The sequence below is a fragment of the Esox lucius genome, chromosome 20 (genome assembly GCF_011004845.1).
Source record: "Esox lucius isolate fEsoLuc1 chromosome 20, fEsoLuc1.pri, whole genome shotgun sequence".
Classification (NCBI taxonomy): domain Eukaryota; kingdom Metazoa; phylum Chordata; class Actinopteri; order Esociformes; family Esocidae; genus Esox; species Esox lucius.
In genome coordinates this window covers 1,034,292-1,106,380 of record NC_047588.1, presented here as the reverse complement: position 1 = coordinate 1,106,380, position 72,089 = coordinate 1,034,292, and the positions used below count along the sequence as shown (strand labels likewise).

Below are 72,089 nucleotides of genomic sequence, written 5' to 3'. Positions count from 1 at the left end.
GTGATGGTTTACCGGTACCACAAACAGCCCAATTACAAATGGTTGGTGCTGAGGCAGGTTCTTGATGACTCCAAGAATGGGCCAGAATTGCGTTGCAGAACTTTTAAATACTGGCAACCCATCCACATTTACTTGGAGTTCCAGATAGACACAAGATGCCAAGTGACACTTGTTTGACACAATTGTGCTCTGCATTGACTGTTGGACCCCAAAAGAATATGTCCCACCAGCCTTTTTCTGGACAATCACTGACTCTGACCGTGCATTATGCCGTAGCTTTCTTGCATCAACGGCAGTGATGGATGATGGTACTTCAGAATCTGTAAGAGTTTACTTAATGCGCTGTGAGTTATATTTTCTTCTAATGCCCAAGATGACAATCTACTTTTCAAACATCCCCCTTCATCTTCACTATCTAGACTATTGTTTTCGGAATCTAAATAATCTCTGGACTTCTTAGGCTGATCAGAATTGCTGGAAGAAAAAACAGAATTCACTGATTCTAACTGTTAATTGACACTTTACTCTACACCTCCGACGCAGACACACAGAGATCAAGATAACAAAATTGGCACTCAAGCTTTTGCAAGATACTGCAAAATCACAACTAAAAGAATAAAAAAAGACTTTGCAATCCCTATATTTTATGATGTTAATAGACACTGGCTCATTCTAAATTATAACATTTTGAATGGACATATATAGATCTGACTCTCACTTCCTGTCTCACAGAGGTGCGTTGGAAGGTTAGGTAGCAGGTTGAATACTGCAAGCATGGTGCAGAGGCTGAAAACATGAAAAGAAAAATGTGACAGATTGGTAATTGAGCATGATAGCAGCCTCAACAGATTAGTGATATTATATTTAATAATTTTAGTTATTTTCATAATTAGAACTGAGAGCCTTAATGTCCAACACTAGCAAGCTAGCTAGTTATCTAGCTGTATAAGATCTTAAAGGTCACCAATTCTAAAACGACTGGGCTGGATTTAGTAGAGTTCCAGTCAAATCAGATCCGGTAACAAATTCCGATAAGGGTCCATTATCTACAATTAACTAATACAGTAGTTAACAGAACGAATGATGAGCAAAGACATAAACAAATGTTTAACAATGATAGCCCCTGCTTTATTAATGACATAGGACAGACTCATGTCGTTTTTGTTAGGAACACACAGTTGTACTGTAATTTTTTTATGTTGATAGAGGACATGCATTAATGTAGCTAGTTGTTTCCATGAACAATAGGATAATTAGTATACATGATTTATAAGTGTACAAAAACAAGTACAGTGGGGTAACCACTATTAATAAGGTAGGCTAGATAATGATCATTTATATTATATATTATTATATATTGTCTGGTATAGCAGTGGCTACTTGCATCTTCAAATAGGTGTAACGCACACAAAATGTATGGTCACATTTGGGGTTAAGTATAGTTGGTTTGTAAAGGGGATAAATCAAGTATTGAAAACTTCAGTTCTTAAAGTTTGTATAATTGAGGGACACCACCGTTTGGCCAGTAGGGGGCAGAGAGATGTGGTCGTGTAGTGCTGGGACTATATAAGATCCAAATACCTGCGCATTCTCATACCTGTTTTTAGGAAGATATTTTTTTTCTTTTTGGTCATTTATGATGGTTTGTTATCTTTTTTCTTTTTGAAAAAGCATCTCATATCCATAGCCGCCCTTCTATTCAAGTATTGGCTTTGTGATTTATCTACTACCAGATGCCAATAACGACAAGCCTTGTAACTGGTGCGCTCAATCCCTCCACCCTCACACTAAATGCGCGCATTTGGAGTAGAGTGAAGTAGATCTGCGGCTTGAAGGACACACAGAGGACCCAAAGCATACTTTCTGGTCATCTATCCTGTTTTCCAGGTTGGTAAAGTACAAAAGTGCACTGGAAATGTTGATACAGTTTGACGGATTGTATGTAGAGGGTTGTAAAAGCATTGTATGTATGTTGTATAAGCACTTTGTGAAAACTTGTGACGTAAAAAGAGCTTGACAAAAATACATTTGATTAATTGATGTGACTCCGTGATCGAAATTAAGGCTTGTCCGCTTGTACTGGACAAGCGAACAAAAAATGAAGGACACGAATAGTGCATGGGTACACGGAAATGCATAAAAAATCATGAAAGTGTCTAACAATCTGGCCAATCATTGTGTCCTGGAGATGCCGGGTAGCACACTTTCACCTCAGAATATAGGTGATAATTGAGTGCAGTCTCTGCACTGACATTGTCTGTGTGTCTATGAATGGATCTGTGTGTTGTAGTGGGGAGTGAAGGATTCAGCTCGCAAAGTAATTTGCGACACTCGTGTTCTGGTAGACTTACGTTGTGACAGGAGAAGATGTCCATGTCTCCAGAGTGGTGTTTATACACCTATTAAAGGGAGGATTATGTGCTATCACCAGTATCCTAACTAGTAATACAGTATGAATCCACAAAACCAAATCATTAGTTCATACTTTTTTGGCCCGCTTATTAACCATTATGCAGGAATAAAGCATGAATAGGCTAACTGATACCTCGCTATTAGGAAATTATTTTGTGTCCCCTTTAGTAAAGTGATTAATTATCCTACAATAACAATGACAAATTAAAGGTCTGACACTATCTGAACAGTACAACACCTTAAGCACCAAACAATGTAACCAGGAAGTTGTTTGAATTTTTCAGAATGTAATAAATGTACCCTAATTGCATGGTAAATGTAACTGAATGGAAGTTTGTCAGACTTCCCAATTGCAAAGTATATTATGCTTGTTGTAAGATAATTAAGGAGTCGGAACAGATAATCATTATCATTTTCAAAGGTATGCTTCCTTAAGTATGTGTTTTAACATCAATGATTGAGCAAACTATTTATTTTAGAACTGTTTAATTTCGATGATCAAAAGTCTATTACAGGCGGCAACAATAAAACCAATACATTTTTTTTATATACTTGGAAAATACCCTCCCTATTCTTATTATAAAAATATGTTGCCTTTGGTAGGGCATGGGCAACTTATATTTCATTTTAATTTAACTGCCATGCCTACAATTAAAAGGTGCAATTGATAAATTTTGCCCTCAGTTAGAAGTGGAATTGTAGAAAAAAATGAAAACAGAAATTACTTAACTACTGAGAATGGAATCTACTGAGGCATGAACATAACACCCTCTTTACCAAAAGCATTTTTAATAGCTAAAGCATTAGTTATAATGTTCATGTCACCAGAATGATTTAAAGTAACTAACACTAGCTTAGACTGAGGCTTTTCTAGCAATTACGAGCATAGATTAGCTACCGAGGCTTGAAAGCATGTGTAAGGGCTTCGAGAGAAGAAGCAGGAGAATGAGGCGATGTGTGTTTGTTGTGTTTAATATAGGAACAGCAGCGAAGCTCAACAGCACTCTTTGCATAAAGAGAGACAATAACACACAAAGACAGGGGAAGCAGAGGGAACATATATACTGGGGGGAATGATGAAGATGAGAACCAGGTGCGCTAAACAAGACACAGATGAAATGCATAATGAGATGGGCGGTGGTGTCAGAAGGCCGGTGATGTCGGACGCTGGAGCCTGTCTGCTGCAGGGGGAGGAGAGGCAGCAGAGGGCGCAGTTGTCACAGCATGACACCTAAATGGTCGTTTCTAAATCTCTAAATGGTCGACTTTATTATTAGCTAAACCGTATGGGTCTGGGCATTCATGTGGACATCAATTTGACCTAAATATCATTGCAGACCAGGTACACCCCTTCATGGTAATGGTATTCCCTGAAGGTAATGGCCTCTGAGCAGGATAATGTGCTCTGCTGCACCGCACACATTGTTCGTGGGTTGTTCTGAGGAACCTGTTGAAGAATTCGAGGTGTTACCCAGGCCTCCAAATAGCCCAGATTTCAATCCAATTGAGCATCTGTAGGATGTGCTGAACCAACAAGTCCAATCCACGTTAGCTCCACCTTGCAAATTAGGACTTGAAGGATCTGCTGCTAATGTCTTGGTGCCACATACCACAGGACAACTTCAGGGGTCTTGTAGAATCCATGCCTTGGTGGGTCGGTGCTGTTTTGAAGACACACTGAAGATCATATTAGGCAGGTGGTCATAATTTTTTGGCTCATCAGTGAATAAATAAAAAGTAGCAAGAACATGTGGTGTGATAACTTGTGTTGTCCAAGAGGTAATTGATATCCTGTGAAATGGCTAGAAAAACTGATAAATGGTAATCTACTGCATTTGACATGTAGAGGGTCTTTTAACACACAAGCAGAGAATACTCCTTTTACTCTCTAGTCAATATTTACATGCCAAATGACACTCATACTCCTAAACTTTGAGGTAAACACATGATAGTCTCTGAATAACAGCCCACTTCTGTCTTACTCTGGGACACTGGGCTAAACGACTTTTATTTTAAATAAACAACAATATAGAGATATCTTCTATGGGTATCACTTAAAAAAATACAGAATTGGAAAGACAAATTCACTTATGAGGTAAGGAGAATTCTAATAATGCAGAAGCACAAAAAAGATAACCAGATGGAGATATGATTACTATCATGATTGCCCCCAGTTAGTGATGGCCAAACGAGGCTTCATTAGCGTAATTTTAGTAGCAGGATATTATGCTGGCAGCACTCAGACTTTTATGATTTATGAGGCAATATAGTTAACAGTCTAGTCGGTAAAAAAGAACAGACGCAAACAATATTGGAACGGACATTAAACTGTACAGACTAGATAGCTACCTATATTGCCTCGTATGACCATCACTATCCCCAGTATCTCTCCCAGCTACTAGGTTCATCATTGGTCCTGTGGTCCTCTTGGTTATCCTATTCGGATATTTCCCCACATCCCACAAACCCTGCACACAGTTTGGTGTGCCAGTTCTCACAGGTGTTTTGTATTTGGGTAATTATGATTAGTATTTCTGTCCTTGCTATCTGTTTTCTAACCTGATAGTGTATTAGGTGATTTACATTCTCTACTCCACTTTATCCAGTTACCGCTTCCCTGTCCATCACCCCCTTTTCTCTCTTGTGGCTGGGGTCACACCTTGAGGGGGGTACTGTAACGGCCAGTCACGTTACAGTACACATTACATTTCTATGTTCTGTGTTCTGTTCCAGTTTGCCTGTTTCAATGTTTAGTCTTTTTAATTTCCCCATGTGTTGTGTTAACTCCCTGTTATGTCCCTATTTAAGGTCCTCCTGCCTTAGTATGTTTTATCATTCATTGTCTTATGTTATGGTCGTTGCATTGTCTTGTTAACCATTGAGGTTCATTCAGAAAAAAAATGCTTAATTGCTGGAAGCTCTCCAATGCAGTACACAGCAGGGACATATGCTGGACAAAATGAAGTGTGTGTATGTGTGTGTGTGCTGTGATATTACTCTTTCCTACCTTTTCCAACATTTAGATTTAACATTTAACATTTTTATTTTTTTCATTTTTTTATTTTTTATATATATATATATACATAATTTCTGTCTCAAATGTGAGGAAAATGCGCTAAATGTGAGGAAAGTGAGCTAAATGTTGAAAATGTATCAGTTAAAAAATTGTAACCGAACTTTTACATTCGGCACCCCGTACATCCATATGTGCTGTCACAAAAAGGTTTGCTGTGTCTCCTAGTGCAGTTTCAAGAGCATGGAAGAGATACCAGGAGACAGGCCATTACAGGAGGTGAGCTGGACAGGGCTGTAGAAGGGCAACCCAGCAGCAGGACAGGTATCTGCTCCTTTGTTTGCGGAGGAACAGGAGGAGCACTGCCAGAGCCCTACAAAATTACCTCCAGTGGGCTGCTGGTGTGCATGTTTCTGACCAAACTGTCAGAAACAGACTCCATGAGGGTATCATGAGGGCCCAACGTCCTCTAGTAGGACCTGTGCTAACAGTCCAGCACCATGCCGCACATCTGGCATTTGCCAGAGAACACCAGAATTGGCAGGTCCGCCATTGGCACTCCGTTCTTTTGACAGAGCAGGTTCACACTCAGCACATGTGACAGTTGCGAAAGTGTCTGGAGACGTCATAGTAAATATTATCCTGTCTGCAACATAATTCATCATGACCGATTTGGCGGTGGGTCAGTGATGGTCTGGGGAGGCCTATCCTTGGAAGGTCGCACAGACCTCCACATGCTAGCCAACATCACCCTGACTACTGTTAGGTAACAGGGTAAATCACTACCCTGTTAGAACTTACCCATCATCAGGAGATTAGGGTTAGGGTTGGAGCAGTGGGCCCTGGGTTCCTCCTGGTGCAGTACAATGCCTGGCCTTGTGTGTCCAGAGTGTGTAGGTAGTTCCTGGATGATGAAGGCATTGGTGCCATTGACTGGCCCTCATGTTCCCCAAACCTATGGGATGTTCATCAGTGCATCCGACGCTGCCACGTAGTGCCACAGACTGTCCAAGCTCACTGATACCCTGATCCAGGTCTGGGAGGAGCCACAGGATACCATCCGCTGTCTCATCAGGCGCATTGCCCAGACGTTGTCGGGAGTGCATACAGGCACGTGGGGGCCATACACACTCCTGAGTCACATTATGAGTTGCCGTGATGAGTTGGGACAGCCTGTGATTTCAATTGTCGACTTAGATTTTTGTTGTGAGTGTGAATCCAGTCCTCAATAGGTTGGTGATTTTCAATCAAATTTCATCATCATCATCATCATCTTCCGCTTATCCGGGGCCGGGTCGCGGGGGCAGCAGTCTAAGCAGAGATGCCTGATAGGAAATGGGCATGAGAAACTTAACACAACACAGATGTGTTGACTAACTCTGAAAGAAGGACCATAGACAGGATGTGTTGCATGTTACTGATGGGCCCCACACATCCTGTCCATACATTCTGTCCATTCCTCCTGCTAGGAGTTGCCCATGAGACTGACATAGGCTATATGGATAGGTCCATTGACCATTGGTTGGAACATACCATACAAGGGTCTTTTGTAGGATAAACCTTTCTTATTGGAGGGTATTGGAATGTGTAATGGTTGGTTATGACCACTGGCCACCTCCTATGTATCCTTGCATAAAATACTGTGTTGCCTCTGTAATTATGGAAGAGATAGAAATGAGAAATGGAAGGACAACATCATAGACTCATGCTGAATGAAGATGTCTCTCCCCTGACTTCTGGTTGCATTTATTTTGTTCATGGATCGAAGCGTTCCCAGGCCAGCCGGGAGACATAGTCCCTCCAGCGTGTCCTAGGTCTTCCCGGGGTCTCCTCCCGGTGGGACGGGACCGGAAACACCTTCCCAGGAAGGCGTTCCGGAGGCATTCGAAACAGATGCCCAAGCCACCTCAGCTGACCCCTCTCGATGTGGAGGAGCAGCGGCTCTACTTTGAGCTCCTCCCGGGTGACCGAGCTTTTCATCTCTAAGTGATCGCCCAGCCACCCTGCGGAGAAAGCTCATTTCGACCGCCTGTATCCGGGATCTTGTCCTTTCGGTCATGACCCAAAGCTCATGACCATAGGTGAGAGTAGGGACGTAGATTGACTGGTAAATCGAGAGCTTCGCCTTGCGGCTCAGCTCTTTCTTCACCACAATAGACCGATACATCGACCGCATTACTGCAGAAGTTGCACCGATCCGTCTGTCAATCTCCTGTTCCATCCTTCTCTCACTCGTGAACAAGGCCCCAAATGTATTTATCCATCCATCCATCTTCTTCCGCTTATCCGGGGCCGGGTCGCGGGGGCAGCAGTCTAAGCAGGGATGCCCAGACTTCCCTCTCCCCAGACACTTCCTCTAGCTCTTCCGGGGGGACACCGAGGCGTTCCCAGGCCAGCCGGGAGACATAGTCCCTCCAGCGTGTCCTAGGTCTTCCCCGGGGTCTCTTCTCGGTGGGACAGGACCGGAACGCCTTCCCAGGAAGGCGTTCCGGAGGCATCCGAAACAGATGCCCAAGCCACCTCAGCTGACCCCTCTCGATGTGGAGGAGAAGCGGCTCTACTCTGAGCTCCTCCCGGGTGACCGAGCTTCTCACCCTATCTCTAAGGGATCGCCCGGCCACCCTGCGGAGAAAGCTCATTTCGGCCGCCTGTATCCGGGATCTTGTCCTTTCGGTCATGACCCAAAGCTCATGACCATAGGTGAGAGTAGGAACGTAGATTGACTGGTAAATCGAGAGCTTCGCCTTGCGGCTCAGCTCTTTCTTCACCACGACAGACCGATACATCGACTGCATTACTGCAGAAGCTGCACCGATCCGTCTGTCAATCTCCCGTTCCATCCTTCCCTCACTCGTGAACAAGACCCCTAGATACTTAAACTCCTCCACTTGAGGCAGGCACTCTCCACCAACCTGGAGTGGGCAAGCCACCCTTTTCCGACTGAGGACCATGGCCTCGGATTTGGAGGTACTGATTTTCATCCCCACCGCTTCACACTCGGCTGCAAACCGTCCCAGTGCATGCTGAAGGTCCTGGTTAGAAGGGGCCAACACGACAACATCATCTGCAAAGAGCAGAGACGAAATTGTGTGGTCCCCAAACCTGACACCCTCCGGCCCCTGGCTGCGCCTAGAAATTCTGTCCATAAAAATTACGAACAGAACCGGTGACAATGGGCAGCCCTGCCGGAGTCCAACATGCACTGGGAACAAGTCTGACTTACTGCCGGCAATGCGGACCAAGCTCCTGCTTCGGTTGTATAGGGACCTGACAGCCCTTAGCAAAGGACCCAGGACCCCATATTCCCCAAGCACCCTCCACAAGATGCCGCGAGGGACACAGTCGAATGCTTTCTCCAAATCCACAAAACACATGTGGATTGGTTGGGCAAACTCCCATGAACCCTCCAACACCCCGTAGAGGGTATAGAGCTGGTCCAGTGTTCCACGGCCCGGACGAAAACCACACTGTTCCTCCTGAATCCGAGGTTCTACTATCGGCCGTATTCTCCTCTCCAGAACCCTGGCATAGACTTTCCAGGGGAGGCTGAGAAGTGTGATCCCCCTATAGTTGGAACACACCCTCCGGTCCCCCTTCTTAAAAAGAGGGACCACCACCCCGGTCTGCCATCCCAGAGGCACTGTCCCCGACCGCCACGCGATGTTGCACAGGCGTGTCAACCAAGACAGCCCCACAACATCCAGAGACTTGAGGTACTCAGGGCGGATCTCATCCACCCCCGGTGCCTTGCCACCGAGGAGTTTCTTGACCACCTCTGTGACTTCAGCCCGGGTGATGGACGAGTCCACCTCTGAGCCCTCATCCTCTGCTTCCTCAATGGAAGAAGTGTCAGCGGGATTGAGGAGATCCTCGAAGTACTCCTTCCACCGCCCGACGACATCCTCAGTTGAGGTCAACAGCTGCCCACCTCCACTGTAAACAGCGTTGGTAGGGCACTGTTTCCCTCTCCTGAGGCGCCGGATGGTTTGCCAGAATCTCTTCGAGGCCAGCCGATAGTCCTTCTCCATGGCCTCACCGAACTCCTCCCAGGCCCGAGTTTTTGCCTCCACAACCACCCGGGCTGCAGCCCGCTTGGCCTGTCGGTACCCGTCAGCTGCCTCAGGAGTCCCACAAGCCAACCAGGCCTGATAGGACTCCTTCTTCAGCTTGACGGCATCCCTTACTTCCGGTGTCCACCACCGGGTTCGGGGATTGCCGCCTCGACAGGCACCGGAGACCTTACGGCCACAGCTCCGAGCGGCCGCTTTGACAATGGCGGTGGAGAACATGGTCCACTCGGACTCAATATCTCCAACCTCCCTCGGGATCCAGTCGAAACTCTGCCGAAGGTGGGAGTTAAAGATCTCTCTGACAGGAGACTCGGCCAGACGTTCCCAGCAGACCCTTACAGTACGCTTGGGCCTGCCGAGTCTGTCCAGCTTCCTCCCCCGCCATCGGATCCAACTCACCACCAGGTGGTGATCAGTTGACAGCTCCGCCCCTCTCTTCACCTGAGTGTCCAAGACATACGGCCGCAGGTCAGATGAGACGACAACAAAGTCGATCATCGACCTGCGGCCTAGGGTGTCCTGGTGCCACGTGCACTGATGGACACCCTTATGCTTGAACATGGTGTTCGTTATGGACAAACTGTGACTAGCACAGAAGTCCAATAATTGAACACCACTCGGGTTCAGATCAGGGGGGCCGTTCCTCCCAATCACGCCCCTCCAGGTGTCACTGTTGTTGCCCACGTGGGCGTTGAAGTCCCCCAGTAGAACAATAGAGTCCCCAGTCGGAGCACTTTCCAGCACCCCTCCCAGAGACTCCAAGAACGTCGGGTACTCTGCACTGCCGTTCGGCCCGTAGGCACAAACAACAGTGAGAGACCTATCCCCGACCCGTAGGCGCAGGGAAACGACCCTCTCGTTCACCGGGGTAAACTCCAACACATGGCGGCAGAGCTGGGGAGCTATAAGCAAACCCACACCAGCCCGCCGCCTCTCACCATGGGCAACTCCAGAGTGGTGAAGAGTCCATCCTCTCTCAAGGAGTGTGGTTCCAGAGCCCAAGCCGTGCGTAGAGGTGATCCCGATTACCTCTAATCGGAACCTCTCAACCTCACGCACCAACTCAGGCTCCTTCCCCGCCAGCGAGGTGACATTCCACGTCCCTAGAGCCAGTTTCCGTGTCCAGAGATCGGGTTGTCTAGGCCCCTGCCTTCGACTGCCGCCCGATCCTCTTCGCACTGGCCCCTTATGGTCCCTCCTGTGGGTGGTGAGCCCACGGGAGGGCGGCCCCACGTCGCCACCAGGCGCTCGCATACGAGCCCCAACCCCGGGCCTGGCTCCAGGGTGGGGCCCCGGCTGCGCCATACCGGGCGACGTCACGGTACTCAAAATGTTTTTCTTCATTAAGGGGGTTTTGAACCGCTCTTAGTCTGACCCGTCGCCTAAGACCTGTTTGCCTTGGGAGACCCTACCAGGGGCATAAAGCCCCAGACAACATAGCTCCTAGGGTCACTCGGGTACTCAAACCCCTCCACCACGTTAAGGTGGCAGTTCTTTATAAATGTATTTATAAAGCCCTTTTTACATCAGCAGATGTCACAAAGTGCTTTTACAAAACACCTGGCCTTAAACCCCAAGGAGCAAACAACATTAGTGTTGAAACTCCCTAAGAATGCCAACATTTAGGAAGAAACCTAGAGAGGAATGTTTAGGATAAATGTATTACCCTATTCTTATTCTATCCTATATTCTGTAAATTAACTGTAATAAATTAAATGTTTTAGACAATGACTGAAATTGCTTTAGACTGTTCATGGTTGCCACATATAGAAGCATGCCCTGTTCTTAGAAGCGATTAGGGCCACAACCAGGCCGCCAGGCCTCAACCCTATCTCAACCCTATCTCAACGACCCTGTTCAGTTGGCGCCAAGGTAAAGCTGCCTGTGTCTCCTCTGTATTCTTCCTTTTGTGTAGGACACTAGGGGTAGTTCAGATCAGGAGGTCTGGTAACTATGACCTGGTTGCCATGGCAGTATAGGGTTCTATCTTGTTTTCCTATTAGTATGACGACTTGTTTTGTATGTATCTCATAGCATTAGTGATCATATTTTGGGGGCTCAGTACGTGGGCATTGTTTCAGCAAAAGCTTAGGTATGGCAATGTGACATGACTTTGTGGATACAGCGTACGATAGATATCGGGCATGAAAAGTAACTGAATTAAGCTTGGCACAATGTATTATAGTACTAACTATCTCTATACAAAGGACACTAGTTAGGAAATGTGATGCCCTATTGCTGATGGGTCCCAAACACATCCTGTCCATTCCACCAGATAGGAGTTTTCCATGTGACTGTCATAGACTCTATGAATAAACCCATGGACCGTAAGTTGGCACATACCATTGTGAGTCTTTTCCTGATGATACGCATGTATTTTAGTTCTATTCTCTTGTTATAGGAGTGGTTTGTTATTTTGTGCTTTATGAGGTACCGTATCGCAAGCAGTTGGTACTACTGAGGGGCCCAACACAACCTGATAAGCTGTGGAGCCAAGAAACTTGAGAGGGGACACTATTAGGTTAGGATATAGAATACACATATGTGATTGGAAGACAGATATTGGAGGGGATGTGCTGGGGCATAAAAGACTGTGTTCACTTTGTAATCATTGGAGAGAAAAATGAAAGAACTATGGAAGGTCCACATCATAGACTCATGCTGATTAAAGATAGCTCTCCTCTGACTTCCGGTCGCATTTATTTATTTTATTTTTATTTATTTATTTATAATCCCTTTTCACCAGGGCACATGGCGCCAACGCGCTAGACTGGTTGTAAGAATAGGAGAGGGGTTAGCAGGTTTCCTAGCCCACCAAAAGTGACAAAGTACTGTTAGAACGAGCGGATTGCCTTATTAGAACGAACACATAGTCTTAAGAAGCAGTATGTGGTTATCTCTGTGGTAAGGTCCTTATCACTCCAACATTGGAGGCACTACTGAGATGGTGAAGTTGCCTATTTAACTGTATCGCTGTCACCACAATGGATCCATGCATTTGGTTAAACACTCTAAAAGAAAGGACAGTTGTGCTTATACACTCACCTAAAGGATTATTAGGAACACCTGTTCAATTTCTCATTAATGCAATTATCTAATCAACCAATCACATGGCAGTTGCTTCAATGCATTTAGGGCTGTGGTCCTGGTCAAGACAATCTCCTGAACTCCAAACTGAATGTCAGAATGGGAAAGGTGATTTAAGCAATTTTGAGCGTGGCATGGTTGGTGCCAGACGGGCCGGTCTGAGTATTTCACAATCTGCTCAGTTACTGGGATTTTCACGCACAACCATTTCTAGGGTTTACAATGAATGGTGTGAAAAGGGAAAAACATCCAGTATGCGGCAGTCCTGTGGGCGAAAATGCCTTGTTGATGCTAGAGGTCAGAGGAGAATGGGCCGACTGATTCAAGCTGATAGAAGAGCAACTTTGATTGAAATAACCACTCGTTACAACCGAGGTATGCAGCAAAGCATTTGTGAAGCCACAACACGCACAACCTTGAGGCGGATGGGCTACAACAGCAGAAGACCCCACCGGGTACCACTGTTGTGTTTTCTGTTGATTACTAACTTGTTATTTGTTATTTTCGTTAATTACATGTTTACTTTAAACAAAGGCTAAAATTGTTGCAAGTATCACTTATGGAGAAACCGTAGCCTAACAGTGTAGTGCCTCTTTAAGAGAAGAGTGAGCTGTGAAACATGTGACCAGTGTTTACTATGTTTAAAAGGAAGCGTGTTTCATTCAGTTGTTATGACTTTCAACCCGGTGTGCAGCCACTTGATAAGCTCTCTGTTTTCTTGTCTGTTTATGAAGTACGCTTCATGTTGTCTACTGTCGCCGTGTTATATTGTTGTACTGTGTTTACGTCCATTGAACCTAAGATAATATTTATACTATGCTCTGGTAGATCTAAGCAGTTTAGCTAACTGATAAATATAACGCTATGCTCTATAGTTTATAAGTTGACGAGGTGGCAGCCGTGGGACATGGAGCCAACATTTAACTTTATAACCTTTCTATACCATACATGTCTATTTGTGATTATTTCTTAGCTTTATAAATGGTTGAAGTATGAATCGCGGACAGGTATTTCCTGGTTTGCCGTGGGAATTGTGGGAGCTGTAGTTTTCTGCTTGCAGAAGACTTTTTGCATAGGTTTGGTAGGATTTGAGTATGGTGTATAATGTTCGAAATATGAAGCGTGTACTTGATGATTATGAAATATGCTATTTATAGTCATATTAATATTATTGTGTACTTGATAAATGCTATTTATTGTTGCTTATTATTATTGGGCTATTGAGGTAAACTGATGCGGGTTGTAGCTAGTATGTTTGAAATGTTGTATTTTATATCATTTCAGGTTTATTACCTGCTGGTTATTCTTTATGGAAAATAAACAAATTAATCTGAAACGCTGAGTAATATCCTTTGTACACTGGGTTGCCCTTTCCGTGGGGAGATAACGGAACAGTAATAAACCAATCCGGCCAGAGAGCGTTAAGTCAAGTCTGCGGCTGCTTTATCAGCATTGACCAGTGAAGGAGCACCAAGGGAAGAGGAATAGGCCGAAATCGACCCCTCTGTGAACCAGCGCCTTGGTCAGTGCAAGTAAAGGAAGATGGATTCGGCAGAATTAGTTGCCCTAAAAGGAAAGCGCTCAACAGCACAGTGCTCTTTTAGCAAGAGAGCCAAAAAGCTGTCCCTCACTGTAGACCTCCTAGAAAAAAGGGTGCTTATTGATGAGATCAGAGTACTTGGAGTGGACTTTGGTAAACTGCATGACACTGGACTCGAATATGTTGATGCTCTAGGAGAAGTGGAAAACGAGGAAGAAAAAGCTGGTAAAGAAGCGGCTCTTGTAGAGGAGAAGATGGCAATGTGCCTTGCTACCTATACCGAAACGCTTCGGCTCGCTAAGGAGACATTATGGTCCAAATTTGCTTATGTTGACCTTAAATTGTACGCCGATGGTGCAGAGGAGAAGTGTACTGAAGCGGAGACCATTGATGTGAAGGAGTTGTCGGAGGGCAACTTTCAAGTCCTCAGAGAGGGCCTGGTGGAGAGAATCAAAATGCTTGAGCAGAAGGTGCTTGAATGGGAAGATATTGTGCCTGGAGCTAAGACAATCGTGTATAAGCAGCAGCTATACAAGCTGTTTAACAGATTGTATGACTGGGTACGGAGTTGGCAAAAGTTGAAGCGGACAGAAGAGGTCAACGGGGGAGAAGAGGTTGAAGAAGCAAGTTCTAATGAAGAGCATAGCCAGTCCGGTGGGGGGACCACTAGAGCTGGCAGGCAGCCTCAAATCCCCAGCATAACATCTGTACCCAGTACTGGAGCACCTGCGTTTCAATATGCACCGCCACTAACTGGTGGTCTGCATCCTGGGGCATACGGTTTCAGGCCACAGATCAGTCTGGAAAGAACACGCCTACCCATGTTTTTGGGAGACATGACCGACTACTATCGGTGTAAGGCTGAGTGGGAAGAGCTGGAACAGCTGGGAAACCCACAGAGGACGGCTGGTGTTACTAGGTTCCACCTCCTGGCAAGTCTCTGCGACAGGGGAAAGATAGACTTGGTTCTGTCCAGCTGTGCATCGGCAGATGATATGTTCAGGCGCCTCGACAACCGCTTCGGGAATAAGGCAAAAATCGTCCTGATGATATCTGAGGAGGTTCAGGCCCTACCCGCCGTAAAGGGTGACAACCCTAGGAAAGCAATTGAGCTGATCCAAGCAGTGGAGCGTGCCCTTAGTAACCTTGTGATCCTGGGAGAAGAAGAGGTTATAAAGAACCGTTGGGTAGCGCAGTCCCTTGAAAGCAAACTACCAAGCTCTCAGAAGGAGAAATAGATTACGCACAAGATTGAGCCTGTGAATGGGTTTGTTCCACGTAACCACTTCGACTGCTTACTGCATTTCCTGAAGAAACAAGAGGCAATCCTGGAGGAGCTGGATCAGCTGGAGGCAGGCCCTAGAGAGGGAAGCTCCTCAGTGAAAGGCCCGGGAGACAAGTCAGAAAGAGGAGTCAAGAAAGCATTCTCCAAAGTGACCTCAGGCCAAAGAGGGTCTCCGTTGAAGCCACGCTTGGGCTCATGCACTGTTTGTGCTGACGAGACACACCCTGGCAGGCTGTTTGCCTGCAAAGCCTTCAGGGAGTTGGATCTTCAGAGGAAAAGAGCCCATTTAAAGACCCATGGCATATGCAATCCTGGAGGAGCAATCCTGAAATTCAACACTACTGTTGTTTGCTCCTTGGGGTTTAAGGCCGGGTGTCTCTGTAAAGCACTTTGTGACAACTGCTGTTGTAAAAAGCGCTTTATAAATACATTTTGATTGATTGATTGATTGATTTTGATTGATTGATATGCAATCGGTGCCTGTGCTTCCACATAAAGGATGGCCGTTGCAACCCGAAGTTCCTCTGCAGTAAAATGGACTGCCGAAAAGAAGATCCTCACCACTATCTGCTCTGCCCCAAGACTATCACTCAAGAGAAAGACGTTGTCAGGGAGGTGCAAGGTACAAAAGGGGTGGAAAGAAAAGGCCTTGGGTTGACCAGTAAGCAAGAAGAGCTCCTGGCGAAAGTCACTCCGGAATTAAGAGCAGAATTCAGGAAGGCATTTTCCAACAAAGCCTCAACTACAATCTGCACTGCTGGAAGTGGACTGAAAGAGTACCCAGTTATAATGATGTTACTGGAAGTGACAACTAACTCAGGCCAGCTGATAGGCACTCTTATTGACCTTGCCTCTGACACCAACTATATAACAAACAACGGTGCCCAGCGCCTTGGACTGATTGGTGAGCGAATCAAGTTAATTGTCCACGGAATAGGAGGGATGAAAACGACTGTCACAACCAAGAGGTACTCCCTGCGACTAAGAGTGAAGACCATCAAGGGGACGGTAATGGAACACAAACTGCTCTGCTATGTCCTGGAGAGTATTGCGGAGATAAGTCAGCCTGTCACTCCGCAACAATTGCAAAAGATCTTTCCTGATGTCACTGCAGAAGAGCTGGTCCGCCCTGAGAACATTGAACTTCTGATTAGCCACAGGGAGGGTCGTCTAGTTCCACAACCATTTAAGTTGGAGGGAGATCTAGTACTCTGGGACGGCCCATTGGGCAAAACTGTTGGCGGTACTCACCCTGAGCTCTTTGAGGTGGTCGACCTAACTCTGCACCAGTCTGAAACTCACTTTGCAAGGTCAATGAGGACATCTTCAAGGGTGTACAAGGAGGTCCTTGTGGACACCAAAGACTTGAGTGAAGAACCAACGAGGATGGAAGTGACCCTGAGCAGCACCACTGTCACGAATATGGAGTTGTTTGATTGGTTCAAATGGGATAGTATTGGAGCAGCGTGTGACCCGAAATGTGGGAGCTGCAAGTGCAGCAAGTGCCCTCCAGGAGGCAAAGAGATGACCCTTGGAGAAGAAAGGGACTTAGAAAAAATAAAGGACTGTCTTTCTTATGTGTTAGCGGACAAACACAGTGATGCGCCACACTGGGATGCAGCCTACCCATGGAAAGTAAGTCCAGTGATTTTGCCAGATAATCGCCGAGCAGTGGAAGCAACCTTCAGGAACACAGAGGCTCGTCTGGCAAGAGAACCTGTGTGGAAAGCGGCATATGGAGAGCAGATCCGTGAGATGGTATCAAGAGGAGCAGCCATCAAGCTCACAAAGGAACAGATCAAGGGCTGGAACGGCCCAACCTGGTACATCAGCCATTTGGTTGCCCCAAATCCTCATTCTTGCTCAACGCCAGTGAGGATAGTCTGGAACAGTAGCCAGGAGTTTAAAGGGTTGAGCCTGAACAACCTTTTGCACAAAGGCCCTGATGTCCTCAACCCGATCCGAGGTGTCCTGCTGAGATTCAGGAGCAGATTGTATGCTGCTCTGGGCGACGTGAAATTTTTTTATAATTCAGTGTGGCTTAAGGACGAGGAAGTCCACCTCCATCGATTCCTCTGGAGGAATAACCCTGAAGATGAAATCGGTGTGTTTGCCGTTGTGAGAGTCAACATCGGCGACAAGCCTGCCGGATGCATTGCTCAGGTTGCCATGAGAGAGACGGCAAACCTTCCTCAGTTCACATCCATGGTTGAAGAGCGCCGGATCCTGACAGAGGATTGCTACGTGGACGACATTTTGACGTCGCATGATGATCTCCAAACTCTGATTAAGATGACAGAAGGAGTGGAAGAGATCCTAAAAGCAGGTGGCTTCTCCCTCAAGCCCTGGGTCCTGACAGGCCAAAGTGGGAGGAGTTGAAAACCCACTGACCCCAGCATCATCAGGTCAACAGAGACCAAGACCTTGATACTCCCCAACCAAATGCAGGATGAGGAGAATAAGGCATTGGGATTGGGATATGAACCTGAATCTGACAAACTCCGTGTGCTGACATCAGTGAACTTCTCAAGGAGGCGAGGAAAGATGAGGACTGGTCTGGATCTACGAGAGGATGAGATCAGAAGCAGCACCCCCGACCCTCTTACTAGACGCATGCTGCTGAGTCAGATCGCAGGGTTCTATGATCCCATTGGCCTGGCCTCACCTGCTAAACAACGAGGAGTGATGCTCGTAAGAGAGTCCTTTCAGGAAGCAGGAAGAAACCATCCCTCTAAGGACACCTGGGATGAACCTCTTTCGCCACGTCTTCGAGAGGCTGCAAGAAAACTCTTTGAGCAATATGTGAGGCTTGGCCAACTTAGATTCGACAGGAGTCTTACACCCCTTGGAGCCATAGGTCGCCCAATGGGGATCACGTTTTCCGATGGTAGTGAAGCTTCCTATGGAGCCGTTCTTTACCTACGGTGGGAGACAAAAGATGGAGTCGTAGTGAAACTGGTTGAATCAAAGGCCAAGCTCACCCCTCTAGACCAGAAAGGTGATGTTATTAAAGCTGAGCTGTGTGGGGCTGTCTTTGCATCCCGCTTGAAGAAATATATCAAGGTCAGCCCAGCCCAGACAAGGGTCAGGCCCAACCAGCGTTGCACTTGTGCGCCTTGTGGAACCCCGACGGTTCAGTTCACTGGTACGGTTATGTGGGACCATAGCTTGGATGAGACAAGCAGTAGAAATCTGGCTTCGCAACAGTCAGGCCCCAGTTCGGTCAAAGTGGGAGGCAAGACCATACCTATCTGTGGAAAAAAGAGCAACAGCTTTTAAAGATCTAGCTCTTGAAGCTCAAGATGGTGTTGAGTTCCGGGATACAACCCTGGATCGCCTGGTTGTTCAGAGGGAGGAAAAGACAGGACTCTTGCTCTGCGGAGGGAGAATCCAACGCTGGAACGAGGATAGAGTGGCTGTACCGCTAATCCCATGCCAGTCGTGGCTCGCAACCCTACTGGCCAGAGAGGCACATGAAGAGAATCATGAAGGTGTTGCCTCTACCCTTCTACGGACAAGAAGGAAAGCCTGGATCGTGCAGGGACGGAGAACAGTTAAGAAGGTGCTGAACAACTGTGTCACCTGCAGAAAACAAAGAGCCAAGATGTGTCAGCAAGTAATGAGTGAGCTCCCTCAAGAGCGTACCAAAAGAGCAAGCCCATTTGAGTATACTACCCTTGACCTTTTTGGTCCCTTCGAGGTGAAAGACGCTGTTAAAAGAAGGACAAGTAAGAAGGTCTGGGGCATTGTTTTCTGTTGTATGGCCTCGAGAGCTGTCCATGCGGACCTCACCGATGACCAGTCGGCAGAAGGCTTCCTCCAAGCATACTCCCGCTTTGTTGCTCTGAGGGGGCATCCAAGGAAATTATGGTCCGACAGAGGCACCAATTTCGTTGGCGCCAAGGCTGCTCTGTGTGAGCTGCATAAACATCTGGCTTGTCTGCAGGTTATGTCCATAGAAGATTTTGCCGATAAGAACGGGACTGAGTGGAAGTGGAATTTTCACCCTGCAGATGCGCCCCACAGGAATGGAGCTGCGGAGGCAGCTGTGAAGCTCTTGAAGAGGGCGTTCATGAGCCTCGGAGGAGCTACGGGGTCTCTCACATGGGGTGAGCTCCAAACTCTGTTCTATCAGGCAGCCAACTTGACAAACGAACGCCCAATCGATGCCAGAGCTCAAGAACAGGAAGACTCTGTCGAGTATTTAACACCTAACTCCCTCATACTGGGTCGAGCATCGCTTGGAGGAGACACCTGCGGGCTTGACCTAGAGACCCTGCCCTGGTGTCGTCTAAGGGCTATCCAAATTGGAGTGGACCGGTTCTGGGCAAAGTGGAGGGAACTAGCTGGCCCAAATCTGTTCGTTCGACATAAATGGCACCGGACAGAGAGGAACGTCAAGGTCGGTGATCTCGTCTGGATTGCTGACCCAAATGCTTTGAGAGGTCAGTTTCGTCTGGGCCGGATTCTGACAGTTTATCCTGACAATAAAGGGATTGTCAGGGATGCTGACATCACAACATGTGCTGGCCTTCCTGTTTCCCTGGTGGGTGGCCGGAAGAAGAGGAGTTCTTCACTGCCCATGACCGTTATCAGAAGAGACGTGAGAAGACTGGTGGTCCTCCTCCCGGTGGAGGATGACATTCATCCACTCCAGCCACCATGATCCCGCCTCTTCCTGAACCCCACTCATTCTGTGCACTGCCCTTTCCCCTGGCCCAAACCTTTTTCATTCACCGCCCAAACCCCCTGTCTGAAGAAGAGAAAAAAATTAAATAAAAAAAAATGATGAATAATAATAATATCTTTGTGTGGAAATGGGTGTCACTGAGAAAGGGTTTTTTGAGTGATTTCGATAAGTTCCCTGGATCGTAAGATCAGGAACTTAAGTGGGAGGTGTTGTGTTTTCTGTTGATTACTAACTTGTTATTTGTTATTTTCGTTAATTACATGTTTACTTTAAACAAAGGCTACAAATGTTGCAAGTATCACTTATGGAGAAACCGTAGCCTAACAGTGTAGTGCCTCTTTAAGAGAAGAGTGAGCTGTGAAACATGTGACCAGTGTTTACTATGTTTAAAAGGAAGCGTGTTTCATTCAGTTGTTATGACTTTCAACCCGGTGTGCAGCCACTTGGTAAGCTCTCTGTTTTCTTGTCTGTTTATGAAGTATGCTTCATGTTGTCTACTGTCGCCGTGTTATATTGTTGTACTGTGTTTACGTCCATTGAACGTAAGATAATATTTATACTATGCTCTGGTAGATCTAAGCAGTTTAGCTAACTGATAAATAGAACGCTATGCTCTATAGTTTATAAGTTGACGAGGTGGCAGCCGTGGGACATGGAGCCAACATTTAACTTTATAACCTTTCTATACCATACATGTCTATTTGTGATTATTTCTTAGCTTTATAAATGGTTGAAGTATGAATCGCGGACAGGTATTTCCTGGTTTGCCGTGGGAATTGTGGGAGCTGTAGTTTTCTGCTTGCAGAAGACTTTTTGCATAGGTTTGGTAGGATTTGAGTATGGTGTAAAATGTTTGAAATATGAAGCGTGTACTTGATGATTATGAAATATGCTATTTATAGTCATATTAATATTATTGTGTACTTGATAAATGCTATTTATTGTTGCTTATTATTATTGGGCTATTGAGGTAAACTGATGCGGGTTGTAGCTAGTATGTTTGAAATGTTGTATTTTATATCATTTCAGGTTTATTACGTGCTGGTTATTCTTTATGGAAAATAAACAAATTAATCTGAAACGCTGAGTAATATCCTTTGTACACTGGGTTGCCCTTTCCGTGGGGAGATAACGGAACAACCACTCATCTCCACTACAAATAGGAAAAAGAGGCTACAATTTGCACAAGCTCACCAAAATTGGACAGTTGAAGACTGGAAGAATGTTGCCTGGTCTGATGAGTTTCGATTTCTGTTGAGACATTCAGATGGTAGAGTCAGAATTTGGCGTAAACAGAATGAGAACATGGATCCATTATGCCTTGTTACCACTGTGCAGTCTGGTGGTGGTGGTGTAATGGTGTGGGGGATGTTTTCTTGGCACACTTGAGGCCCCTTAGTGCCAATTGGGCATTGTTTAAATGCCACGGCCTACCTGAGCATTGTTTCTGACCATGTCCATCCCTTTATGACCACCATGTACCCATCCTCTGATGGCTACTTCCAGCAGGATAATGCACCATGTCACAAAGCTTGAATCATTTCAAATTGGTTTCTTGAACATGACAATGAGTTCACTGTACTGAAATGGCCCCCACAGTCACCAGATCTCAACCCAATAGAGCATCTTTGGGATGTGGTGGAATGGGAGCTTTGTGCCCTGGATGTGCATCCCACAAATCTCCATCAACTGCAAGATGCTATCCTATCAATATGGGCCAACATTTCTAAAGAATGCTTTCAGCACCTTGTTGAATCAGTGTCACGTAGAATTAAGTCAGTTCTGAAGGCAACGGGGGTCAAACACAGTATTAGTATGGTGTTCCTAATAATCCTTTAGGTGAGTCTAGGTTGACGTATACATTGTTAGCATGGTGATAACCTTCCCATAACGCAAATGTTGCATTAGTTAAATTCAACATCCTCACAAATGCTGTTGGGTTAGATCCGCAGTTTTTTTTATGGTAAACACTAGTTAGATTCTCAGATGGGATCTATGTATAGTAACAATTTCTGTCTCCCGTCAGTGTTAAGAGAGTGGTGTCCAAGGACATAAGTTGAATAGGGTAAGAAAAGGGGGAGAGGGACTTTGTTACCTGAAAGGTGGAGTATAAAGTAGGTCAAGGAGCAAGCTAACATTAATCATTTAATCATTTCGCATTAATCCCACTACTGTCATCTAGTCTTCACCAGTGCTGAAATGACCCAGCCTCGTTCAGTAGAGCCTCTGTTTTGGCCTCTGTTTTGTTTTTTAAGAGAGCGTATTTTATTTACACATTCAGGTTTCGGTTTTAGACAAAGCACTGGGAAGGACTAATGTAGGCCCTAACAGTAAAAATGGTGACTAGTATCAGTAAGATTCAGTAGCCAGAGTTAGTCTTAGTCCACCATGGAGGAAATGTTGCCTTAGAAATTGCTAATATGAATAGATTCTTCCTATTATTATTAAAGGAAGACAAATACATGAGTCTTAATTTTAATCGGTGATAACATATTTAGCATTTTTTTTGCTAGTTGTTGTTTATTGTTGTTACAAACTGGGTCATGTTATTCTCTTTATAAAAATTTTAAAAAATAAAGATGTGTGTGGGGGGGGGGGGGGGGACATGCAATTGAGAAATGACATATACAAGAATGGAGTTAGTAGAATACACACCTCCCTAGTTAAGTTTCTAACTTAGGAGCCCTGAATCACTGATAGACCTGATACACCTTTTCCAGTGACACCTGTGGCCCAGATCATTCCAGGGCCAAACCAATCTCAGACCTATGAGACTGACTTGGGCTCAGTAAGAGTGGCGAGCCAGCCAGGACACTGACAGTTCCCACTACACCAAAACCAAGGAGAGGTGGGTGACAGACTGTCATGTACAACAGACAGTCCAAGGCTGGACCATTACTGGCCACCATCACATCCAGAGGAGCCAAGCTCTATGAAGGAGAAGTAACCATATTGACTGACTCATAGGAAGAGGGACACTTGACTTTGGGGTCACAGGGAGGTACAGTACAGACAGCAGTGGGCACACGGATTAAACGTGGGACCCCAGAATGGCTGACAACATCAAATCACAAGGCATGAAACAGCAGTATACTGAATAAACCACTGTAGTTTTTCATATCTAACAACTAGAAGGGTTGGAGGAATGGAGAGGACCACTCAACACAACGTGGCGTCAACATCCAAGACTACACCAGTCAGGAGCCATTCATCAGGACATGGGGAGATCAGGGAGCAGAGGGGAGTTGTAATTTCATTTACTTAATTTTTCCTTGTTACATTATTCAATTTTATGTTCGGGTCTTAGCAAATTTACTAGCAAGGCCCTATCATAAATTTTTGCTCATTGTTATTATACGTCAAGGACTTTCTATTTAGAACCTGTGAACCACATCTTTAAAACAGATTTAAACAACTTAATTAGACAAACCACCAAATTCACTACACTTTCAATCTTTTCCATATTCTTATTTCAAATCATATTTGACAACTTAGTTGTTTTTAAGTTGGTGTGACTTATTGTCATTTTTTCACATTTGTGTTTCTGACACTTAAGTAATAAACCATCTCTTTTATAGTTCAGTGCAATTTTTTGTATTGTTGTAGCCTGTTTGCTGGGGCCCAGGAGAATAATTAAACTGATGCAGTGTTTTGTCTTGTCCTTTCTCCTATAAGGACGGTGTGGCAGACCTCTAGCTCAATGCTAGGAGACGAATTGGGAACAATCATGTGAAGTGAAACCTCCTGCAACCTTTCCCTTTTGGTACCTTGTTATGTCTGCGACACATCTCTAATCCGAAGGTGAGAAAGAACAACACTACTTTTAATTGAACCTTGAGCATAGTGCCCAACAGCAACAGATCTGAGGCACAGAGTCGTTTACTATAGAAGAAGATGAGACTGTGTGTACAGCACCAAGACTGAGGCAAAGAGGCCTTTTGGGTCAATATCACTGGACGAGGACAACGACAAGACTATGTGCCAGGAAAAGGGAGAGGACTGGTGAGTAACTTCACAATTAAATTTAGACTTTGACATTTATTAGGATTGAGGTCACGGCTATATCAGGTCAAAATGGAGCGGCAAGTCAAAACTTGTAACTAGAATGTACTAGCTAAATTAAAATCCAATGTGAGTAAAGTTAAAATCGGGATGGGTAAAGATACACTCTAAGAAATGAAATGTTGTATTTAATTAAGTTATGTCAACCGGTCCCACAAAACTTAGTTGCTTAAATGTAAAAGGTAATATACAATTAATTGTAACAATGTTTTAAGTAAATCGCTCATAACTGTGTTAATTAAATAGTACATCATACACTTATTTTGAATAAATGTAAATTGTCTTGAATTTAATGACTATAGCTTGAACTAACATGACCTGATTAAGTTCAATTTATTAAACTGAAATAAGCTTTGCTAAGTTCCAGCCATTAAATCTGTAGGTCAAATAAAAACTACTTAAGTCACTTTAATTAACTTTATTCAACATTGAAATATAATTTGTCAAAAGGTTCACTATCTGGGACTATCATGACTGACAAAATGTTTGAAAATATGTAAGCAAAACTTACTTACAAATACAAAATGTACAAATACAATTTAAGACACTAACATAAATCCACTTATAAAATGCAATTAGACCAAAAAAAAAAAAGATTCTGTGAATTGCTTTCACCATCTTATGTTTTTAATCCCATAGCTTTATAGTCAGAAAAAAGTGAATCTGAACATTGACAACATAAACATTTAATAGGCCAAAATAGAGGCAAATCCTTTGTTCCACCGTATCTTCTGCAGCAGATGAGTTATGTACAGAGTGAGTTTCTGGACCCCCAGCAGAATTACGACTACCGTGACAATCACTCCACTGTTGTGCTCAATCTAGCGGGAGATGCTGCCCAAACAGCCGCCCAGGAAGATCACGCTTTGGGCGGAGAACTCGTCCAGTTGTTGGGCGCCCACTCCACACTGGGTGTTCCACACCGTCCCGTTCTCCAGGGGATCCACGCAGCATGAAGGGGGCACTCCCATTGTTTTTTAGCTTTATAAACCGCTTTAACTATAACACTCGGACTAACAAACTAAATGGAAAAACGCGCACTCCATGTCCACTATGTGCCAGATTTTCTGTCTCAACTTTTTTTCCATCACAAAATACATCATTGACATTAGGACAATGAGATATACAGTAATTTACCCTCTTTTGTTTACCGTCAGAAACACAATGAGCCTAAGTAATCATGTACATGCAGTAGCCTAATATTTAACCATTCCATTTTAGTGGAGATTTGGAGAGCCAAACTTCTGCCAAGAATAAAATATATTTTTAAACAAATACATTTTTTACCTTGGCCTCAGTAAACTTAACTCAGTAAACTAAACTCAGTAACTTAACCTAACTTTAATAAACTTAGGTTAATTAAAACCTAAAAATCTTAAGCACGTTTAAATTCCCATCAAATGGATGAATTAAAAAAACAAATAGACCAATATAAATAAAAATTCAAAAATATAAAACTTGTATGTGAAGCTTTTACCATCTGACAATGTTCAATTTATGTATGTTTATGTAACAAAAAAAACCCTAAAAAAACCCCACCTTGAATTGTTTAAGATTTCTACATTACAAAAGAAAACAGTGCACGCACGGCGTACAATTTAATATATTTTGATCCAATTAGAAATCACCAAACAAATGCCAATTACCGCAACAAACATTGTGTCTTTAGATTGCTAGATGTTTTGTCTAGCAGCAGTCCAAAAATAAAAGTAATGGTCAACAAAAGTATTTTCCAGTCTTATATGGTGCAGGTGATTTTACTCATGCAGTTTGTTTTTGAGGACCTGCACTTTAGTGGAGAACTTGTTCCCATCCAATTCCATTAACACTTTCTGAAGAAATTCAAAAGTGTATCGCAACTCCTTGGGATAACTCAAGTTTAGACAGTAGATCAAGCCAAACAGGACTGCACATCCATGTGCAATCTCTCTCAGATCTTGCAGCACTGTGCAGCCTTCAATGATGACGCCAACATCCACAGGTGGATCTGTAGCATCTGCTCCATCATGTCGAACAATGTAGATACCCAAAGCCACTCTCTCCATTTCTGTCATTCCATCAATACTAATACCCTCAATAGCCTATGACAAAGAAAGAGACCCATTATTAATTATGCATCATTAGTAACAAACCCAAAATATGTTAAGTCTACAATTAGAGAACACAATACTCATTCCCAAGAAGTATATTTGCTTATTGTTTTGCCTGTCTGTTTGAATAAGGCAGATTGTTTATTTGGCTTAACTTTACAAAATGTTATAATGTAGAAACTGTTGGCCATTATGTTTTTCGATGATTATTCCAATTAACCATCATATTCACATTTCTTTGAAAATTAGATATATTGCCAACATTGGCAAGTGGTTCTCAATTCTGAACTGGGGACCCACAGCTCTGCACATTTTATGTCTCCTTTATCTGACACACCCAGTTCAGTTCATAGAGCTCTTTCCTAACGAGCTGGTGATCTGAATCAGGTGTGTTAAATAAGGGAGACATACAAACTGTGCAGAGCTGTGGTCCCCCAGGACTGGAATTGAGAACCAATAGATAATATGCATGTTCTTAGCCTACACAACACATTTCAATTCACAGGTTTGTGAAATTAAAATATAAAAAATACCTATATTCTGTATAAATTTTTCTATGATTGACGAAGAATGAAACTTACCCAGTACTCTTTGGCGCGTACGATCACACTGGTGTGATCAATCTAGAGTGGTCCCTGGAGCGTACGATCACACCGGTGTGATTAGAACGTCATGTTTAGAACGCACCATTAGCATACCTAGCTACAAGTAACGTAACAATGGCTGGTAAAACTGCGCTATTATTTACTCACATTTAGCTCAAACAGTGTTTATAACTTTATTTCCTGATTGTAATTGTTTCAAGACCATACTATGATATTAACCAGGTAGAAAGCATTCAAATCGGGACAAGAAGTGTTAGTTACGTACCAACAGACAGCCAACACTAATGCACAAAAACAAATTATATTAGCGACTACTACCGATCAAAACCATTGCAAAAACTTTCTAGAAGTTACGTTCCCCGTTGTATGCATTTTATATAGTTTATTCATTTTCACTGCATTGAATAACTGGTCACGATTTGTTAGCTAGCGGGCAGCTGACGTTTGCTAGCGGTTAGCTGACGTTTTCTAGCTAGCTACAGTAATAAATCAACCAACTTTTGTAGCTCTTAGAATTCGAGTCAACGAGAGAAGCTTGCAATGCATGTAGTGTTCCTTACCTAGCAAGGTGACTGTTCAAAGGCTGGCATGAGTTCAAATGCTGCAGAGTACCGAAGTCACGTGCAAAAAAACTCACGCTGGGGGGTCGGTAAGGAATATTTGAAACTCACGCGTGAAAAGGTTAATAAGGCTGTCTGGCTTTTCATTCAAATAGACGCACAACGCCTTTAGGATGCATGTCCGCCGTACTTCAACACTGGGATTCTGTGGTAAACCAAAAACTGATTTTGAACATTTTATTTGAAAAAAACTGCCATTATCACATTGACAAATCTATTATGAGCGCTCCGAACATGCATTCTACACCGCGGGGAACATCGTCAGTAAAAAGATCAACTGATCAACCAATTGACAAAGGGCCATAGCAGATGGCCCCAATGAACAACAAGACAGCTTAAAACATCTTAGGAAAGGACGGGCCTGGAAATTGACTCTGACAGCTGAACCGAACAAGCAAAAAGACCAGGGGCCTGTTGCACAAAAACAGGATAAGGGATTAAGCTGGGATATTCAAGTTATCCTGGATGAATTTAGCTTCGACTTGGTTGCACAAAAGCAGGCTGAATTAAACCCATCCAAGTAACCATGGATATTTATTCTTTGCAGCTAGCCTGCTCCAGAGCAGGCTAACAGCCAGGCTAAGATTAATCCTGGAGTCTTATGTGTTAAATCAGCTGCCGCTCTGATCCGAAATAAATGTGTTTAGGTCATTCTGTTGTCTTCTGAATGTGTTCTGCTTGATTGTTATTAATATGCATTACTTGTCACTATTGCCAGCTAGGTGTGGTGACGAGCTCTACAGCAGACTTGCGCAACTCAATCGCTGGCTGAAAATGGAGTTCTGCCCGTCGCAGGAGGTAGAGTTTGTAGATAACTGTCTTTCTTTTTGGGGCTCTCCCAGAAATAGGGCCAGGCCTGATCTGCTGAGGAGCGACGGACTCCATCCTAGCTGGAGTGGTGCTCTTCTTTTATCTAGGAACATTGACAGGAGTCTCACTCCTATATCTTTAACATGAGATAGGGTGCAGGTCAGGCCGCAGGCTGTTAGCCAGCCTGCTAGCATAGTGGAGTCTGTCGATAGCATAGCCAGAGTAGTTAGTACAGCTATACCTATTGCCACTGTAACTCGTTCCAGGCTGAGAAAAGTTAAACAAGGTAGTGCTAACAAAAACATCCTTATTGAGATAAAGCCTTCCTCCGCCTCGGTCACATATAAAAATGACTGTATCACCTCGCATCTCAAAATGGGACTCCAAAATGTTAGATCCCTTGCTCCAAAGGCAGTTGCCGTAAATGAATTAATCTCTGATCATAAACTAGATGTTATTGGTTTATGTGAAACGTGGCTAAGGCCTAATGAGCTCACTGCCTTAAATGAGGCCTCTCCTCCTGGTTATACTAGTGATCATATCCCTCGTGCATCCCAAAAAGGAGGGGGTGTCGCTAATATTTGACAGTAAATATAAATTTACTCTCAAACATATCACTGTTTCATTCTTTTGAAGTTTTACTAATGAAAGTTAACCAGGCCGATAAATCGTTTTACATAGCTGCTATTTATAGGCCCCCCAGGCCATACACAATGTTCCTCACTGAGTTTCCAGAATTATTGTCTTACCTTGTAGTCATGGCAGATAGTATTTACATTTTTGGCGATTTCAATATTCATATGGAAAAGTCCAATGATCCTCTTCAAAAAGCCTTTGAAGCCATAATTTACTCAATGGGTTTTATCCAACATGTCTCAGGTCCAACACATTGCCACAATCACACCTTAGATTTAGTCCTGTCACGAGAAATAGATATTGTAGATCTAATAATTTCCCCCCAAAATCCTGGATTATCGAATCACTGTCTTACATTTACCGTTAAAACAAGAAATCCACTTGCTCCGCAAACAATGAGTTTCAAAAGCCGTACTATAAATTCTCGGACTACAAATAGATTCCTTGATATTCTTACAAGTTTGCTCATTAACGACGAATACATGAATCTGTAAACGATCAAATCGAGGATCTAAACTCAACACTGCGAAATACATTAGACACAGTTGCACCACTAAAAACTAAAGAAATACGCAACAAGAAACTTGCTCCCTGGTACACAGACAATACTAGAGAACTTAAGCAAGCCTCCAGAAAATTGGAGCGAAAGTGGCGCTCCACCAAGTTGAAAATATTTAGACTAGCCTGGTTAGACAGTACACTACAATACCGAAAATCACTCACGTCTGCTCGATCAGCTTATTTCTCCAACCTGATTGAGGTGAACAAAAACAATCCAAAATGTCTCTTTGATACAGTTGCAAAGTTAACAAAAAAGCAAAGCTTAGCAAGTTTAGTGGGTCTTCACTTTAGTTGTAATGAATACATGAACTACTTTGATGAAAAGATCATCACCATTAGAAAACAAATAACTGACTCCTCCTTAAATAGTTATGGTCCTCAAAATCTCAGTTGTCCTAAAAATGTCCTGAACCTCCTTGATGTTGAAGTCTAAAACTTCCCTGAGTTGGTTTGTTGGAAAGGAGAATAAAAGGAGTCAGGTCAATTACCGTACCGCATATTCCGTTTATTACAGAAGCTTCCGGAGACAAGTGTCGCCGCACAATTTCTAAGGATCAACAGTCAAAACTGCATTTTATACTTCAACTACGCCCAAAAGATAGAGGCGTTAAGTTAGCAAAGCAAGTGTGCCATTGGTCCAATTCCAGTTCTATACCTTATAAGGATAAATGCAAACATCTTCTTGCCCCCTTGTGGTTTCTGTCTTGTCTGTCAGACTGTGTGTGTGTGTCTCTAACCTGTTTCCTGTTTCTCAAAAGACAGACATGCTAAATCTTTCTCTCCCCGGCAACCGCTTGAACAGTGTTTCCTGTTCTCCTACTTGCACCTTCAGTTTTAACTCATGTTACAAACACTTAATATTTTGCTTCATTGCTTACAACAGTTCACTTACTTATACAATCAATATATCTACAGTTCCTACTCTCACCTATGGTCATGAGCTTTGGGTCATGACCGAAAGGACAAGATCCCGGATACAGGCGGCCGAAATTAGCTTTCTCCGCAGGGTGGCTGGGCGATCCCTTAGAGATAGGGTGAGAAGCTCGGTCACCCGGGAGGAGCTCAGAGTAGAGCTGCTGCTCCTCCACATCGAGAGGGGTCAGCTGAGGTGGCTTGGGCATCTGTTTCGGATGCCTCCGGAACGCCTGGGAAGGTGTTCCGGTCCTGTCCCACCGGGAGGAGACCCCGGGGAAGACCTAGGACATGCTGGAGGGACTATGTCTCCCGGCTGGCCTGGGAACGCCTTGGTGTCCCCCCGGAAGAGCTGGAGGAAGTGTCTGGGGAGAGGGAAGTCTGGCCATCCCTGCTTAGACTGCTGCCCCCGCGACCCGGCCCCGGATAAGTGGAAGATGGTGGTGGTGGTGGTAGTGGTGGTGTACAAAGTTCTCTTACTACAGTATAATCAGAATCACCTTTAATGCAAAGTATGTTTGGCCAAAGGCTAAGAGATTTGCTTTGGTAGCCTATTTTTGGGCATATTGAGTACACTAGAATATAACCTGTAAGAAAAATAAAACAAACTGATTCATGTTTTTATAAATCATGCCCAACTTTACAGAAGAAATACGATGTTTACAGCCTTATACAAAAAAAGTTTTTGTCTTTATAGTTGATTTCCCCCCCAGGGAGAGGGGGGGGGGGGGTTCGAATCCAACCTGCGGCCCTTTGCTGCATGTCTTCCCCTCTCTCTCTGTGCCCCTTTCCTGTCTTAGCAATAAAAGTTATTTTTTTTTATAGTTGAGTCCCCCGCTAGCCGCAGCTACAGGCTTCATATTCGGCCTCAGCTCCACCGATGGTCCACATCTTTTATCCGGGAGATGGCGACAGTCAGAGCTTCACAATCGCTCTTCAGAAAGCTATAGTCATCCTGCTGATCTCTGCTGATCAGGGTCTGAAAAAAAAAGAATGTCAAGATTTAAAAAATAAAGGGGGCACCATCCTAAATATTGTTCCCCTAATGTAATCATGCTTTAAACTGCAGTCTTTTATTTGAGTGAGTAAAGTATTTTGTCATTGCATTTTAAATAAAAATACAAAAATAGGCTACCACCAATTTATTTCCTTACCACTGCAACATAACAGACTGTAATACAAAAAATATATAAATAATCAAAGAAACGTTGAAAAAAATGAACAAATAGGGTCATGAAAATGCTACCAAGTGTAATATTGGCAAATGTTAACATTTATAAACTATAAGGTATCTCACTAGCAAATGCTACAAACACCAGCAGTTGCAGTCGGATATGCTCTTTCCTCTACTGTACGACTGGCTACTGGTTTGGTTGTATATGTTGAGTAGTGGGTGATTTCGGACACAGCCCTTGTTTGCCACCGTTCTATCCCATAATCGGTCGAGTAAATTTATGGCATCTCAGGCTGCCACCGGAAATACCATATAAATGGCGAAAGATGCCGTGGCATCTCAGGAAAAATCGTTGGCATCTCAACCTGCCACCGGCATCTCAACCTGCCACTAAAAATGCCACTGTTAACGGGGCAGATGCCGTGGCATCTCAACCTGCCACTAAAAATGCCACTGCTAACGGGGCAGATGCCGTGGCATCTCAACCTGCCACTAAAAATGCCACTGCTAACGTGTCAGATGCCGTGGCATCTTAACCTGCCACCGGAAATGCCACTGCGAGCTGCCGATGCCGCAAATTGAGCTAGCTGTCACTCACAGAACGGATTCGGGCCATTGTCTGAGGCCATTAGAAGGTAATTTGTTACCTTCACGAGTGCAGTCTCAGTACTATGATGGGCTCTGAAACTGGACTGGAGCATTTCATAAATGTTTGTCTTCAGGAAGGCATTCAGTTGTTGGGAACACATTTTTCTAAGATTTTTGAGAGGAACGGGAGGTTCGATATTGCAATTTATTATGTTCAACATTGACAGACCTAGCACAGGAAATAGCTCCTTAAGTAATTTTGTTGGAATCGGGTCTAGCTGACAGTTTGTGGGTTTAGAACTCATTACAAATTTAGTAAATGTGTCGAGCGATACGGTATCAAAAATGTCAAGTGTCCCCATTGACACCTGGTCAGGGAGGTTCAGTACATTCTCAGGACAACTGAGATTTTGGGGACTATATCCATTTAAGGAGTCAGTTATTTGTTTTCTAATGGTGATGATCTTTTCATCAAATAGTTAATGTATTCATTACAGCTAAAGTGAAGACCAACTTCACCTGCTAAGCTTTGCTTTTTTGTTAACTTTGCAACTGTATCGAAGAGAGATTTTGGATTGTTTTTGTTCGCCTCAATCAGGTTGGAGAAATAAGCTGATCGAGCAAATGTGAGTGATTTTCGGTATTGTAGTGTACTGTCTATCCAGGCTACTCTGAATATTTCCAACTTGGTAGAGCACCACTTTTGCTCCAATTTTTTGGAGGCTTGCTTGAGTGCTCTAGTATTGTCTGTGTACCAGGGAACATGTATTTATTTTGTTTTTAGTGGTGCAACCGTATCTAAAGTATTTCGCATTGTTGACTTTAGATCCACGATTTGATCGTTTGCGGATTTATTTACTCTGTCGTTTATGAGCGAACTTGAGCGAAGAATATCAAGGAATATATTTGTAGTCCGAAAATTTATAGTACGGCTTTTGAAATTCATTGTTTGCGGTGCAAGTGGATTTCTTGTTTTAACGGTAAATGTAATAAGAAAGTGATCCGATAATCCAGGATTTTGGGGGGAAATTATTAGATCTACAATATCTATTTCTCATTACAGAACTAAATCTAAGGTGTTATTGGGGCAGTGTGCTGTACCTGAGACATGTTGGATAAAACCCACTGAGTCAATTATGCCTTCAAAGGCTTTTTGAAGAGGATCATTGGACTATTCCATATTAATATTGAAATCACCAAAAAATTTGAATACTATCTGCCATGACTACAATGTTAGACAAGAATTATGGAGACTCATTGAGGAACATTGTGTATGGACCGGGGGCCTATAAATAGTAGCTATGTAAAACGATTTATCGACCTAGTTAACTTTCATGAGTAAAACTTCAAAAGAATGAAAATCAGTGAGGTGTTTGAGAGTAAATTTATATTTACTGTCATAAATATTAGCAACACCCCCTCCTTTTCGGGATGCACGAGGGATATGACCACTAGTATAACCAGGAGGAGAAGCCTCATTTAATTTAATGAATTAATCAGGCTTTAGCCACGTTTCATTAAAAAACCAATAACATCTAGTTTACGATCAGAGATTAATTAATTTACTGCAACTGCCTTTGGGGCAAGGGATCTAACATTTAAGATTCCCATTTTGAGATGCGAGGTGATACAGTAATTTTTATTTTTTATTTGTGACCGAGGTGGATAAAGGCTTTATCTTAATAAGGTTGTTTTTGTTATCACTACCTTGTTTAACTTTTCTCAGCCTGGAACGAGTCACAGTGGCAATAGGTAAAACTGTACTAACTACTCTGGCTATGCTATCGAAAGACTCCACTATGCTAGCAGGCTGGCTAACAGCCTGCGGCCTGATCTGCACCCTATCTCATGGTGAGGCAATAGGAGTGAGACTCCTGTCAATGTTCCTAGATAATAGAAGAGCACCACTCCAGCTAGGATGGAGTCCGTCACTCCTCAGTAGATCAGGCCTGGCCCTATTTCTGTGAGAGTCCCAAAAAGAGAGCCAGGTTTCTACTAATCTTTAGTCTAATACTGCAGGTAATGGAATCGCTGATGACTAAAGTTAGAATTTTTCCATTTAGGTTTTCATTGACCATTGTTATGTAATTTTGAATTACACAATGTACAGTTAAGATTTTGATCAATTAATATATTTAATTCATTGAGACCCAGTGTGTGATTTAAGTGTCCCCTTAATTTTTATGAGCAGTGTCTATCCAACATAAATCTTTAATTGCTATGTACTTGGTGTAATGGTACTTCTAGTGATAATCAAAACTTAGGGCCAGAATACACAAAAACAATGTAATGCTGACAGTTATATACAATTAGTGGTGAGCAAATGGGATAATAAGATATGAGCAGTTAGTATATCCTATATCCAATTAATTTACCATGACTGTCCAGTAGAAATCATTTTGAGAAATGATACTGACCTCTTATGGCAAAGACCAGATAGGTTTAGAAATCATGGCTGTCTGGCAGTATAGACTTTCTCATTGGACAATAATGTGCTACAGTATAGCAGTCATTTATCTATACCAAACAGAAATGTTGTGAGTTTTGTGACTAAACACAAACTTTAGGCAGATACATAAATTTTCCTACTTCTTCCCCAAAATCTTTTTCAATCACACATACGTTTAGATTCCTTTGTGATAGTAAGTTATGAGCTGCTTTCGGTACTACTCCTCTTCTGGCGATACAAAAAACAAAAATAATTTGGAGCCTACATTTGTACTAGGGACTTTGCTGACTAGTACTACTCCTTATCCCCAACTGCTGAGCAGTGGGAATAACGAATGCAGAGGTTTGCCACTAGACGCCACTCTAGTGGTTTACTTTTGAATCGATAAAACATTAACTTCTGACCTATTTTTAGGTTTAATTGTTTATATTGTAATTGTCAACATTTATTAATTATTTTAAGTTATTATGTTCGGTATCTATATCTAGCTATACTACAAGTTATTTTAGTGAGCCTAACCGTTTTGGACATGGTGTTCTCTCCAAAATGCTGAAAGAGTTACACATAGCTAACCGACGTACCTTTTAAAGTTATTATATATTTGTATTTAAAGTCGATATTAGTGTGAGACCCATAGCGACGTCTATATTTAGTTGTTGTCATTTTTCTAGAGGGCATGGTGAGCAGATGGCCAGTCAATCTGACTGTCTGTTACTACAGCGGACACGCCCCATTGGCCCATTGGACTGGGCCGTAGCGTAACATCCTATTTATGTGGGATCAAAACTTCTTACATTTCTTTTTTATGATATAACATTTTAAATACTATATAATATTGTACATTGTTGAATGTCATAAACTTCATGCAATAAATTATGCCGCGAGAAGAGGATTTAATTCGCATTGCCAAAAAGCTGGACAAGATGGTGTCTAGAAATAACACGGTGAGCATGTATTTTGATACCTTTACTGTAGCTTGCGTCTGTCACCTCGTATCAAATTTATAAAATAATGTTCACAAAGTAGATACATGCTTCATTAGGCATGTGAAATAACGAATTGCACATGCTATATTTATTCAAAGATATGGATTTAGTTACGAGGTTGTGCTTGACAGTAATAGAAGCCTGCAGCGAGAGGAACAGTTGGGCGGGTGGCAAATGCTGAACAGGTGTTTGTCAGAATTGTCCAGATTTTGCCTATGCTGTGAAGCAAACAAAGTGCGATACCGAAGTAAACTATACCGAAGTAAACTAGGGTGCTTATGCAAACATGCAACTACCGACGCTGTAATTCTACAACATTTTCGTATATGCAATGGAACTGAAAGTAAACATCGCAAGGTCGTAGTGGCGTACTATGGGATTGTTTGTTGTTAGCCGGTCAATATCAGTGCTGTTAAGCGCAATTTTGGCGTATTATAGAATGCGGTCTAGTTCATTGATAGGGAGCGCTCTATCAAACTACGAAGTAGTTTAATACAGTTGAGTGCCTGCTAGACTACAACACTATTTTTATATATTGTTATTACAGGTGTAATTGTTATTACGGGTTTATTATACAGTAAATTAAAATTAAAACAAAGTGTTACACTTCAGGTTTAACTTCGGTTGAATCGTTTAAAAACAGCAGAAAAATGTTCAGCCGCTAGTGACAGTAGTACAGTACCAAACCAGCCTACAGCAATAATAAAAAAATGCTTTGCTTCCACCCAGGGGTGTACCACAAAATTCTGGGCCTTGTACATAGGCGGTCTCTGAGGGCCCCTCCCCTCTTTATTCAAGATTCAAACATTTTCAAGGGCCCCTCTATACATTAGGGCCCTATATACTTAGTATCCCTTTCCCCCTGTCTGACGCCACTGCTCCTACCTTCAAGTCAGAAATATTTTTTGAAAAAATAACCCTTTTTGAAGTACAATTTCCAATATTATCATTCATGTGCACACAGGAGGGTGCCCTGGACCTGCTGAAGGAATTGAAGAGTTACAACATGACATTGAAACTCCTGCAGGTATTGCCCTAAGCTGTTTTCTAGAAGCAAGAGGAATACAGTGTAGTCTAGGCTCTGATACATTGAACCTGACTACTACATACCCCAATCCTGACTCCCAGTCAGAGACCAGACTTATCATATTATACGTAAATCTTCAATACTCTCCTCAACACACAAAACTCAACGCTTTTCTCACTGGTATCCCCACCAAACTCACCGACAGACACTAACTGGTATAGAAATCTGCTGCCAGAACTGAACACATCACACAAATCCTCAAACTTTAAATATACGTTGTGCAATACTATATTGCCTACTCTTCCTTACCTACAAAGCCCTCTACAACCTGGAACCCAAACCGGTAGTGGACAGGCACAAACTGTGTTGGATTTGGAATGCACTCCCCCCAAACATGTGACATACATGCACACTCTTTTCATTAAAAACCCTCCACAAAACAGATTTTTTTTAGGGCGGCCTACTTTTATTTTAAGATGTATTTGAGTGTCATAAAATTAAAAAATAACTTGCCAAATTAAATGTACAGTGAAATGTACAGTCATTATTATTATTAGTGATTGATGATGAAGGTAGGCATTCTCCAAAGGCTAAGTGTGAACTAATCATTAGTGTCAACTGATCACATGCAAAAATAAATTCTCTCTGAGTAGGAAACAAGGATTGGCATGTCTGTGAATGGAATAAGAAAGCACTGCACAGACGATGAGGTTGTTGCTCTGGCCAAGGTCCTCATCAAGGACTGGAAAAGACTGCTGGGTAGGAGCCAAGAAGACTGACTCTTCTCTTTCCTGGAGTTGCATTTCACAATATACACATTATATAGATCCAACACTCTTAAACCCTCTTTGCACCCTAGATGCTGCACGTTCTCATGGTACTGAGCGGCCCAGTGAGATAAAAAACGGGGTTGGAACTAACAAACCAGCCGGGTCCCCAGTCAGGTCTCCCTCTAAGAAAGACACACGGTAGGTACACAAACATGCATATATTCACACACAGGTACAGAGTAACACAAACACACACTGACATTCCTATGAAATTGTTTTATGGAATAAAATATGGACTTCAATCATTGTCTGCATGTGAAGTCAAAAATTAACATTTATAAAAGAGTAGGACAGGCTGTCGGCTCTGGTTTGTGGCTAGACCTGTTTTTATTTGTTTTGCTGTAGTCACAAGAGGCTGGATGTTTCTGATTCCGATCCAGAATCTGAAAAGGAAGAGCGCACTGACAAACAGCAAATCGAGAAAAATAATGTTGAATACAAAAAACAGAACATAGCCGATGACTTGAACAAGGAAAGAAAAACAGATGCATTCAGAAACAAATGGCATTTGGAAGTATACAATAATGGAAAACATATTGAAGATCTCAGAAAAGCTAGACAGGTAGAGTTCCCCAAAAATGAACAACGCTTAGAAGAAACCAAGAAGGGGAGGAACTTTGAAGAATCCAGAAAAGGAAGACTTGTACCAGAACATTACTTAAAAAAAGAAATACATTTAGGAGAACCCAAGAAAGAAACATTTGTCAAGGAACCCGTTAAAGATAGACACACACACCAACCCAGAAGGGAGAGATTCACAAATGAACCAAGATATGAAAGACACAAAGAAGGATGCAGAAAGGAGAGAACTATGTACGAAGCGAACGATGTACGAACACAAGTGAGACCTTTTGAAAACTACAGTCGAGGGTTTGAGAGGTGAGAGGTGCCTCTGTAAGAATTTATTACATTCAGTCTAGACAGGACAAGGGCTGGGCCTCAGGGATGTGTTGTGTTTTTAGGAAAAGCGTCTTGGACGATCTTTACCCCTCTTGCTACACTCCTCCTCTGCCTCCTCGACCACTCTCTATTCCACCCTCTTTTAGACGTACATCTGTGGAGGTGAAGAAAAAGGTGAAGAAAGTGGTGAAGAATGAAAGGTCAGGATGGATAGATACTTGGGTGTCAACGCATGGAACTTTCCTGAGAACATTAACTTACAGATGCTTTATTGCATGAATGAATGAGAGGTTTGATAAGAGTACGATCTACAATTTTTGGGACTCATGCAATTTCTCTTCTTTTGGCTCTACACTATAAATGTGGATATGAAATTAAGTACATACTATGAGGTTAATGTATTCACAGCTTTTATTTGAGGGTATTTATGAACTCATTGGTTTCAGCACTCATTGTAATCTGCTATAACAGGGCACCAAAATTATTGGGCCGATGTGCTTGACAGGTGTTTCTGGTTCGTTAGGAATTTTCTGTCACATTATTTGTGCAGGCATGAGAGATCAGTCTAGTCTTAATTCTAGTTTTTGTGTTTGCCTTCGGAGTATGCTATTGATATCTTCTTCGAAACATGATTGCCAGGATTTCAGTTTAATGAAAGAGTATACAGTATAACAGAGCCTGCGAGACTAACATTGGGGCACTTCACCCTAAGCAAGACTTAGCTGGTGTCTATCATGTCTGAGAGTTTTCTAAGGCAGTGAGACATTTTTCACACCTAATTGTCCTGATGGAGCACGGAATAATAAGTGTTACCTCGTAGTTTGAATTTATGGGCAGGTGACATCTGAAAAATGTATGTAGTTAATGTTATACAGAATGCACTACAAGTCAATTCTATGTGTAGTTGTGGTTGTCCTTGATTGATAGAGCCATCTCATGCAATGTTCCTATCAGCAGATATATTGATAAATGTACAAGGTGTTAAATTTTTTCCCGCTTTCTAAAACACAGCGGTAGCTGGATATATTGTGATTTTCCTGCCTGGTGAAACGGACTGAAAAATGTATTTACAAATCACTTTTGGCTACAACAGTCTAACAGGGCCAAAGCGGCAATTAAGTAAGTTCAAGAAATGTTATAAAACAACCAGATTTAGTGGAAAGTTGAGAAAGTATGAATAATTTTTTATTTGAAAATGTGTGTTATTATTTGGGTTGTTTCCAACTGTAACAATAGAACCACCAGGCCTTTCTTACCCCCAGTATTCGTCAGAGCCAAACACCGTTTGGTATCATTAGCATACGAATCGTCCCTATTAGCATGGACATTCTCCTCCGCAGCATCACCATCCAGCCAGAGCATCAGTTAATCTACTGCGCCGTCATCAAACTATATAGCTTCAATACATCAAACTATTTTAATGAGGTTCTTATCATATGAAAAAAAAATACTAAAAAAGGAATACATAGAACGATTATTACTTAGGACACAGGATATAGTATTTTAATTTGTTTATTAGGGCCTACAAATGTACAAAATGAAAATTACACAACACAAAAATTATTCAAAGATAAATCCATTAGAATTTAATTTTCATTTTGATGATGTACAAGGTAAAATAAGAGACATTATTGACTACTTTGCATCAACCAAAGGATATTGGTTATTTTAAGGTCGGGTGGCTGGGTGTCTCTGTAAAGCACTTTGTGACAACTGCTGTTGTAAAAAGGGCTTTATAAATAAATTTGATTGATTGATTTATATATGCGTGAATAGCCTACTACATAGGTTTAAAGCACCGTTGCTTGATAAACACGATTAATTTAAATTAATGAATAACACATAGGCTACAGCCTATTCATGAAAATAAAACTGATGAAGTTCATAAAATGTATTTTATTTCTAAATTTAATTACAGAGTAAAATAATGATCAAAGGATGATTTACAGTAGCCTACATGAATAACAAAATTTACTATTTGATAAAATATAGAAAAGTCAGCTGTCGATTGTTTTGTATGATGTAGACCAATGCATATATGCGTCTCATTTGAACTTTAAACTTGAACTGCCCCACAATCAACAATTAGCTTTGGGAGTTTGTGTGAGCAGGACCAGCAAACAAAACAATTGCATTACACACAGTACTCATTGATTTGGTTCCGTGTGCACTTGCGGACTTGACACTGTGTCTTCTTGCCGGGTGTGAGCTGCTGAGGCTGGGGAAGAGTGGGACGTGCTGCCTCCTTGGTAGCTTGCTTGTTGGCTGTCTTGGCATGTACCTCACATGCCAGATCCATATTTAAATTCTGTCTGGGGATTGTCTTGTTGAGACATTGCTTGTACAGTACGCGTGCATTGAAAGCAGCCATATCTAAAAGGTTGTAGAACACCGCAACAGGTCAGCAACAAGTACCTCCTTTTACATACCATCTAGTCGAGGGTATCCACACCCACCTATTGAATAAAAAAAAAGTATGGTTAAGATTATATAGAAATTAACACCAATAATAATGGCAATAATAAAATAATAGGATATCATTTGGTGCTAGGTAGATAAAGGCTAAAGCTATTTGGCAGACATACATTTGAGTGATTGTAGCAGAGATGGGGACAAGTCACTCATGGTCAAGTCCAAGCAAGTCTCAAGTCTTAACCATCAAGTCTCGAGTCAAGTCTCAAGTCACAGTTCAGATAAATCAAGCAAGTCAAGTCAAGGGTTCACCCTAGGCAAGTCCTTATAAGTTTCAAGTCAAGTCACAGTACTAAAGAGATGAACACACACACACACACACACACACACACACACACACACACACACACACTGTCCTGTCTGCCATGTTTGGCACGGTTTGAATTGTGCAGCGTTAAAGGCACATACGCTGATTAGTGGTGCTGATGTCACAACATATAAAATAATTGTATTGCTGTTTGTTTATTATAAGTTCAAGTCATTGTCGAGTCTTCCACTTCAAGTCAAGTCAAGTGTCAAGTAACTTGTTCTCAAGTCAAAGTCAAGTCAAGTAATTTTCATACTTTAATCAAGCAAGTCACAAGTCCTTAAAATTGTGACTCGAGTCAGACTCGAGGCAAGTCATGTGACTCGAGTCCCCCACCTCTGGATTGTAGTGTGTCACTCCGGTTTTTTCTTTGGTTCGCTGCTGATGGCGATGGTTGGATGCACAATGCTGAGAAGGCAAACACCCCTGTTCTTCTTACATCTGTACACTGTAAGCGTAGCATTCCCATTCTTCATCACTGTTGTGGAGTAGAGCTCCGCTGGTGTGTTGTTTTGCGTGCAGGGTGGCAGCTCCCATCTCTGTTCATGGTTCCCAGAAGTCATGTTTTCTTCAACATCAATTTCTCTGCCAGGGAAAGTAATGTAAAGAAGTTGTCCGTGGCCACATTTCTGCCTTTGCCTGTGAAAGACTCTGTGAGTCTCAAAACCAATCTCTGAAAGCTGCTCACCCGCTGGCCTGATTTCATAGATCCCCATGCATGGATAGCCACTGAGCATGTACTTCGGGGCGACATCAGCAGCGAACCAAAATGTTATCCCAAACTTAGCGGGTTCATAGTCTTCTTGTCTCCTTGTCAAAATGCAGGCATAATCTCTCTGAAGCGGTGGCGTGGCATGGTCTCTCAGAAAATGTCCATCCTATACCAATCAGACCAAAATGACTCCACATCCATGCTCTTCCCACCTAATGCGCTGTAGACATACAAGAGCGCAATAAATGCTTTGAGTTCATCAACAGTCCCACGCACTCTCTCCTTTTTTGTGCACACAAGTAACAATCTCTCATCTCTGATGTCTGCATGTCACACAAACAAAGAAGACTATCGAGTGCACTGCCAATTTGTCTTTCGGCTTGTGTTGTTGGGCCTGCACTCTCGTTGAGGATATTTTGCGAAGGTTGTCTTCCTGGTGTGCACTCATTACTCTTATCGACCCAAAATTCTGCCTTCCCTCCCAGACTCTTGTCTCACTGTGGCATTTGGGGTCGCTGTCAGTTCATTTCTTTCTTTTTTTTGCGAGGAGGCTGAGGCTCAATATCAGAATCAGATGAAGACATGCCATCCGACACATCGATTTCGGGATCTTTTTCTGATCCTCCATCTCATCTATATTTTGTAGCATCTGCAATGCTGTCAGGGTGTTGATTCATCAACGGTTTGCCATTGTGACCTAAATGCTGTAAAACATGTCTGAGTTGTCTGAATTGCTCACCGAGTTTATTTTCTACCCTCTTCATTATTCTTCATCATTACACTTCAGTCACATGCATAGGTGTGTCTGGGTTGGTCAGGGGGTTATCGCCCATTCATCCATTATCGTCATTGCTATTCCATTGCTATTCATTAGATTAAATTACATTAGGTTCCCGAGGTAGACAGCGTGTATGCAATTTCTCTTTTTCTCCTACCATACCATACTTCCATTCTTCCGCTTATCCGGGGCCGGGTCGCGGGGGCAGCAGTCTAAGCAGGGATGCCCAGACTTCCCTCTCCCCAGACACTTCATCCAGCTCTTCCGGGGGGACACCGAGGCGTTCCCAGGCCAGCCGGGAGACATAGTCCCTCCAGCGTGTCCTAGGTCTTCCCCGGGGTCTCCTCCCGGTGGGACGGGACCGGAACACCTTCCCAGGAAGGCGTTCCGGAGGCATCCGAAAAAGATGCCCAAGCCACCTCAGCTGACCCCTCTCGATGTTGAGGAGCAGCGGCTCTACTCTGAGCTCCTCCCGGGTGACCGTGCTTCTCACCCTATCTCTAAGGGATCGCCCGGCCACCCTGCGGAGAAAGCTCATTTCGGCCGCCTGTATCCGGGATCTTGTCCTTTCGGTCATGACCCAAAGCTCATGACCATAGGTGAGAGTAGGAACGTAGATTGACTGGTAAATCGAGAGCTTCGCCTTGCGGCTCAGCTCTTTCTTCACCACGACAGACCGATACATCGACTGCATTACTGCAGAAGCTGCACCGATCCGTCTGTCAATCTCCCGTTCCATCCTTCCCTCACTCGTGAACAAGACCCCTAGATACTTAAACTCCTCCACTTGAGGCAGGCACTCTCCACCAACCTGAAGTGGGCAAGCCACCCTTTTCCGACTGAGGACCATGGCCTCGGATTTGGAGGTACTGATTTTCATCCCCACCGCTTCACACTCGGCTGCAAACCGTCCCAGCGCATGCTGAAGGTCCTGGTTAGAAGGGGCCAACACGACAACATCATCTGCAAAGAGCAGAGACGAAATTGTGTGGTCCCCAAACCTGACACCCTCCGGCCCCTGGCTGCGCCTAGAAATTCTGTCCATAAAAATTACGAACAGAACCGGTGACAAAGGGCAGCCCTGCCGGAGTCCAACATGCACTGGGAACAAGTCTGACTTACTGCCGGCAATGCGGACCAAGCTCCTGCTTTGGTTGTACAGGGACCTGACAGCCCTTAGCAAAGGACCCAGGACCCCATATTCCCCAAGCACCCTCCACAAGATGCCGCGAGGGACACAGTCGAATGCCTTCTCCAAATCCACAAAACACATGTGGATTGGTTGGGCAAACTCCCATGAACCCTCCAACACCCTGTAGAGGGTATAGAGCTGGTCCAGTGTTCCACGGCCCGGACGAAAACCACACTGTTCCTCCTGAATCCGAGGTTCTACTATCGGCCGTATTCTCCTTTCCAGAACCCTGGCATAGACTTTCCCGGGGAGGCTGAGAAGTGTGATCCCCCTATAGTTGGAACACACCCTCCGGTCCCCCTTCTTAAAAAGAGGGACCACCACCCCGGTCTGCCATCCCAGAGGCACTGTCCCCGACCGCCACGCGATGTTGCACAGGCGTGTCAACCAAGACAGCCCCACAACATCCAGAGACTTGAGGTACTCAGGGCGGATCTCATCCACCCCCGGTGCCTTGCCACCGAGGAGTTTCTTGACCACCTCAGTGACTTCAGCCCGGGTGATGGACGAGTCCACCTCTGATACCTCATCCTCTGCTTCCTCAATGGAAGAAGTGACAGCGGGATTGAGGAGATCCTCGAAGTACTCCTTCCACCGCCCGACGACATCCTCAGTTGAGGTCAACAGCTGCCCACCTCTACTGTAAACAGCGTTGGTAGGGCACTGTTTCCCTCTCCTGAGGCGCCGGATAGTTTGCCAGAATCTCTTCGAGGCCAGCCGATAGTCCTTCTCCATGGCCTCACCGAACTCCTCCCATGCCCGAGTTTTTGCCTCCACAACCACCCGGGCTGCAGCCCACTTGGCCTGTCGGTACCCGTCAGCTGCGTCAGGAGTCCCACAAGCCAACCAGGCCTGATAGGATTCCTTCTTCAGCTTGACGGCATCCCTTACTTCCGGTGTCCACCACCGGGTTCGGGGATTGCCGCCTCGACAGGCACCGGAGACCTTACGGCCACAGCTCCGAGCGGCCGCTTCGACAATGGCGGTGGAGAACATGGTCCACTCGGACTCAATATCTCCAGCCTCCCTCGGGATCCAGTCGAAGCTCTGCCGGAGGTGGGAGTTGAAGATCTCTCTGACAGGAGACTCGGCCAGACGTTCCCAGCAGACCCTTACAGTACGCTTGGGCCTGCCGAGTCTGTCCAGCTTCTTCCCCCGCCATCGGATCCAACTCACCACCAGGTGGTGATCAGTTGACAGCTCTGCCCCTCTCTTCACCCGAGTGTCCAAGACATGTGGCCGCAGGTCAGATGAGACGACAACAAAGTCGATCATCGACCTGCGGCCTAGGGTGTCCTGGTGCCACGTGCACTGATGGACACCCTTATGCTTGAACGTGGTGTTCGTTATGGACAAACTGTGACTAGCACAGAAGTCCAATAACTGAACACCACTCGGGTTCAGATCAGGGGGGCCGTTCCTCCCAATCACGCCCCTCCAGGTGTCACTGTCGTTGCCCACGTGGGCGTTGAAGTCCCCCAGTAGAACAATAGAGTCCCCAGTCGGAGCACTTTCCAGCACCCCTCCCAGAGACTCCAAGAAGGTCGGGTACTCTGCACTGCCGTTCGGCCCGTAGGCACAAACAACAGTGAGAGACCTATCCCCGACCCGTAGGCGCAGGGAAACGACCCTCTCGTTCACCGGGGTAAACTCCAACACATGGCGGCAGAGCTGGGGAGTTATAAGCAAACCCACACCAGCCCGCCGCCTCTCACCATGGGCAACTCCAGAGTGGTGAAGAGTCCATCCTCTCTCAAGGAGTGTGGTTCCAGAGCCCAAGTCGTGCGTAGAGGTGATCCCGACTACCTCTAATCGGAACCTCTCAACCTCACGCACTAACTCAGGCTCCTTCCCCGCCAGCGAGGTGACATTCCACGTCCCTAGAGCTAGTTTCCGTGTCCAGAGATCGGGTTGTCTAGGCCCCTGCCTTCGACTGCCGCCCGATCCTCTTCGCACCGGCCCCTTATGGTCCCTCCTGTGGGTGGTGAGCCCACGGGAGGGCGGCCCCACATCGCCCGTTCGGGCTGAGCCCGGCCGGGCCCCATGGGGGAAGGCCCGGCCACCAGGGCTCGTATGCGAGCAACCCCGGGCCTGGCTCCAGGGTGGGGCCCCGGCTGCGCCATACCGGGCGACGTCACGGTACACATAATTTTAATCATCATTAAGGGGTTTTTGAACCGCTCTTAGTCTGACCCGTCGCCTAAGACCTGTTTGCCTTGGGAGACCCTACCAGGGGCATATAGCCCCAGACAACATAGCTCCTAGGGTCACTCGGGTACTCAAACCCCTCCACCACGTTAAGGTGGCAGTTCTTTTTCTCCTAATAAACTGTTTTATAAAACCGTTTCTTGTTTTTCCTAATAAGAACAGTAACATGTAAGATGTTTGTTGAATTGGTAATTTGTGATTGGTAAAGAACATCTTTGGTATTTAGTTTCGTGAATAACTATGTAGTCCAATACATTTGTAGAATCTTAATCTTCAGTAAAATAAGCAGAGAAAATTCTAAATAATTATTTAGATTTACATTTTAGATTTACATGTCATGAATTAGCTTACACAAAAAGCTGAATCTCCTATTGAAAAACAATAACGTGTGATAACTATGTTGAATTGTCAGATCGTCCTATATCGTTTGTATTATGTTTCATTAATAGCCTAATTACATTTTTAAATGATCATGGAAATAAGTTTTCATTAAAATTCAACCAAGGCTCTATCATTCATCTGGGAGTATCGTGCATTCATCTATTGACGTCATGCATTCAGTGAGGGGTGATAACGCCTGGGTACCATTTGGGTAACAAAGCTAAGTGCGGTCAGCCGATTAAACGAGGTAAAAAGTTTTTATTTAGGAAAAGTAATGGAAGGAGGATGTAGCTTTTAAAATGGCTGTTTTATTTTAATTACGAACTCAAATGCCAATTGGTGTAGGCATTTGGGGGTTCTAGTGTTTACACAAAGGTATAGCCTACTATTTTCAGATAACGTTATTTGATTTGAGTCTTGCCTTTTGGAACCTACCTATGGAAATTAACTATTGAGATCTGTTACAAGCAATCTACTGTAAAATGCCTAAGTTGTTACTTTTCTGTCATAAAATGGTGGCATCCAATTTGCCATATGCAAAAAATCTGTGCTTGCAGCACAGCTTGCTCTATGTAATCCGCTAGTTAAACAGTGAAAGAGCATTCATTTGCTTTTCAAAATTTCTATTGAACTATATGTTAATGTTATTGTTTGTTTGTATGGTATCCAAACTTGCGGTTTACCCTTGAGATCTGTTGTAGTTATTTATGGGTGCATAAGTGGCGCCAAGCAAATGAAACGTGAAAGATAATTTTTCTGCATTTGCTTCTAATTAATACAGGCAGGAACAAAACACCACATTGGCATGATTAACCTTGGTACATGTATGTTCTAAAACATGTTTTAATCTTCTAAAAGTTTTGATGCATTCTCCGACCGCCATCTTGTTAAGCATGTGATATCTTCAGGGCTGCTTGAAAGTATGTGTACCCTACAGGGATGTGCAATATTTTTTATATAAAATACTTAAATAAACATATTAATTCCTTATCCAAACCCCAATTCATAATTAAAACGTTCCAAATAAAGGACACAAACAAAAACATATGACATATATTCATTCTTTATTTAACAAAAGTGTGAACCCCTTTATGCAATAGCTTTTGGCACCTCCACAAGCAGCAATAACTTTGAGTAAACATCTCCTATAGCCTCTAATCAGCTTGGACATATTTTTTAAGGAATTTTTTACCTCCTTACAGAACAACGTTAATTGAGTGAGCTTTGAAGGGTGTCTGGCATGTACAGTACGGTCTGCTTCAGGTCCTGCTACAGCATATCGATGGGGTTACGGTCAGGACTATGACTTGGCCAGTCCAAAACACAAATAATCTCTGGTGAGCCATTATTTGGTAGATTTGCTTCAATGCTTTGGGTTTTTGTCTTGTTGGAAGATACATTTTCTGGTCAAGAATCTCCTATAATACCTCAGAATTCATGGTTTCCTTGATGATGTGCAGTTGACCAGGTCCAGGAGAAGAAAAGCAGCCCTGATCTCACCACCATGCTTGACTGTTAGGATAAGGTTCTTTTGGTGGTAGGCCATGTTGGGGTTTTGCCAAATATAGCAGTTTTGACAGGGGCCAAATGTCAATTTCGTACTGTCCAGAGAGTGGACCTCCAGAAACATTCAGGTTTGTCCAGGTTTTATCCGGCGAAGTTAAGATGGTTCTTTTTTGACAGCAGAGGTTTCTTCCTAACAACCCCCCCATGAATGACATTTCAATGAAGTGTTTTTCTTATTGTTGAAGCACGCAGAGTAACCTGAGATGCAGCAATGGAGATCATTTATCTGATTAATATTGTTTCTTGTGGCTCTTTTGGATATTTTGGAAGGGTGTCCACATCTATGCTGAGTTGCTGTCCTGTAAAATGATCTCCATTTGTAAATGACTTGCCGCACAGTGGATTGATGGATCTCAAACCATTTTGAGAGGGTTGTATAACCTTTCCCAGTTTGATGTGTTCTCACTACCCTCTTCCTGATGTCCTCTGAGATCTCCGTTTTGGAATAGTGTTTTGCATTAATCTCTATTAGTCACACCAGACTGACTAGATTTCTTGTCTCCATTTTTCAAGTCCAGCCCAAATTCTTTTATTGCTTTTTAATTATCAACATACAAAGTAAGAAGAAGTAAATTCTACAACAAAATTCTAATTTATAAATAATTCTGTTGTGAAGATCTTGTGTATTTATGACCCAAATGTATCATTGCAAACATTTGTAATTAGTACATTAAGTATCTATGATGAAATTCTCCTATAACAGGTTCCAGAGTTATGGCAAGGTAATTTTTGTGAAAAAAAGATCTCCACAAGATTCACTGTATACCACTTCCTTTTTATGGCTTATGTATGTATGGCTGCCACTCAAACTAACTAATTTGTCTATGATGACAAGTTTTGTTGTTTTGGTTCTTTAATCCAGAGGGTTCACAGTTTATGGATTTAAATACCTTGAAATTAAAGCTGACAATCTGCACTTTAACCTCATAGCCATTGTTTATTTAAAATCCAATGTGCTGGAGTACCAAGCCAAAACAAAAAAATGTGTCACTGTTCAAATACCTATGGGCTGCACTGTATGTAACTGCTGATAGGAGCAGCAGTATTAATTCTGAGTACAGAAACATTATCTGCAAAATACAGTCAACTGACTCCAGTACAGCAAAACATACAACCCTAGCAACTAGGGAGATTTTCAAGCCAAAAAGTGAAATACTTATATCAAATTAAACATGTCTTTCATTTGCTGAAGAGTTAACACCAACACTTACAATTAAAATGGTTGCAGTCCAGGCCAGGAAGAGCATTACTAGAGATATACAAATTGTTTGCAGGCAGTTATTGCATGCTAAGTATATGCAACCAAATACAAAACACAACGGACAAATTTAGATAATATATGAATCGTTGGCCTAGTAATCAAAAAAGTGCTGACATTACAAAATTGCGAAACCAATACATACACAAATACAAAAAAAAAAGCAGTATATACCTTAACAGTAATTCTTTGATTTTAAAGAGCCAAAAAAGGAATAATTGCTATAATGCTATGGATCTGATATTGAAAGATTTTGAGGTGTATTGCACACTAACCTTGTTTAACTGACTTGCTCATACATCACTGACTCATTCAGCACCCATTTCATCTTCCACCTGCTGGCTAAGATCTCTATTTTAAATCATTATAGAGCAGTATGTAAACAGGAATGCAAGTCTATACAGATACATATTTTTTTAATGCTGGTTTAAAGCTTATTCCCTGATATTCTACAAAATGTGCCTTGTGTTATGTGTATTCATATTATACCAGAGTCTGAATCTCAACTAAGTTCCCCCTAACAATGGTCTTGGGTACTGTATAGAAACCTACAACTACCACAAGCCCCCTATAGCTAAGCTTACTTTTTGCTGGACCGCGTAAGCGGAGCCGGCCAAGAAGAGTGAATGTCTCTTACTGACTGAGTGAGTACCCCTTGTTAAATAGCTTAGTGGTCAGAGAAGTGAACTATTGGTCCCGAGTTCGTATCTCCTCGCAGGCGAAGCGAATTGCGCGTTATGAATGATTCCGTATAGATGAAAACTTTGCTGGCTAAAACCGTTAGTATCTACATTATAGTAAGCCTGAAATATAACAGTTTACGGTTATTGCGACTGTTTCTGATTTCTTTCGAGGTACGCATCCGTGCATGCGTTTTAGGTCAGGATAGACAAACAGATTTGCTTGCTTAACATAAAGTATTTACGTTATAGTAAGCCTTAACTGAAACTCTATACGGTATATTGCTACTGTTTCTGGCATGGAAAAGTTTATCTTCAGTCTCACTAGCAATTGCTCAATTCTTATGATTATTCCTAGGAAGTTAGTAGATACTAGTTAGCCTTTTACTGGCTAATAAGTTAAAACAGCCAGTGGCAAAAGCAATACAGTTCATAGACGCTATGATGGAGGTAAACTTAATAAGAAACGTTAGTCAGTTTAACACAATCCTCAATGGAGCGACTGTTGAGACGTGTAATGCCATGGTGTAGCGGTTAAAGACAGTGCCTCTCATGTGGAAGACCTAAGTTCGACTTTCAATTGTAAGACTTTCTATTGTGGGCCTGCTGAACTAGGCTTGCCTGGTTTCTTGTTCTGAGAAGTATGTAGTATTGGGATTAAGATGGCCTAGGACCAGAAATTGTATCTGGCATTTCTAACCATATTCATTCCTTGAGGACACAAGGAAATGGTACCCTTATTATTAGCCAGGCGAAATGTAAAATTTAACAAAGAAATGAAAACTAGTTAGACAGGCCCACGCCAACTATATATATATATATTTTTTATATTGTATAAATGTTGCTATGATGGGTTTGAATAAATCCCAGCCTAGCCTACAGAAAAGTTATACTACAATATTTCACATGGATCATTGACTGGCCTGCCAGTGTTCAATGATATGTTAAGCACAATTAGGCCTACTTGTTAGTAGGATCGATTATGTAATTCTTTAATAATAATTTAATAACGATTTGAGTGCTTCAGCCCACCCACATGGCTGCCACAATAACTAATAACTGGCTTCTCCACTGCTGTCATGCATGCTTTCGTCAATTATTCAAAGTGTACTAGTTGTATTAGAAATCATGACAACTCTGACTGCATTTTAGAATTCTACTCACAAGAGATTCTTCAGGCTCTGTGTCTCCTACTTGTCCTCCCCCTCATCACACGCCTCCATCTAGACGTCACTCAGTGGAAGTACAGAAAGAGAGGTCAGAGGGCATGCTCTTTATGAGTAGAGTTGTGTATTATGATCCATAGTTTTCATTTCATTTCATTTATTTTATTTATAAAGCACAAATAAACACTACTTCCGTAGACCAATGTGCTGTACAGAGACAACTGCAGATAACAAACATGATCCATAGTTTGTTTGAAACAGAGGAAGATGATATGATCTGACGTGGTAATCTCGTTTAATCACAATTGCAGCATTTATACATAGGTCAACTGTGTAAATAGCATTGTCTCTTTGTGCATTTGTGACAACTTGTCTGTGGTATGTCGAAAATTACAGACACTTTCTGAATTAGCTATTTATCATTTAGTCTGTCTGTTTTTCATTCAGGAACAAAGCTCTTCCTGATCCTAATGCCCCACTACCTCCTCTTCCTCTTCATCTTCATCCTATTCTACCTAAGCCCACTGCAGCAGAGATCAAGAAGGAGAGGTTAGTGTCAGCTTCTCTTTTCATGTCATAAACTATATTTATTTCATGAGTGTGCTGTTATACTATTGATGGCAAAAGCAATGTTGAATAGTAGTGATCTTGTTAAAAAATATATTTTTAATTTAGAAAAGAACCTACAAAGGTTAGAAAAGAGCCTCCAGAACACAATGCTCCTTTTGCTCCAGCCCCTCTCCACCTCCATCCTACTCTCATGAAGCACCTGTCAATGGAAGAAAAGGAGAGGTCAGGGTCCTTGGGATTCCATTGCATGTTGCATGGGTTTTGTATAGTCACTTTTAGTCTTAGCAATGCTTTCCCTTGGTGACACTGTTGAACAACTCCGACTAATTCACTAAATAGATTTTATATTTCTATAATAAGCATTTTTGTCGCTTTTACTTGTGAAGTTGACACATTTCACTTTCTTTGCTGTTTGCTACCCAGAAAAGTGGCATCAGATTCCAAATTATATTCTCTGAAGAGGATGTCATCTGAACATGTCAAAAAGGACAGGTCTGGGATCTGTAAATCATAATACCTCATTTATTTTTGGCGCCACTGTTTAAGGCTTGTGTTCAGTGCTGAACTGTGTAAGCTATTTTAGTACATTTTCAGAACGACATGATAAATATAACTGATGGTAATTTATTAGTTCCTGTTATCCAACAGTCAGTTAATAGTAACTGTTATATTTATCATGTCACTCACGGTGAATGCTCATGACAAAGGTTATGTAATTTATTAAATTAAATGAGTATTTTTAGCTCTAAATCGTTTTCCTTTTGCAGAAAAGACACATCAGATAGGAAAGTGCCCAAAAGACCTGTTGATGCCAAAAAAGAAAGGTTTGCCATAACGCGCAGGTGCATGCTAAATTATACACTGCATGCAGACCAAGTCAAATATTTTATGATATCAGAGATTTGTTGCTTAACCCTTTAATCTGGAAATGTGTACATATTCATGTTTTTTAATCTTGTCTACCCTCTGCTGGCAATGCAGACAGATCAAGAAGGCCTACTCCCTGAATGCTAAATGGTTTTTGCTGAACGGCCATGACTGCCTTTGTCAACTTACATAAGAATATTGCTGTTACAGAAAGGACTCATCAGATTCCAAACCAAAGCCTGCTAAAAAGTCAAGTCTGGACGTGTCTGTTTCCAAACCAAAGCATCTTAAAAGTCTGGATTGCAAGAATGGCAGGTCTGCATAAGCAAGATCATTATGTACACGATAACTTGTGATTTTCTTATTCCTTTCTCTGTGAACACATTAAAAGGTTTAACATCCATATTAAATACATCCGTAATAAACAAGGTATATGAAAGCTATAAAAAATTTACTTTAGAATTTTCACGAAATTCATTGTTTCTCATCACCTTCAAGCCTGCAATATCTAAAATATAAAAACATTTAAAAAATGTACTAACAATTTTGTCCTCCCACAAATTTTACAGACTGAAATATGATATTGTAACAAGGTTTTCCCTTTGAAATTCTGTTGTTGTAGGAAGGACACTGATTCCAAGCCCAGTCATCCAGTGAAACAGCATTCAAGTGACTCCAAATCAGACAGGTACCTTACTGCCTGTCATTAGGTTTCCCTAATCTGACAGTCACTTCTCTAGTCATTAATGCTATATACCATGCACTACCTAGGGCAACATACAGCCTTTTAACATCTGTTTTAATTGGGGAAAACGTTTAACCATTTAGACAAAATACAGTCATGTGAAATAGTAAATACACCTCCTTGAAAGTTTTTTTCTTCATAGTTGGACATGTAATCTTCACTTAGCACTATTGACAGATAAATGAAACCTAATTTAACCTAACAAAGTACACTGAAGGATTATACTTTGCAATCATTTATTCATCAAAAATCAACAGAAATGCCATTTGTTAGTGCTGAGAAACAGCCCAACCTTCAATAGCTGGTGTTTGAATTTGTTCCCACTGTCCTTTACAGTTCTGCTTCATCTGTGTGATATTCAGATAATTTCCCAGATAATTTCAGTACAATTGAGATCTGGCCTTTAACTCTGCCATTCCATATCCATCAATTTCTTCAGGTGTAGCTTTTTGATATATTATTTCCTCAGATTATCCTTATGAATTATCTGATACAATATGGAATATCATGTCTGAGGATTTTGTACTGGCTAAGATCAGGACAGGACAGACTGACCCTAGTCCCCTGGCACAGTAATATAGCAGCGTAAAACTAGGGGCTGAGACAGGGGTGTCCAGAGACACTGTGGCCCCTAAGGTAACCTCGTACAGGGCCAACCAGGCAGGAAGTAACTCCAACCACTTTGCAAAGCATCAGACTAAAAAAGATGCCAACAAACCACAACCACCTTGAAAGAGGGGCAAGTATGGCCAAAGAATTCACTCCCATTGCATGACAACAGCAAGGGGGAACAAGAGTAAGCCAGTAACTCCACCTTTGAATGGAATTGGAGAGAGGACATCCCAGTGGAGATGAGAACCTGCCAAGCAAAGACCGTAAGGTTGGCTTATAAATCCAGTGCCTTTCTGTTCACCTTCACACACCTTGGCCAGACTACATTTAATCATAGAACTTGCAGAGGAGATGAGTCTGTAGTAGAGTCTGTGTCTCTTACTTTAAATGGCAAATCATACCACATTAGTGGAACTCTGTGGGAGAAAGCCCTGCCTCCAGCTGTTTGTTTAGAAATTCTAGGTACAACAAGGAGGCTAGCATCTTGTGATCTTCCCGTACATATAGGTATGTATGGCTGGACCAATTCAGAGAGGTAAGTAGGAGCATGTCCATGTAGCGCTTTAGCCTCAACAGGCAGACAGTGTAAAGAGGCTAATAATAGAATATTGGGGTAGTTTCTTTCCGTTCTAGTTAGGAATCTAATTTAAGTTTATTTATTATCATAAGACAATGGATGGGAGTCCCAGTGTGAAAGATTTATGAAAAAAGTGTGATGAAGTCAGGAGTGACATGTTGGTCAATTGATAAATATGGTATTTGACCAAGTTCGTTTTTAATAAGTGAAATCAAATATAAATTGCCAGGTGGCCAAGTAGATAACAGCGAGCAGCATATGGCACGTCCAAACATTCCAGGAGGTGAACTTACTTTTTCAGATGACTGTAAATACTGCAAATACTGTACTCACCACTTTACTGTTTTTACCTTTGTCATTATTCACATTATTATTTCTATTAGTATTGTTTCTGTACTGGCAACTAAATTTGTTTAATGGTCAATACCTTGTGTATCCGGTTCATATCAAATGTGAATCTTCAAACAGTATGGTGTTGTCACAATGTTTACTAGTAGCGTATTCCTTTTCATACAGAAAATTAAGCAGCATACATGTTTACAAGTGGACAAGCCTTTCTGTGATATCTGATCACTGATCCCTATGGAAAATGCATCCTATACTTTCTGCAAAAGGTGGTCAAAATGTGTTTAGTTGTGTTTACAGCCATGGATATTCTGCTTGTATTAAAAGTCTACTCACCCATATAAAAATGCAACCTTTGTTTGTGGAAAGGCTGACATAAAGAACAATCATGAGACCATTTACCATATTTAGTAATGTAACCAACAATATTGATACCAACCAAGTGACAGACAAATTGATCATTTATTAGAAAAATTATAATAAAAAATAAAGAACTGCCATAGCCTTTAACACATAACTGCACACCCTTTTTTAATGGGGGTTGTAAGTGTTCAAAGAATAACATTCCAAGTCATGTACAAAGGGAATTCCAAGTCATCATCTGAGATCAGTTTGTTTGCATAACGTAGAGATAGCAAAAAACATTTACAGGATCTTGTTGCTGCAAAGTGCAAATCAGGAGAGGGTTATAAAATAATTGTATGCATTATGGAACACTGCGAAGATAGTTATTAAGAGGAGGCAAAATGACCCCACTGTGACATTGCAAAGCTCAGAAAGTACCTTCAAAACTGATCAAATTATATACTGCTGTCTTTAGAAGGAACTCTATGGATTTCAAAACTACAAGCTTGCCATCAGCTATGAAGCTCACAAGCGAGAGGTAAGAGGAGCCTATTTTTAATACATTAGGTTTATTAATCTGACCTCTGACACCCTCTGGTGGCATTTTCTTAATGGTGCAACATAGGCTATGTTAAGGTCTTTGTACTTATTTCAGTGTTTTGGACAGAGTAAAGACAATCTTACATAAATTATTTGCTTTATTGGTTTCTGTATTTGTTTCAGTGGAGAGTCTCATGATTCCAACCCCTCTCATCCTGGCCCACCGCAGAGAATGCCCTCAATGGACAGCTTTGATCGGTATGTACACTGTATATATATATGTATATGTATATATGTTTAAAACAATAAATAATGTAACCTTTATTTAAACAGGATAGGCTCATTGAAATTAAAAATCTATTGTCCAAAAGCTTCCTGGGCAAGAATAGGCAGCCGTAAGACGGAACATAAAATGTTTCAGAATACAATACAACAAATCCAAGTACAAGTATAATCAATACAACCATAAGACAATTACACCATTGCTGAAGCTTGGAACACCTTTCAAAATCATTTTAAACTACAAGATCTTGTCTCTCATAGCATTTTTAAATCATTGATGATGAACTTGGAATCTGATTCCCTTACTTACCAAGCTCTCGATTGACGTATATGTGTCTGGTTGATGTACAATGACCAGGAGAGGGAAACCAGAGACGCCAAAGACCCCAACCACCCCCACCAGCCCCATGTCCCCCTCTTTCAGCTCAGGGGGGGGTCCATTGTCCCCACGCCTGGCGACCGGTGAAACCATCCGGGACAAGTGCATTGAGATGCTGGCTGCTGCTCTACGCACAGATGGTAGGGTGAAGACCAGGCACAATCATTAATTTATTCATTAAATATTCTTGCAATTTGTGGACCCAAGGAATGGATCATCTTTTAAGAAGAAGGAAAACTCATACAATGCTCATTCATTCACAGGTGTATGACTAATATTCACACACTAAATAACTAATGATTACATTACAAGATGGCTTTGTAGATGGAAATGTTGAAATGTTATATGCAGTTTCTTTTTTATCTGCTCAGACAACTACAAAGAATTTGGGACAAATTGTGACTCCATGGCAGCAGAGATCGAAGATCATATCCTTCTAAAGCTGTTGTTCAGTAATTTAGACAATAACAAAAGGGTCTCCCCACCTGTGGTTTTGTAAAAAGCTAAGTCTGGAAAAATTTCCTTAATCTTACATTTATAGATAGAGCTATTAAAACAATGCTTCACTATTCAATATATAACAAATAATACCTAGGCTATACGTGTTTGAGCCCATTATTTAGAAAACTTTAAATAGAACAAAAACATGTTTTTTGGTTAGGATAGTTAAAATAAGGTCATAAGACTTCTTTAAGAATCATTAATATCATTCATATATATATCAAATCCAAAAATGTATATAACATTTATTTAGCATGTGGTTCTGAATTAAGTTGCTTTTAGTCTGCAGTGTGTTTAGAGACACAGCAGTAGGTCCTGAATGTTTGGCTTAGTTGGTATAGCGTGGTGCTTGCCATGACAGCGTAGTGGGTTTGATTCTAATTGAGATGCTTCATGTAATAAAAAAAACAATTGCAACCTGCAACTAAAATACTGTTAAAGTTTGTTTGTGCAACTCCAACCATACACAGTTTACTTTTTAGTAATTGTATCAGCCACCATATTAGTCGACTACTTTAATTTCAAATTGTGATGAAAGGGAAATTCCACTATAAAAACACTCAATCAATCAAATCAATCAAATGTATTTATAAAGCCCTTTTTACATCAGCAGTTGTCACAAAGAGCTTTTACAAAACACCCAGCCTTAAACCCCAAGGAGAAAACAACAGTAGTGTTGAATTTCAGCGGCTAGGAAAACCTCCTTAAAAAGGCAGACATTTTGGAAAAAACCTAGAGAGGAACCAGTCTCAGAGGGGTGACTAGTCATCTTCTGGCTGTGCCGGGTGAATATTAATATTAAGAGTACAAATTGTAATAATTAATAAATGCATGTGGGCTGAGTCCAGAGTCTATTTTAACCTAGTCAAGGTCGGAAGCATGACCAAATGGACAAGGACAGGGACAACACAGGGGGGCATCTGAAATCGCCAGGTATCATCTTGATATGCAGCACAACCAGGAGGACTTTGGGCAGGGACAGCAATGGGTCTTTCAAGCCTGGTACTCCGCAGGTGTGAGCAAAGACCTCATGTCCTCCTACGTTTTAAACGGCAGAAGACAGGAACATTTTGAAAATGCATTCATTAGATTAACAATGATTTATAGTGGAGAAGGAAACTGACCCTACTCCCCCAGCACAATAATATTGCAGGGTAAGACCATGGGGCTGAGACAGGGGGATCCAGTGACACTTTGGCTCTATCTGGGGGAGGCCCCGGACAGGGCCCAACAGGCAGGAAATCAATCCACCCACATTGCCAAGCATCAACCAACCATCAACTCACCAACCATGCTGTAGAGTTGAGTCTTTAGTAGACACTTGAAAGTTTGCACTGAATTTGCATTTCTAACCTTAATTGGCAAATCATTCCACAGTAGTGGAGCTCTATGAGAGAAGGCCCTGCCTCCGGTTGTTTGTTAAGAAATTCTAGGTACAATTAAAAGGCCTGCATCTTGCGATCGTAGGTTACATGTAGGTATGTATGGCTGGATCATTTCAGCGAGGTAAGTAGGAGCAAGTCCATGTATTATTTTATAGATTAACAATAAAACCTTAAAATCAGCCCTAACCCTAACAGGTAGCCAGTACTGGCTAGTACTGGAGTAAAGTGTTTTAAAAAAAATTTGTTCTCGTTAGGATTCTAGCAGCCTTGTGCAGCACTAATTGAAGTTTATTTATTGATTCATCAGGGTAACCGGAAAGAAGAGCATTGCAGTAATCTAATCTAGAAGTAACAAAAGAATGGATTCGTTTTTCTGCATCAGTTTTTGATCGAAAGTTTCTGATTTTTGCAATGTTTTGAAGATGAAAATAAGCAACTCTTGAGATATATGTTCATCAAAGGAGAGGTCAGGGTCGAGGGTAATGCCGAGGTTTCTTACAGTTTTTTTGGGATATGACCGTGCAGCCGTCGAGGTTCACATTGAGATCTGCCAACAAAGCTCTTTGTTTCTTAGGTCTTAAAACAAGCATTTCTGTTTTTCTTGAGATTAAAAGCAAGAAGTTCTCTGTCATCCACTTCCAAATATCTGAAACGCATGCTTCCAAAGTAGCTAATTTTGGGGCTTTTTCATGCTTCATCAAAATATATAACAGTGTGTCATCAGCGTAACATTGAAAATTTACATTGTGATTCCGGATTACATCGCCCAGAGGCACCATATACACTCACCTAAAGGATTATTAGGAACAACATACTAATACTGTGTTTGACCCCCTTTCGCCTTCAGAACTGCCTTAATTCTACGTGGCATTGATTCAACAAGGTGCTGAAAGCATTCTTTAGAAATGTTGGCCCATATTGATAGAATAGCATCTTGCAGTTGATGGAGATTTGTGGGATGGTGCATTATCCTGCTGGAAGTAGCCATCAGAGGATGGGTACATGGTGGTCATAAAGGGATGGACATGGTCAGAAACAATGCTCAGGTAGGCCGTGGCATTTAAACAATGCCCAATTGGCATTAAGGGACCTAAAGTGTGCCAAGAAAACATCCCCCACACCATTACACCACCACCACCAGCCTGCACAGTGGTAACAAGGCAAGATGGATACATGTTCTCATTCTGTTTACGCCAAATTCTGACTCTACCATCTGAATGTCTCAACAGAGATCGAGACTCATCAGACCAGACAACATTCTTCCAGTCTTCAACTGTCCAATTTTGGTGAGCTCGTGCAAATTTTAGCCTATTTTTCCTATTTGTAGTGGAGATGAGTGGTACCCGGTGGGGTCTTCTGCTGTTGTAGCCCATCCGCCTCAAGGTTGTGCGTGTTGTGGTTTCACAAATGTTTTGCTGCATACCTCATTTGTAACGAGTGGTTATTTCAGTCAAAGTTGCTCTTCTATCAGCTTGAATCAGTCGGCCCATTCTCCTCTGACCTCTAGCATCAACAAGGCATTTTCGCCCACAGGACTGCTGCATACTGGATGTTTTTCCCTTTTCACACCATTCTTTGTAAACCCTAGAAATCGTTGTGCGTGAAAATCCCAGTAACTGAGCAGATTGTGAAATACTCAGACCGGCCCGTCTGGCACCAACAACCATGCCACGCTCAAAATTGCTTAAATCACCTTTCTTTCCCATTCTGACATTCAGTTTGGTGTACAGGAGATTGTCTTGACCAGGACCACAGCCCTAAATGCATTGATGCAACTGCCAAGTGATTGGTTGATTAGATAATTGCATTAATGAGAAATCATTAATGAGAAATTGAACAGGTGTTCCTAATAATCCTTTAGGTGAGTGTATAGTGAGAACAATAGTGGGCCCAGAACCGAGCCTTGAGGAACACCAAAACATACCTTTGATTTGTCAGAGGATATGCCATCCACACATACAAACCGATATCTTTCAGATAAATAAGTTTTAACCAGGCTAGAGCATGTCCACGTAGCCTAATATGGGTTTCCAGTCTCTAAGAGAAGGGAGTGATCAATAGTGTCAAAAGCAGCACTAAGATCAAGAAGCAACAGGACGCATGCGGAACCTTTGTCTGAGGCCATTAGAAGGTAATTTGTTACCTTCACGAGTGCAGTCTCAGTACTACGATGGGGTCTGAAAAAGGACTGGAGCATTTCATAAATGTTATTTGTCTTCAGGAAGGCATTAAGTTGTTGGGAAACACATTTTTCTAAGATGGTTGAGAGGAACGGGAGGTTCGATATTTTAATACCATATTAATGGACATATGTAGGTAAATAAAACAGGGGTGAAATTTCTCTTTAACTCCCATCTGCTGCACATATTTACAAGGAGATGGGAGCCACAGACATGAAGTATAAAAACCGTGTGCGGAGCCGCATCAGCAATCTGAAAGACCCCAAAAACCCTGGGCTGCGGAGGAACGTCTTGGCGGGAGGCATTGAGCTGGGACACTTTGCCGTAATGTCTGCTGAGGTACATTTCTTGATAACCCAGAATGTAATTAGTGAAAGACTGTTTAGCTACTGTTTTAGCTTGACTCTATCCATCTCTGTCTCCCTCCCTTCCCTCCCTCTCATCTATCTCGCTTACTCTGTCTCTCTCTGTATTTCTCTCACTTATTCTCTTGAATCTTGATTTCTCTCTTACTCGGTTTACATTTTTCTCTCTGACTCTGTCTCTCTTTGACTCTGTCGTTCCTATTCCGTCTGTATTTCACTGTCTGTCTCTGTAGGAGATGGCCAGTGATGAGCTGAAACAACTGAGGAATCATCTGACTAAAGAGGCCATTAGGGAGCACCAGCTGTCCAAAACCAGTGGAACCATTTCTGACCTGTTTCAATGCAGCAAGTGCAAAAAAAAGAACTGCACCTACAACCAGGTAAACACACCATCATTGCATACACACCATACTCAGCTTATAACCATATATGTACTGTATTTAACTTCATCATATACATATGGCTCGCTACAGTCAAAACATACACTTCCATGTGCATTTTAGTAATTTAGCAGACGCTGTATTCCTGAGCAACATGCAGATGCATTTTAGGTTAAGTACCAGGCACAATAAAATAAATTATGTAGTATTCAAACCGGCCACTTCTTTGTCTAAATACTCGGCTATCTGCTTCCCCTGCTAGATACGTTAATATCAGTTTTGTGTGCTTTGCCAGTTGCAGTTAATTTCAAATGTAGTCACAGTCGAGACATCCTATGCCTTCTTATAAAAGCCACTTTGTATTTCTTCATCTGTATAAGGTCATTAAGCCTGGCTCTGTGTGTGTATTTTGTAGGTGCAGACCCGCAGTGCTGATGAGCCTATGACCACTTTTGTGCTGTGCAATGAGTGCGGGAATCGCTGGAAGGTGAGATGTTTCTTCTCAACATCACAGATTTACCTGTTCAAATGAAAGCCAATAGAATTACATAATGAACAGATCACATACAGTGGTGTCTCATGCGTAGGTGCACAGACTTCAGTATTCTCTTGTGTACTATTATTCTTTTGTTTTCTCCTCTAGTTTTGCTGATGTGGTCCAGCTTGGTTGACAAAGTGGCCAATTACATCCAACAATCAACAAGAATTTTTGCTAAGAGTGGGCAGGGGCCTTTAACATTTTCTAGAGTGATTTTATGGAAAATAATGTACTAAAATGAATACTAATGATTTATACATGATTTATTTTATTGATGCGTATGCCCATTGCATGTGCTTTTATTGGGAGTTGAATGTCACATCCAAGTTTACATCCATCAACTTCCATGCAACGGTATGCAGCTGCATTGCAAAACACTTGACTGTGTGAAGTTCTAGTGTCTTGACATCTGTTCAACTGACAGGCTATAAATCCCCCCATCCAAATATGAAATCATTTTTTCCTATCACACAAGCAGACCTTTACAGATGTTTCAGCTCATACCAAATTAAACCTCCAACACCACCAACTGTCACTTAGTGAACTTGTAAATACCATTATTGTGCAGTTTAAAGGAAGTTGCAACTAAACATTAGAACAATTATGGCTGATTACCCTAGATTACCTGTCATGCAAGTTATTATTGGCTCATAATGTGTTCCTTTAGGCTAAAATCATAGGCATAATGGTATCCATAAGCTCATGTTTGTCTGGAAAATAAGAAAAGGGGATTTTGTGCAAAATTCCCAAAGTATTCCTTTAGTGTCTTTTTGTGGAAAGGTAAGTAAATGGTGCTGAGGAGATGCAGAGGGACATAATGAAATTCGCTGACAATCAAATAGGTTGCATCAAATTTTTTTGTATATACTACCTAGCCACCTAGTATATACATTATTTTGTATACACTACCCCAAAGACCACAGAACCAATCTATAAAACATAAATGCTTATCATGCAGCACATTTCTATAATATTTCGGTTAACATTATGTACTGTGTTACAAAATGTGTCTTGTTAAAATCTCAAGCCCCAACTTTGGAGGTTTTATTCTCACATTCTCTTGTTTCTGCTTGGGCATCTGGGAATTATATTATTGGCAAGACAAGATAATGACCAAAAACAGTGGTTTTAAGTCTAGATTTTGTCATTTTTGGGTTATGATATTATTTTTGACTGAGAATGACTGAGAACACATTCTTATTTTTAGCAATGACATAGGAGCAACTGCCTTGTTCAGGAATTGAACTCAATACGGAATTCCCTATTGAATTATATGTTGAGTCTGAAGAACATTCAATCAATCAATCAAATGTATTTATAAAGCCCTTTTTACAACAGCAGTTGTCACAAAGAAGGCCGAATTTTAGGAAGAAACCTAGAGAGGACCCAGGCTCAGAGGGGTGACCAGTCCTCTTCTGGCTGTGCCGGGTGAGATATTAAGGGTCCAATTGGAATAATAAATACATTTCTCTGGGTTAAATCCAGAGTCTATTTGATTCTAGACTAGGTCAAAAGTATGACCAGGTGGACAAGGACAGGGACAGCAACTGTTCCCCAAACCAGGTACTCCGCAGGTGTGGACCAGGACCTCATCTCCTCCTAAAATTTAAAACTGGAGGAGACTGAGAAAAGTTAGAAAGTGCATTCCTCATTTCCCCCAGCATAATAATATAGCAGCGTAACACCTTGGAACTGAGACGGGGGGGTCCGGCGACACTGTGGCCCTACCTGGGGGAGGCCCCAGACAGGGCCCAACAGGCAGGAAATCAATCCACCCACATTGCCAGGCATCAACCAAAGGGACATTCTTCACTTCTATACAAGTGAAGTCTAATTCTTCCACTAGCTTCCAAATTACGCCCTCATGGCTAATCATTAAAGACGAACAAGGCTTCAAGCCTTACAACCCCTTAGCTGGGTCAGATGCAGATGGTGGTGTATGTTGTAGGCTACAATGAACAAACATAACTGACCAATAAAAGAGGATAACCAACCACCTCAGACTCCCCCTTTGTCAAATGGTTTAGTCCACCTCTTTTTAACCATTTGAGCTGGAAATAAGAACGATCCAGTTTTGCTTCAGAGGCAAATAATACATTTCAAAAACGTTCAGTAGATAATCCAAAAAAAAAAAAAAACGAGTCCAAAAACCCAATTTTCAAATGTTGTGACAGAAAAATTATAGAAAATTTGAATTTTCTATTTACGGATATTATTTACAGATCGCTCATTTAATTACAGCGTTTTCTTAGCGGGGTAAGATCAGGTAGATTGCTGCTCCAACATACGGTAGATAGCGTCAAACTGTGATTGCACTATTCCAAACACATGGGGGAGCTAGAACGTTGAAAATGGTATTCATTCTCGAAAATCGTTTTCTAAACGACAGTAAACACAATGTTCTCAAAGTTCTCCTAAAATAACAGGTTATAACAAATTTAAAAGCAAAATGTTTCTAGTTGCAACTTTATCACTGATTTTAATAAAGAAATAATCTTAAGAAATAATAAAATACAAAGCAGGACTATTTTCCTAGTTTTGAAGTACGCCATGGTAGAAGAACAAATCTTAGGACAGTGGGGGCGAATAGGCTGTCAGAGATTACTCTTACTGTATTAAATAGACAAATGCGTCAGTTGCTTATTTGTTGCATCAACTCATTTGTTTTATCAAATCAGTAAATATGGCCATTAGAATTCCAGCAGTAGAGAATAACTAAATAGCCATACTGTATAATAGCCTACATTTAAACCGCAATAAAACACAAATTCTATGATCCAACAAATGTTTTTTATTCAAATTAGTCAGCATAATGAACTCTTCACAGTCTTTGGGAACTGGGTATACAGTATAGGCCCAGAAACATTGCTATGATCGCATTGTCCTCTGAGTTTTGTTAATCATCCTCTTTTTAACAGCAAACCCTAATCGTTGCAAGTGTGATGGTAATTATATCGATCGACACTCTTAAAGGAGTAAGAAACAGAGATAAAATTATCTTGGCACAATTAACAGTTTATTAATTATTTGCAAATAAGAGACGCAACAAACGCTTACCAACATAATCGTCCGAGGAGTCTCTAACTCCATACATGCACAATCTGTATTTATTACAGTGAAAAGGGGTGTGGTAAGTTGTTGCCCATCTGTCTTGTGTCACAAAGGCTTTACCCAAAGGGCGGGCTGTCCCCCCACCTTATCCTTCCTGCCATAGGTAACTTCTTCAATTCTAAGAGTTCTTACAGCATCTGGACAGACAATAGATGCCCCCTAGGCAAATACCAGATCCCCCACATTCCTTTTCTAATTTGAATAAGGGGCTCTCAGTCCTTTAATCAATGAGAATACACTGGTTAGAGAAATTTCCACAACACAAACAAATTGTGCCGTTCTTGCCAGACACCAATCTTTATACTAATACTCGGAATTATTATTTTTAAGTAGGCAAACAGATTCTAAAATCAGCTCCTAATCAACTGTATACAAATATGAATATACACTCACCTAAAGGATTATTAGGAACACCTGTTCAATTTCTCATTAATACAATTATCTAATCAACCAATCACATGGCAGTTGCTTCAATGCATTAAGGGGTGAACTCCAAACTGAATGTCAGAATGGGAAAGAAAGGTGATTTAAGCAATTTTGAGCGTGGCATGGTTGTTGGTGCCAGACGGGCCAGTCTGAGTATTTCACAATCTGCTCAGTTACTGGGATTTTCACGCATAACTAGGGTTTACAAAGAATGGTGTGAAAAGGTAAAAACATCCAGTATGCAGCAGTCCTGTGGGCGAAAATGCCTTGTTGATGCTAGAGGTCAGAGGAGAATGGGCCGACTGATTCAAGCTGATAGAAGAGCAACTTTGACTGAAATAACCACTCGTTACAAATGAGGTATGCAGCAAAGCATTTGTGAAACCACAACACGCACAACCTTGAGGCGGATGGGCTACAACAGCAGAAGACCCCACCGGGTACCACTCATCTCCACTACAAATAGGAAAAAGAGGCTACAATTTGCACGAGCTCACCAAAATCGGACAGTTGAAGGCTGGAAGAATGTTGCCTGGTCTGATGAGTCTCGATTTCTGTTGAGACATTCAGATGGTAGAGTCAGAATTTGGCGTAAACAGGATGAGAACATGTATCCATCATGCCTTGTTACCACTGTACAGGCTGGTGGTGGTGGTGTAATGGTGTGGGGGATGTTTTCTTGGCACACTTTAGGCCCCTTAGTGCCAATTGGGCATCGTTTAAATGCCACGGCCTACCTGAGCATTGTTTCTGACCATGTCCATCCCTTTATGACCACCATGTACCCATCCTCTGATGGCTTCTTCCAGCAGGATAATGCAGCATGTCACAAAGCTCGAATCATTTCAAATTGGTTTCTTTTACATGACAATGAGTTCACTGTACTGAAATGGCCCCCACAGTCACCAGATCTCAACCCAATAGAGCATCTTTGGGATGTGGTGGAATGGGAGCTTCGTGCCCTGGATGTGCATCCCACAAATCTCCATCAACTGCAAGATGCTATCCTATCAATATGGGCCAACATTTCTAAAGAATGCTTTCAGCACCTTGTTGAATCAATGCCACGTAGAATTAAGGCAGTTCTGAAGGCGAAAGGGGGTCAAACACAGTATTAGTATGGTGTTCCTAATAATCCTTTAGGTGAGTGTATATCGCACCAGTAAAAAATATTATTTTGATTGAGCATAAAAATAAAATTAAAAGCCAAAATCGCAGCTTTCTGCGCGTTTGAAATTGCACATGTTCAAATTGCGATTCCAAATTATTAGTATAAAGGTTGGAGTCTGGCAATGGAATGGCACGATGGTGTCAGTGGACATGATATCCTATCTTCAAGTGCTCTTACAACACATCTTCCCCTACCTATTGCTATTTTAAGATAATAAAGGTTTACAATTCAAATGTCCAGCTGTTTGTCTCAATTCGGTTAATCAAATTATACAAGACATTGTTCTGTTCATGCCTCTCACACGTCCCAATTTATAAAAAAAGAGTACACTTAAAAAAATTTCAGTTCCGTGATGGCTCTATAACTAACTAAATTAATAGCCACAAACACAAAAACAAAAACAACATGTGTGGGTCCGGGAAACTACTAGCTGTGCTGGTACTCTGAAGAGCAAATTAACCAGTCAGAAACATGAAGATGTGGGTGTAGAGCCCACTGCGAAAGAATAGTGCAAAGTAGGGCTTGCTGTTAAGGAAAGGAAGAGGATCGATTAAGAAAATGAACCCAGAGGACAGTGAGATAGATGATTAGGTGCCAAAAATAAATAATCTTCTGTTGTTTGGGAATATTTCAGGTTCCAGAGAGATGTCAAAAACTAATGTATGCCTAATATATTAAAAACCGGTAAGACGGTGGTTATTTGAACAACACACGACATCACATCAAATCCATGAAAAATGTGTGGCAAAGAAGTCTCCCCTAGGGATTGGGGGTTGGGCGGGTGCTAAGCCCGGAATGTATTGTGATCCTAGCAACACCTCTGGTCAAGGATATCGTTTTCATTTTTTTTCACTAATAAAGAATTACTGCAATACCATTGATGAATTACATAGGAAGCTGGATCATCTTCATGGTTCTATAAAATAATTAGCGACATTTCTTATTCGGACAGATTATATGTTTCATATTTTGTTTATCTCCAAAGAAAAATGAATTTCATGAATAAGATTGCAATACTAAGTTTAGAGGTAAAACAGATTTTGTCGCCATGCATGTGAACAACATTACACTTCATTCTCATTGTTAAGTTAATTCATACGGAGCGTCATCCTTTATCTGGGGGTATCGCCCATTAAGAGTGATTTGCATCTGCCTGGGTACTCTCTGGCCACCTAGCTGTTGCAATTATTACATTGCCTGATCCAAATAATTTGAGCCACCTAGCAATTATATAGACAATGTTTTTTGCACAATGTTTGAACAATGTTTTGATTTCAAAATCATGCTTCCAATCTGAATAACATATGTTATATTTAATGTACACATGAATTCATTAATACATGTAGTTAAAAGTTTCTCATGTGTCAAATAGTTCATTTTAAGCATAATATAGTTTCCCACTTTACCAAACAAAATGTAGAAGGACTACATAAGACACAGGCAATAATATTTTCATTTGTTTATTAGGCCCTACAAATGTACTAAATGAAAATGACACAACACTTAAATTATTCAAAATAATTTCATTAGAATAATGTTTCCATTTCCATCTCATTTTGATGATGTACAAGGTAAAATAAGAGACACTTGTCGACCAGTTTGCTACGATCAAAGGATATCGGCATGAATAGCCTTACAAAGGCCTAAAGCACGGTTGCTTGATAAACACAATAAATTAGATAAATAAATAAAGGAATAGATGATTTACAGTAACCTACACTGTCAAGGTGCCACCCGTGATCAAGCCAGCCTCCGGCTACTGGCACTGCTTTCACTGTGCCGCTTTCACCATGCTGCATTCACTGTCTCCACTATTAAGCACACCTGTTCCTGATCCCATCACCCAGGACTTTACATCATTATGCACACCAAATCCTCATTACTAGGCCTACAGCTAAGGAAAACTGTGCACCAGGGTTAACATTAGCTGGCAAAGGCTTTTCGCTGGTATTAAGTGTATTGAATGAAAATATCAACCGCCAAAATTTCCAGTGGGAAATATGCCAAATGAATAAGTAAATAGATTAATAGCATATTAAATTGCCAAATATTGTGTGACCTGTATAGTCTGTTGCCAAAATAACAGTCTCCACTCAGTCTCACAAGACATTATTGAGTCAAGTGACTAAGGTGCAGATGAGCATGTCCTTTGCTGCTCAATGGAAGAAATAGTATCAGAGCATGTTAAAATAATTCTTAAAACTCCAATGGCTCGCTGCAAAGCGTTCATCTCATCTCCGTCCATGCTGATCGCGAGTTTCTCAGCCAATCACAGGGTGAGGTTGACAGCCAATCATATCGCGAGAAATGTTCTGCCATCCGTTTCCACTATACTTTGTCTCTCACACACATATATTCTTCTCTCACATACATACATTTTCTTTACACATGCATACATTTTCTGCTTATATACATATATTATTTAAAATTGTGACTGCATGTGCATGAGATCAAAAATGTAGGAATATGTATGTTAAATTTAGAAATATGAGAGAAAAATATATTTGTGTGTGAGTTAAAATATATAAATATAAGAGTAAAATGTATGAATGTGTGAGGTAAAAATATATTCTTATGAGAGAAAAAACTGTATGTATGTTAGAGTGAAAATATATGTATGTGAAAGGAGAATGTACATATGTGAGGGTGAAAATGTATGTATGTGAAAGGAGAATGTATGTATATGAGAGTGAAAATATATGTATGTGAAATAAGAATGTATGAGAGTATCAGAATAAATAATGTCTTATACGGCCCCTCATATTGTTGCCTTTGAGTGTCCTCTGAGCTGTATGTCTTCTTTTCACCGTGGCTCTTGTTTTTGTCTCATTCTTGCGTTTTTTAGTCTTTGGTAGGCTCCTCCTACCAGGTGGTCTCTTTCTAACACCTCGAGTCATAACCATCAATCCAGAACCGTCCTGCTGTTTTGTTCATCATGACATAACACTGTTGACAACATTGCCAACAATATTCCTAGATGCATTTTTCAGATGTGGTTTTGCTATTGAGAACCCACGCTTCAACAAAGGTATTGCCCTCCGGAAAAGACCTCGGAAATGGCCCCCAGACCAGCCCCATACATTGCAGCGCTACCATGATACACCGGTAAAACGTTAACGGCCTGTGTTGTGCAGTAATCAACATACCTTTGAGGATCATCGTAGAGTTTCTGAGGCTGCATCTTATAGTCTAAAAGATTGTTTGACAAGTCGGAATTGTAATTTTTCCATCACCTTCCCCACTACAAATGAAACCAACTGATTCTGATCAAATTTTACTTCAATACAGATCTCATCAAACTGACTCTTGCTAAGAGGTACGTAGTGTGGCTGGTCGCACGTCACTGAGACAAAGATGACGTGTAATATGTACAGTTCTCAACAGCAGGACATGGCTGTCCCCAACTCTTTAATAATCAATTATATCTGTGTAGATGTATAAGGTGTTAAACCCTGCCATAATATCTGCGGGGAATGGGGCATACCACCATTCGCTTGGTTTTAAGTCTAATAACTGTTCCAGATAACTAAAATGGGCCTCGCCTTTTAGAAAAATTATATTTTTTAATTCATCATACCCCACCCATATGCCATATGGTTTTATATAAAGGCTGATCTCCACCACCAGTTTTCCCATGCCATTAACCGGTGGTAAGTTCATAGTTCCAAGTTTTGTCATGTTTCGAGTCTAGGTCAAATGCATTTTTGTTCAATGCAAACATGGGTAGAGAGTGGGTAGAGAGAGTTTGAAAAGAGCTTACTTGGAGAAAACCGGGGAGATCCTCAAAAAGGCCTGTAGCTATACATTTTCAAAGAAATAAAGTTATTGTTCATGATATAAATTGAACATTTCAACTAGATTTGGTCGACATGAGTGCTTACAGTGCGGAAAACGATAACATGAAATGTATGTTAACATGTATATATGTGTTAAGTAAATAAGCCTGGGTTCGTGTGCTGAGAAATAAATGTGCTATCGGGGTAAAGCGGGCATTTGAAGATATTAAAAGAAGGGGAAGGAGTTTTTTAATTCACATTTTGAATTGTTAGTGAAGAAGTACAACATTAAACATTTTGCTACAGGTAATGATGTCAAAGCAAACATTGTTAAGAGATTTAATAAAACAATTAAATCACGAATGTGGCGATATCTCACGGCTGCCAACTCACATCGTTATGTTGATGTGATTCAAGATTTGGTTTATGGTTACAACCAGAGGTGTAGTGGAGGGTATACGCAGGTTTACGCGGTACACCCACTTTTTTGTCAGCTGCCATTGCGTACACTCACTTCTTACCAGTAGTTCAGTGGAGGGTATACACATGCATTTTTTGCACCCCAGTTGACTATTCACAACAAAACGTTTGAGTGATGCTTCACTGTTCACACTGAAGCCTACAAACACCACCATTCAGCTTACAGAGATGCCCTCAGTGCTGCTAGGTCCTCCTACATCTCAAACAAAATCAACAGCTCCTGTATGAACTCCCGGACCCTCATCCCTATTCTCACTCAGCCTGTGTGTGATGTTTGGCTCCGACTTGGGTTCGTGCAGAAAGTTCTTAGCTGCCTTGATAATCATAAAAATATTTTGTCCATTTTGTGATAAGTATTGTCAGCATTTGAAAGGTATGATAGATTAACAGGTTCTGGCTGAGCGCCAAGCCAGTCAAGCCAATGGTAATTTCTTGGTGGGTATAATGGTGGAGTCGAGCTGTCAGGGTCTGGGGTACCATAGCAGGGTTCAGCGTTGTCATCCAAGGCGTCACACAGCCAGTCCTCAGGCTTGGGTTCTTCAAACTCTGGTTGGTTGTATTCTTGAGACGTTTCGTAAAGGCTGCTTGATAGTCACAGGCGGTCTGTCTGTTTTTATGATGTGTTGAGGATTGTGTTAGCTTAAGGCGGGGCTTCAGGGTTGTACGTCAGTCGAACAGTGCGCAATCGCAGTCACACTAACTTGCTGAAATTTTCCGGAAATAGCTCTAATCTAACACAGTCATACTGCTTCATTCCTTTGATGACTTCAAACAACACATCTACTATATTATGTGTGCCCTGTTTTGGCCCCAAATAAAAAAAGTTTTGAAAAGATCAATGTTATTGTCAATGTCAACTTTATTTATAAAGCACATTTAAAACTAATATTGTTGACCAAAGTACTGTACAGGGTAAAATCTAAATATACAAAATATATAACATTTAGAGGTATAAAATGTACGTAGGTACACATAACATACAAGCAACGGACAAAGTAGCAGCACAGATATTTGATGCTAACTCAGCTAGGATTAAAAGCCATAGTAAAAAGGTATGTTTTTAGCAATTACTTAAATGTGTATATAGTCTGGGTGTTTCGAATATGCAGTGATACGCTATTCCATTGGATAAGACCACCCACTGTGAATGCTCGATCCCCTCTTGTTTTTAGTCTGGCTTTTGGGACAACTAAAAGTAACTGGTTAGCTAACCTCAATGCTAGGGCTGGAGAATGACGATGTAAAAGTTCAGACAGATATTAAGGGGCCAATCCATTTAAAACCTTATAGACAAAGCATTCAAATCTTAAAGTCAATCCTGAAACGACTAGGAGGCCAAAGGAGGGAGGCCAAAATTGGTGTTAGATTTTCTTATACTGGTTAAAAGTCGAGCGGCGCCGATGTACTAGCTGGAGCCAATTTAGGGTTTTCTGATCTACCCCCAAGT

General features: G+C 42.0%; 1 protein-coding gene across 10 annotated transcripts; it reads left to right on the top strand.

Annotated features, from left to right (window-relative positions):
- Window positions 1-28,236: 28,236 nt before the first annotated feature.
- Window positions 28,237-61,949, top strand: tcea3 (transcription elongation factor A (SII), 3). 10 transcript variants are annotated; one of them, XM_034288946.1, is made up of 21 exons: window positions 28,237-28,272; window positions 36,555-36,617; window positions 37,271-37,376; window positions 37,477-37,585; window positions 37,793-38,326; window positions 38,494-38,547; window positions 51,054-51,158; window positions 51,515-51,616; window positions 51,743-51,859; window positions 52,061-52,129; window positions 52,405-52,479; window positions 52,715-52,819; window positions 53,127-53,192; window positions 55,604-55,666; window positions 55,852-55,926; window positions 56,309-56,469; window positions 56,701-56,757; window positions 60,580-60,734; window positions 60,994-61,140; window positions 61,556-61,627; window positions 61,784-61,949. In XM_034288946.1, exons 1-21 carry the CDS (start codon window positions 28,249-28,251, stop codon window positions 61,790-61,792), a joined length of 2,268 nt encoding a protein of 755 aa, XP_034144837.1. In that variant the 5' UTR covers window positions 28,237-28,248; the 3' UTR covers window positions 61,793-61,949. The 10 variants fall into 10 exon arrangements, with proteins under 10 accessions (XP_034144837.1, XP_034144838.1, XP_010865765.1 ...); XM_010867463.4 differs by lacking the exon at window positions 28,237-28,272 and adding an exon at window positions 35,118-35,548; XM_034288945.1 differs by lacking the exon at window positions 28,237-28,272 and adding an exon at window positions 35,120-35,548 and having other exon boundaries at window positions 52,405-52,461.
- Window positions 61,950-72,089: the final 10,140 nt, after the last annotated feature.

Excerpts from the sequence above, each read along its gene's own strand:
- tcea3 (XM_010867463.4), top strand. The coding sequence starts at position 35,480 with ATGCCGCGAGAAGAGGATTTAATTCGCATTGCCAAAAAGCTGGACAAG. Across the intron at positions 51,159-51,514 it reads GTGGAAGTACAGAAAGAGAG|GAACAAAGCTCTTCCTGATC; the intron begins GTCAGAGGGCAT and ends TTTTTCATTCAG. Across the intron at positions 56,470-56,700 it reads TGCTGCTCTACGCACAGATG|ACAACTACAAAGAATTTGGG; the intron begins GTAGGGTGAAGA and ends TTATCTGCTCAG.